This window comes from Arvicanthis niloticus, chromosome 3 (genome assembly GCF_011762505.2).
Source record: "Arvicanthis niloticus isolate mArvNil1 chromosome 3, mArvNil1.pat.X, whole genome shotgun sequence".
Lineage (NCBI taxonomy): Eukaryota > Metazoa > Chordata > Mammalia > Rodentia > Muridae > Arvicanthis > Arvicanthis niloticus.
In genome coordinates, this window is record NC_047660.1 from 67,424,468 (window position 1) to 67,496,188 (window position 71,721).

Consider the following 71,721-nt stretch of genomic DNA (forward strand, 5'->3'; position numbering starts at 1 on the left):
ATGTATCAGTATAATCAGTATAGAAAACAGTATGGAAATTCTTCAAAAAACTAAAACTAGAACTGCTATATGATTATATATATATATATATATATATATATATATATATATATATTCATATTCCAAAGGAATTAAAGCTGTGTACAAAAGTAATACTGATGGCACTATTTATGATAGCTAAGGTATGGAAACAGCTTATGTGCCTGTCAGTGTCAGTGAATAAACAAAAAAAATTATACAACATGGATTTTTCTATGAAGAATAATAAAATTTTATTATTGGCAACAAATGGACAAAACTGGGGGATATTAATATGAGCCAAACACAGAAAACCATGCTTATTCATATATGCAGAAACTAAACTAAGTTAAAATGCTAGTTTGAAAGAAGAGAAATTATTAAAGACTTGGAAATATATGGGGATAAGGCAAAGATAAAAGGAGTATGGACATGATGAATTCAGAGATGACTGAGGCAAGATCACAGTAGATCCTATTAATCTGTATCATAAAAATAATTTTCAAACATGTTGATATAAAAAGTAATCCATGATTTCTTCAAAATTGGCTCAGTTTTGGATAGTTGTTAGTTTTAGCACTTTCTTTAAGGCATTTTTCATGTCTTTGTTTCGGAGACTATAAATGAGAGGATTTAAGAGGGGGGTCAAGGCTGAGTAAATCAGAGTAACGATCTTCTGCATTCCTGTTGGGTTCCCTGCTGTTGGGCTCACATACATCACCATAAGAGTTCCATAGAAGAGAGACACCACCACTAAGTGGGATCCACATGTGGAGAAAGCTTTAGTTCGACCAGCACCAGAAGGAACTCGAAGCACAGCTCTGAGCACTAGAGTGTAGGATCCCAAGATGGAGAAGAAGGGCCCAAAGATAATCATTGAGTTGAAGGTATAACAGAGGAGCTCAGTGGAAGGAGCAGGTACACAGGAGAGTGCAAACAATGGTCCTGGGTCACACACAAAGTGGTCAATGATGTTAGGTCCACAGAAAGGAAGTTGGGAGATGAGGACAATTGGGACTGGATAGCAGAGGAATCCACTCACCCAGCAGATACAAATCAGGATGACACAGAACTTTCTAGTCATGATAGAGGGGTAGTGTAATGGTCGACAGATAGCCAGGTATCGATCATAAGCCATAGCTGACAAGAAGAAACACTCTGTTGTACCAAGTGAAAAGAAGAAATAGAATTGGAGGAAGCAGGCAGAGAAGGAGATGGTCTTACTCTCAGAGAGGATATTGACCAGCATGTTTGGGATGGTGGAAGAAACATACCATATCTCTAAAAAGGCAAAGTTTCCCAGGAAGATGTACATGGGTGTGTGAAGCCTCTGATCCCATCTCACAGCACAAACAATAGCTCCATTCCCCAGCAAGGTCAGGAGGTAAAGAATAAGAATTGAAGAGAAGAAGAAAGTTTTTCTCTCCCCCTGGTTACTGAAACCCAGGAGGATAAACTCAGTCACAAAATGTATTGTATTGTTCTTGGATCCCAAAGCTGTTAGAAAAACAGAAACAACTGAGAAATGAATGGTAATGGATATTTTTCATGCTTTTCAGACACATTACCAGAAAACGTACCAGGTTTTATTCATTGGTTCCTCCTGATGACCCTTTGTGCAGCAGGAGGAACACTTTATTTTCTTGTTTACAAAGGAGAAAAAATGACGTTCAGAGATTGCAAGAGTTCACTTAAAGGTATCCTCCAAACTGGTTATTTTTATATATACCAGCTTATTTGGACTTTGGTCGTCTGTAATAGTAAAGATCATTGTCCTTTGTAGGAACTTTGGACACATATTTTTCATTTTGAAGCACAATTAGGTATAAATATAAATGAAAACAGTGATAAATTGCCTTCATAGTCAGTTTTTACACAGACATCTGATAAAAACAGATAAGATTGAAACTGTGGGGTAGACTTGAGCCCTGTTGCATTTTTATTTTTAGGCAAGCGCTGCACAGTTAAGTATTCAGGCATATTTACAATATTTTGAAAACAACTTACATAGTTTCTTCGTGATCAAATTCTTCCTAGTAGCATCTGGATTAGCTAAACAATCTAGTTTCTCCCTTGAGTCCTTCCTTCCTTCCTTCCTTCCTTCCTTCCTTCCTTCCTTCCTTCCTTCCTTCCTCCCTCCCTCCCTCCCTCCCTCCCTCCCTCCCTCCCTTTCCCTCCCTCCTTTCTTCTCTCTCTCTCTCTCTCTCTCTCTCTCTCTCTCTCTCTCTCTCTCTCTCTCTCTGTTCCCCCCTTTCTATCATTACATTTGTTTACATCTCAAATGATAGCCCACTTCCTGGTTACCCCTCCACAAACTCCCCATCCCACATCTGCCCTCTCCCTTCTCCCCTTTGCCTTTATGAAGGTGCTCTCCCACCCACCCACTCTCTCCTGCCCCACTGCTCCAGCATCCCCCTACGCTGGGGCATTAAACTTGAATAGATCCAAGGGCCTTCCCCCACCCCATTGATGTCAGACAAGGCCATTCTGTGCTACATATGTATCTGGAGCCATGGGTTCCTCCCTGTACACTATTTGGTTGGTGGTCTAGTTCCTGGGAGCACTGGGTGGTTTGGTCAGAGTGCTAACTTTCTAAAAGCACTGCTTTATATTGAGCATACTTTATTACTTCTATGCATGATCTTGGCACTCCCCAAGTCAATTTTATCTTTGTTGAACATACACAAAATAAGTCAATTCTGTTTCCTGTGATGATCATGGTGAAATCTAAAACTAATTGCAGACAGGCATTTATTCCCCACACAAGATTTCTTCTGTGGGTCAGTTTCCCCAGCTTTCTTCTTGTTCTCCTATCACCTGAGTTGTGCTCCATAAGTATGGCTTGACTTTTAAGGTAACTTGTTGCTGGACAAGTCAGATTATCTAGTATATAAAACAATTTACTTTAATTTTGGCATGAAGTAAGCCCTACTCTGTGCAATTAGTTCCTTTACAATCTTGCTTTATTTTTATTATTTAAAAAAATTAAAATATACTTATTTGCAACAATAAACATAAGGATTATCTTAGGATGTGTAGAGACTGGAAAGTTCTTTCTGCTATTGGTTGAATCAGTAGTTGATATTGACCGAGAAGTTGAATATTTTGCTGACAATTTTCTGGAAAATATTGGTCTGGGCTTCCAGGGTCACCCACCATCAACATTTTATTTATTTTTCTCTTTCTCTTCATTTTAATGAGACTAGATTATTTTCACATATAATATAATCTGATTACAGTTTCCCTTTCCCTCTACTTCTCCCAATTTCTCCCCTTCCCTCCTCCTATCCAGAGCTGCTCTCTTTCTGTCTCTCACTAGAAAAAAACAGGCTTCTAAGCAATGACAACTAAACATAACAAAATAAAACATATAGATACAAAAAACCCCATCACCTTGCAGTTAGACAAGGCAAATTTGCAGAAGGAAAAAAAATTCAAGAGAAGGCACAAGAATCAGAGACCCACTTGCTCACATACTGGGGAGTCCCATAAATCCTAAACTGAAGGCTCATATCTATATTCAGAGGATTTGGTGTAGATATGTATATCTAATATTTTAAATTGATCAATATTTTGACTTCAACATAAAATAATTGACTGCATATAAATCACAAATAGTAAGTAAGATACTCACCTAATTCCATCCGTATGCCCATTTATGTACTTTAGAGAGGTCAGTGTCGTAGTGCTCATCAAACCTGGAGTAAACTCAGTGACAGATATTATATTGTCAAGTTAAATTTGGATATTAGTAGTGGCATTTTTATAATAAAAATTCTTTTATTTTCATAATTACTTTTGGAGATAGGAGATAGGGTCTTGAGTAGACCTCTAATCCACTATGTATATAAGGGTTACCCTGCTTCCACTTTCTTAATAGATTAGAAAGATTACAGGAATGTGCAATCGTGGTCAGCTGTACAGGGACAGGGCTTTGTGTCCCTAGGCTAACCACTGCACTAAGTGAGCTACATCTGTAGCCTTAACTTACATGATTTTTATGAAATGTACATTTATTCAAGTGATTTAGTTCAATATAGTATAATTATGATGAACATATTTTAAAATTTCTAAGAGAATTGTAATTTCAGACATACTTTCATACTTATACTTGTGAGGCCACAGACTGTGTCATTCTACCTAATACAGTTATTAGGTTTTCAGTAGAAATAAAAGCTTGCATACTGAATTTAAATTGCAGCACACCAGCAACTTTTCACTTATTCAGTCATTTAACAATGTTCATCCTGTCAGGGTGTTAAGTTCTTGGAATAAGCATTAATATGAAAAATGAGGTTTCTTTCTCTTCAGATGCTTTGCTTTATCAAATCAAGGAAGAGTATGATTGTATCTGTTTACTCATGTGTACACAGTTTCTTCAGCTCTGTAATTCTTCAGCTGTCTGTGTGCTTGGAGCAGAAATGACATTTATTCCAGTGAAGATTAGATCAAATAAATCTGCTTAGTACAAGCCACATGATGAATTTAATTTGGCATAAAATAGATCCTTTGGACTTTTCTATACAGTAGACAGTAGTATGAGACATTAATTGATTTACCATATTCTTGGCAACAAAAAGAGAAATAGAATTACAATTCAATGTGTGGCTTTGAAATAGACTTCATATTTCTTAATTCTTACCGTGTAATGCTTTAATTACTCTATAATGTACCAGGTTTTGTTGACATTATTTGTGCTGCAGGGGAGTTATAATTATCTATGGAATTAAAAGAAGATAAACCATAAATAAATTAAATATTACTGCATTATTTTTCTGTTGAAACCATCTCAAAAAACACACTGACCAGCAAGGTACACTTACCTCTTTGATCTTTCTGCTCATCCTTAGGTGTGCACAAATGGGCGGCTGGATTGAGAAGGAAGACAAAGAACCTAGGAAATCTGTTCTGTAAAATTAATAAGGGAGCCAGACTCTCCTCTATAACCTAGTAGCTTGTGAAAATTTAAGCAACTTGTCCAAGGAAGGGATTTAAATAATTTTAAGAGCAGGGGCTCTTCTTTTAAAAATTTATATTTTATGGACACTCTGTGATCAAGTCTAAAGGAAAGGAAAATCTACTGACTTACTTCTTTCTTAGCTTGCACACACTCATTTGTCATTCCCTAGCAATGCTGACAAAGAGCAGCCTGCCTCAGTTGCTTCTCCTGGAAAGTAATCTGTTAACCAAGGTATCACTATTTTACAAAACAGTACAAGTCTGAAGCTATGTTTTGACAGGGATTTAATGACCTCTTTCCCAGTATCAACACATCTGAACATCATTTTTTTTTCCTGTAAGTTTTATGTCAGGGACTCTATAATGCCTGGGGAAACACCAGTGTAAATATATTGCTGTGCCCACATTTTAAGAGTGTTGGGAGAAATGAAAAAAAATCCAGTATCTTTTGCTACACAAAGGAAAACAGAATCACGGGATCCCCAGAATGCCACGCTTTGAGCAGCTGACATCGCTGAAGCCACGGAGCAGCAGTGCTGTGCATGCAGCCTTCCCAACATACCTGCTGGCACTTCTGGCTCCACAAAGAAGATCTTAGAGAATCTGCTGCCATAAGAATATCTTTTATTTACACACACTAAAAGCTGAGTTATGGGCGGAAACTGTTACACGTGGCTTAGAGACTTATGTCCTTTGGAACTCTGAACCAAATAAAATATGTTTTTCAAGTCCGTGCTTATTAAGAGTTTGCAAATCTCTTCTGAATAAGGCCCATAGTTCTCCAGTGTGCTTGCTGGGAGGTACCTACTTCCTTCCCAGTGCCTCTCTTTTTGTGGGTGCATTTAATTCTACCTATATCGCTTCATATTTTCCCAAGTGGTATCATGAGGAAATGATGTACCTGGGCACAGTGGGGAGGCTAACGAGGGAAGAGAAGAAATCCCATATGTGTATTTAAGTGTGTGAACACAAGGCCATGTGTCTTTGTGATTACTCAATTTAGCTCTTCAGAATAGATCTCTTTTTAAAAACCATTGTTTGACAAACATTTATTTGTACCCACTATATGTCCTATTACCAGGTAAACACTGATTACTCAAGGGTGATGAGTACAAGCAAGGCACACATTTCATGGAGATTACATGCTGTTTTGGGCTTCAAACAAAGATACTAAGGACTGGTAAACTTAGACCGGTATGATTTGCAGTTTTAGTTTCTTTCAGTTTGTTGTACCAACATAAAAAATCCAAAGTCACTGATATATATATATTAATTATATTATTATTATATATATTAATAATAAATAATATATATTAATATATATTAAAGTAAATATATATAATTATATATATATATTTATATATATATTTATATATATAAAGTATTATATATATATATATATATATTAAAGTAAATAATACTATTGGAAAGCTAATTCAGGCAATGCTGGACTGGCCACTCATCGCAGAAAGTATCTTTGTTAGGGTTATTGCTGAGACAAACACCCTGACTAAAAAGCAAGTTGGGGAGGAAAGGGTTTATTTGGCTTACACTTCCATACTGCTGTTCATCACGAAGGAAGTCAGGACAGGGGCTCAAACAGGGCAGGAACCTGGAGACAGGAGATGACACAGAAGCCATGGCAGGGTGCTCCTTACTGGCAGGCTCCTTTCTTGCTCAGACTACTTTCTATAGAATCCAGGACTACCAGCCCAGGGATGGCATCACCCATAATGGGCTAGGCCTTCTAGTATTGATCAGTAATTAAGAAAATGCCTTAAAGCTGGGCCTTATGGAGGCATTTTCTCAATTGAGGCTTCTTATTTTCTTCTGATGACTCTAGCTTGTTATATAAAACCTTAAACTAGTCAGTACAGAAAGGGAAAATATCTTCACCAAAAATAGGATTTGTCGCTGGGAAAATGATTTTAGATAGAACTGAACTGGAGTTTGTGGTGAGAACATTCACTGCTTACTGGCCTCCCATGATTTGCTTGGCCCCTTTCTTATACAAGTCAGAACCACCAGCCCAAAGATGGCACCATCAACCATTAAGAAAACGTCCTACAACTAGATCCTATGGAGACATTTTCTCAACTGAGGCCCCCTCCTTTCAGGTAACTCTAGATTGTGTCATTGACATAAGACTAGCTAATGCATATTAATATTCTTATTTAATTTAGCTGTTTGAATTCTCTTGAAATTCAGCTAGAAGTTTATTTGCGTCTTCCCTGATTTCTTTGAACATACGTGTAACCCTGAACTCTCCCAGAGGGGCTCTTGGCAGTTGAGTTCTGCTGGAGGAGAAGTCATTGCCTTCAATAGTGGAACCACCACTAACATGTTACTCATGCTCCTATGGACATCTTTATATCTGAGCCACGTGGGGAGCCCGAGTTAAACTCAATGAGTCAGGAAACAAATACAAAAGCAGAAAGACATGAACATAAACGGGGGCTGAAGAGGATGAGGCTTAGTGGAAGTAGAAAGGAGATAAGAAAGTCAGTGGCGGAGTGTTACAGAATAGATTATATGTATATGTATATGTATATGTATATGTATATGTATATGTATATGTATATGTATATGTATATGTATATGTATATGTATATAAGAAGAATAAATTAAGTTTATAGGATTGGCTTGTTTCCCCAGTTATGGGACTGTTTCTCCCTTGGAGAAAACTAATGTTTAATTTGCAAATGGTTATCATTTGGAGATAGCTTTCAGGTTATGGATGGTTGTGTGTGTGCACTTCTTTTAGCTCTAGGACCCTATGCATGTTACCAAAGCTTCTGTGAGTTCATATGTGCATAAATCCTGTTGTGACTGAAAGGCCTTGTCTCCTTGATGTCTTGCATCCTTTGACTTTTAAACTCTTTTTGACTCTTCTTTTACATAGCTTCCCTGAGGGGAAGGGTTTGATGGAGACATCTTATTTAGTGTTGAGTGTTTCAAATTCTTCCACTCTCTGTATATTGTCTGGTAGTGGACCTCTGTATGTGTTCTCATCTGCTGCAGGAGGAAGCTTCTCTGATGATGGCTGAGCAAGGCATTGATCTACAAGTATAGCAGAATGTCCTTAGGAGTCACTTTATTACTACTTTGTAGGTTCATTATATTCTTCTCAGTGTTAATGAACAGAAAGCCTACTGATTTATGTAAGCGATTTATACCCTAACACCTCAACTGAATCATTCATTGTTCCTTGAAGTGTCTATGTAATTTTTGGTATCTTTTATGTATAATACACCATTTGCAAAGAGATTACTTGACTTTCTTTTCTTTCACATTTATTTATTTATTTATTTATTTATTTATTTATTTATTTATTTATTTGTTATTACCTTACTGTGCCAGTTTGTGCTTTTAGCACTATAAGAAAGGGGATAATAGACAGCCCTATTTTTTTCTTGATTCAGTGGGTTTACTTCAAGTTTTTCTCAAGTTGGGATAATGTTGGCTATGTTTTTATCATATAAAGTCTTTATTATGTTGAGGTATTATCCTTCTAGTCCTGCTTTCTCTGGGACCTTTATCAGAAAATAATGTTGGATTTATTAAAGGATTTTTTTCTGCATGCATTGAGTTGATGTGGTTTTTGCTTTAATTCCATTTATATGATTATTGTGTTTATTTACTTACATGTGTTGAACCATCCCCACATTTTCATGCCACTTTGTCTGGGTTTTTATTGATATTTTATTGAGGATTTTTGCATGTATGGTCATCAGAGATATTGGATAGCAATGTATGTTTGTTTTGTTTTTGGTTCTATTTGAGTAATACTGGCTTCATAGAGTAAGTTTGAAAGTGTTCCTCTTATTTATATTTTTATCACTAATTTAGGAAGTATTAGTTGTAGACTTTTCTTTGAAAGTCTGGTAAAATTGTGCTGTGAACACATCTGGACCTTGGCTTTTGTCTGAGAGGCTTTTTATTATGCTCTCTATCTCCAAATTTGTTATGGATCTGTTTAGGTTGTCGATTTCTTCTTAGTTTTATTTTGGTGGCTGGCTCAGATGAATCTAGAAATTTATCCAGTTTTTTTTTTTTTTAAGATTTTCCAACTTAATGGAGTACATATTTTTTAAAGCATTTCCTTATAACATTATTTTCCATGTCCATTGTACTGTTTCTTTGCTCATTTCTGATTCTGTTAATTTGAACTTCCTATTTCTTTCTTTTTGTTAGTTGGACTAATGGTTTGTTGATCTTTTGATAAAATTATTTTATTTTATTATTTCGTGTGTATGAGCGTTTTGCCTGTGTGTGTGTCTGTGTACCATGTGCATGCCTCCTGCCCTCGGAGGACAGATGATAAGGCTACCATGTGCGTGCTGGGATATGCGCAGGCGTGAACTAGCTGTGTTGTACAGTAATTGTATTTTTAAGTTTTTGAAGAAACTATCTACTTTTCCATAATTGCTGTGTTAATTAGAACTCCCACTAGCAAATGCATTCCTCTTTCCCCACATATTCTCTAAGATTTGTCAGATTTAAAAATAGCTATTATGATTGGAGTGGGATAGTATCTCAAAGTAGTTTTACTTTGCATTTTCCCGATGACTGGGAGTTTGAATACTTTAAAAAATATAATTGACCATTTGTGTGTTTTTGTTTCTGAAATATGCCTACTCCATTCTTTGTTTCAATGGTTGATTGTCAGTTTTATTTTCTTGGTATTGAATTTATGTAGTACTTTGTAAACTTTGGTATTTTTCTCTTGTCTGAAGTATAGTTGATAAACATTTTTACTAATTCTGTGTGCTTTGTTGATAGATTCCCTTGTTGCACACCAACTTTTAAATTTCATGTATTCCTATCTGTTGACATCTGGTGCTAGTTTCTATACTACTGATATTCTTCTGTTCAGAAAGTCCTTACCTATCCCAGTGTCTTGAAGGTTATTTTCTATGTTTTTATCTAGAAGTTTGAGTGTTTTCAGTCTTAAAGTCTTTGATACAGTTTGAATATATCCAAACCTACTCAGTACCCCACTCTCATTAAAAAGCAGATATCTAATAAATAGACAAACAAACAATAAAATAAAAGTCAAAGAAAAAGTACAAGAAGCGCGCGCGCGCGCAAGCACACACACACACACACACACACACACACACACACACACACGGTGAACTGTATGACTCTTATTTGTATCCTTTTGCAGATTGGGTATCCTATTTGCTAGCACCATTTGTTGAACAGGCTGTTTTTTCACTGCTTATTTTTTCCGTTTTCTAAAGAATTAGATTGCCGTAGTTTTGTTGGTTTATTTCCAGAACATCTATTTTATTACATCGGTCTACCTGACTGTTTTTATGCCAGTATGAGTCTGTTTTTTTTCCCCTACATTATCTCTATAGCATAATTTGAGTTCATGTACTATGATCATTCTGGCTGTGTTGTTATTATTGTTTTGAATATTTTTATGGTCTTTTGTGGCTCCATATGAATTACTGCATTTTTTTTTAGATCTGTGATATATAACATCAGAATTTTTAAAATTAAAAATATATTTTTAAACACAATATATCCTTACAGTTTCTTCTCCCCCAACTCTTCCTAGATCCACTCACCTCCAAACTCACCCACATCAATACCTCCTCCCTCAGAAAACAAATATCTAATAAACCAGAATAAAAACAAAGAGAATAGGGAAAAACAACAAACAAACAAGAAAATAAAAGTCAAAGAAAAAGTGCAAGAAATCTAGATGCAGACACATATATATTTTCATACAGATATCTCATAGAAACATAAAATTGAAACCATATTATACAAATTATGAGTTAAACAAAGAGAAAGTCCAGAGAAATCATCATGAGACAAAAATAAAGCCCCATGAAAAAGCCATAGAGCTGTGTGTGTTGACCATTTACTGCTGGGCATGGGGCCTGTCCTTAAGTGTGGTTTGTATACACAGCAAGAATTATCTGTGAAGCTAATAACTAGTCTGATTTGTCTACACTATCTAGTATGAAATGGGAACCATTACATTTTTATAAAAAAGGGCTCCCATTCTGTGTTTAGCTATATCTAGACATCACATTTTTGTGCTATACTTTTGTTTGTGCTACAAAATTTATATAATATCATGATAAAATATTAACTTGTTCTTTATGGTTGTGTTTTCACCTCTTTTTTCATCTCTTTCATTAAGCTAAGTAATCTTTCTCTTTTAACTGCAGAGAAATAGCTTATGAGATTTGAAGCTGGTTATACCAAAATAAAAATGAGATCTATATCCCAGTTTCACGATTAAAAATTATATTATGAATACTGTTACTCTGGTTTATAAGTATCAGCACACTAGTGTTACAATGTCATCTGAAATGGAGAGAAATTTGAATGGGATTTGTATATAAGAGAAAAAATATTCTGGTTATGTTCAAAGGTGAATAGCAAAAAGTAACTATAAAATCATAAAAAAAGAAGGTATTAGAGAGTGACATAGTCAAGACTTTAGGATTTACAGTTCCAAGATAAAAGCAAGAACCACATGTGATTACCCCATGAACTAAATTTTTAGTGGACACTCGGCAGTCACTTGGTAGAGGGAATATTATTAATGGAGATATGGGAAAGAAAGGGAGAAACAGGCAGTAATATAATCGGAGCAGAAACCAACAGGTTTTCTGACCAGGGATCTAGAGTATTTTGAGTTGGTAGAAGTTAAAGCAAATCAGTATTTGAGAAAAAAAATTGTAGATAGAGAAGGGCCATAGAGAAGTGAACATGAAGAAATGTAATGTTCCTCTGTGTTGTTTCATCTTGGTTGTCACCTTGACTTGATCTAACATTAATTAAAATGTAAGATGCTAGACACTCCATTGAGGGATTATTTGAAGTGAGAGGACATATTCTAAATCTGGGTGACATTGTCTGGTGGAAGAAGGAAAGTTTTCTTCTTCTTCTTCTTCTTCTTCTTCTTCTTCTTCTTCTTCTTCTTCTTCTTCTTCTTCTTCTTCTTCTTCTTCTTCCTCCCCCCTCTGTGTGTGTGTGTGTGTGTTGGCCTTTCTGGAAAGTTCATCTGTTTTATACCTGTGACATTCATTCACCAATATTAGAATCAAATTCTTTGGGATTCAATGTGGACTGAAGACCAGCAGATCTCTAGCCTCCTGGTCTGAGTAACTACTGGATTACTGACCTTTCTAGCGTGGGCCATCAATTGATTACCTAGACCCAGTTTAATCTCTACTCTATTCCTCTATCTATCTATCTATCTATCTATCTATCTATCTATCTATCTCCTAATACGTATATCTATGTCTATCCAGATATTCAGTTCTATTCCTTTAGATAGTCTCAAAGTACCCTCTGAGGCACACACAGACTTTTGTGATGTTTATACACAAAACAAAATTTCAAGAAGGTTGGAAGAAGCTGGGAGTCTAAAGAGATGAAAATTTAAGAGTAATGCTGCTCAGAAATATTAAATAAGATCAAAACCCCGCCTTTATCTGAAGCATGAGAAACAGCAGTTCAGATATTCAAGGACCAAGAAAAAAAGTAGTGCAGTAATTCTGGATGCTTTTGATTTTGGTCATTTATTTAAATAAAACCAGCTAAAATCTGAAAAATAAATTCAATATAAATTTAGTTGCATAAGGTCCTTTTTATTGACCAATTTTTAATCTTCTTAGAATTTCTTTCAGGGCTATCTTCATATGTTTGTTTCTAAGACTATATATCACAGGATTGAGGAGTGGGGTCAAGACAGAATAAAACAGAGTCACAATCTTCTGCATCCCAGCTTCATGCTCAGATGTTGGGCTCCCATACATGACCAGCACTGAGCCATAAAATAATGCAACCACTGCCAGATGAGACCCACAGGTTGAGAAAGCCTTTCTTTTTCCAGAGGCTGAAGGGACCTTCAATACAGCTGCTAGGACCAGAGTATAAGATCCAGTGATGAAGATAAAAGGAATAATGAGAGGCAGAGGACTTAAGATAGAGAAGACCAACTCTATTAGGGGAGACTTTTCACAAGTCAGTGCTAGCAGGGGGCCTGGGTCACACAGGAAGTGGTCTATAATTCTGGACCCACAGAAGGACATCTGGGAGATGATGATGATGGGAACAGGGAACCAGAGAAAACCAAGCACCCAGCAACTGATCACAAGGATGTTGCAGAGGCGCCCAGTCATGAGAGCAGGGTAATGTAGAGGCCTGCAGATGGCAAGGTAGCGATCAAATGCCATGACTGCCAGGAAAAAGCATTCTGTAGAACCCAAGGAGAAGAAGAAATAGAACTGCAGGAAGCATCCAGAGAAGGAAATGACCTTGGTGTCAGAGAGGAAGTTGGCCAGCATATTGGGGACTGTGGAAGTGACATACCAGATCTCCAGGAAGGAGAAGTTGGCCAGCAGGAGGTACATGGGAGTGTGGAGTTTCTGATCGCAGCACACAGCACAGATGATGGAAGCATTGCCCATGAGGGTAAGGAGGTAGACAATGAAGAAGAGCACAAAGAGGAGGATCTGCCCCTCCCTGGGGTAGGGGAAGCCCAAGAGGATGAAGCCAGTGATGGTGCTGGAGTTGCTGAGCCTGCTGAGGGCTTTCATCTGTCTGTGCCCTGTGAAAGCACCAGAAATTATCAAATAGATAAAGCCAGTTGAAGACTCAAATATTTAATTCACAAGAGAGATAACAAGTATGTATTATTTGCCACTTACTAAATATATTGACCTGAATTGATTGTTTACTCCCATTCTTTGCTTTCCTTCCTATACTTCCACTGATGGCACAAGAAAGTTCTTGGTCATAATGGATGAATGCTCCTTCTGTTCCTTTTCCTCTTCCTCATCTTCCTCATCTCCCTCCTTCTCCATATCCCTCTATTCTATGAAGTTAGATTCTAATATAATTTTCAAACATGTTTGCATTTTTCTTCAAGACCTTACACATGGGTGTATAATCAAGTACATGCACATATCTTCACACGTAACAGAATTTGCTCCCATTTAAAAAAAAAGAAATGAAATCTGTATATCTCTTGGTGTAGAGTATCTTGACACTCATAAGTATTACTGGCTTTAAAAATTGAAATCAGATTAAGTTAAGAAATGCTGTTGCATATATATTTCATTTAACTTCCCAACATATTTGGGATAAATTTCCAAGTTGTGGATTTTAATTTGATTCCTTTTAATATTCCCAATAATCCTTTCCTCCCTCTATTCCTCTCTCTACCCTTCCAGTTTTTGTATAGAAGGCAAACACACACACACACACACACACACACACACACACACACACACACACACTCACAAACACACAGCCCATATAAGCATATAAAACAAAGATTATTGGGCATAACACTGGCCAACAGAGAGTGCCACTGGATACTGTTTGCTGAGCTTTCACTTTAGGCACATTTGAGTTGAAAGAGATCCCATCTTCCTACCTCTATGTTTTCTAGGCAAATGCTTTGTTAAATAGTTTATGCATGTAGGTAATATAATTTCTGTCATAGCTACACAGCTCTGGTGCAGTAAGGCCAAACAAAATAGGCCACTGACCAGCTTTAGATGAATGGATGTAGATGCACTCCAATAAAACTAAGTCCGGTGAGAATTGAATTTTATGCAGTTTTCTTGTGTTACAAAGTATGTTTTTCATATATTATAAAACTTAATATACAAAACAGTGCTCAGCTTAGTTCCCATAGTAAAAGCAGCAGGAGGCTAGATTTGGTTCATTGACTCCTGTTCTTAACAGTTAAAGGAGAAAAGATAGCGAGAACAAGCATGTTAGCTTAGAATAAAAGACATTTCTCTTGCTAGAAAAGACTGGGCTTCCAAAATTCAACAGTTGAAATTATTCTGGTCTGCTCTGAGACTAGGATATTCTGGGCCAACCTTGAGGTAAATCATAAAAATGAGCTTTCAAAGCCAAGAGAATTTGTTTGTCTTTACACACACACACACACACACCAGTGCATGCTTGCTTACATACTGAGGCACCATGTACCTTCCCTATACAGTGCTTGCATTAGATAACACCGATTACTTCAGTTTTGAAAACAAGGATGGTATGGGAAAATTCTTGGCGGGCTAGCATCATTTTATGTCCGGGCAAAGACAATTGTCATGTTTTGGGAGATATTTCTAACAGGAATGTATTCTTACTCACCTTTTATTACTCAGCTTCTATGTTTGAAGAGCAGCAGTGGGGTTTTCCTGACACATGCTATTCTCGAATTGGCCAAATAGCAGGCATATTATTCAGAACTGGCTGCAGAAACTACTATGAATATTGATAGCTACAATGGCTTCAGTGATTATGTGTACAGGATGAATACCGTGGTTAATTAACATTGAAAACAAAACATTTAAACACCTTCATCCCAATTCTATGTTAAGAAAGTTGAGTCAGACCACTTAAATTAGCCAGATCCTATTCATATACAGTCAGATCTGATCCACATAAGGTGAAAGATGTTTCGGTTTTCTGATAATGAACTTTTGCTCCAAGGTTAGTCTAAGAAGTCACAATCCTGTAGAAACACTATTGGCTCCATCTCCTCAGCATATTCCTTTCCTTTGATAGGAGGGGAAATTGGCACATATGTCACATTTTTGCAAGACAATGTTCCCATGGAAAGTGAGTAGTTAAGGCATTGGAGGAGAGCAATAAATTTGGAGTAAGAAGCTTAGCGTCTGAATTATAATCCATATATTACTAATAGTAGATGCTCCATCTGTTTAAATACATACACTGCTTTCTAGTGTCTACAGCTTTAGAGTGGTCATATACCACTTTTAAAGAAGGGTTGAGTACTCTGAATAAAATGATTTATATAGAAGTACTCTGTCTAGGGCCTGATACAGTAATATGGAGCATATTGGCTACGGAACATGTAGGTGGAAGAAAGCAAAAGAAAGCCTTGTTGAGAGAATAGCTTTTCTAGCCCTTTTGTTCATTGTGTTCTCTAAGCATTAAATTTACCTTCTATCATGGACTAGAAGGATTCTGAACCCAGAGTTCCTTGGGCAGTGTCTAATTTTAAAGAGGAAAGATGTTCTCTTTTATAATAACCATCAAGAGTAAAGGAGTAGAATGAAGGCGTCCGGTTGATTACTGGAGCCTACAGGGTTTATAAATAGAGCCTCTGAGGAATAATCTCTGTTCCTTCAAATTTTTTATATCCAAAACAAGACTTGCTCTCTTGTCCTGTGGGGCCTATATTCTCTGGAGACCTTCTGCATTATCTCCCTTTATTTTCCAGTAGATAAAATATCCTTTTATTCCCATACTTCTGTGGAATGACATAAGATATAATCAATTTTTAATCCTGCTCAGAACACCTATTCTGTACCCAAGGGAAAGTTTGTCAAAAAGGCCTAATGTGTTGCTGCTATGATGTCAGTCTTTAAGGAGCAGTGCAAATGATTGGTATTTGGGACAGAGCTAGAGAGAAGAAAGGGCTCATAGGGAGGTATATAGTCACATAGAAATCAGTCTTTCCTTTGGCACACCATGGTGTTTGTTTTTAAATTTTTTTTTTGTTTAGGATTAAATCCTTTGAGATTCAAGGATGTAATCTTGGGAACAGCTGTCTTAGATCTAGGATACACATCAACTTCTCTGTGCCCATACATCAAGGCTTCTTTCCTTACCTTGTTGGAAGTACATACATTCTTGAAGCATAGTTTACTGGCTATTCCTCTTTTTCCAACAGCAGAAGGAGTCTTATTTCAAAGCTATGATTTTATAGCATTTCTTTGTTGATTTAATTTCTTCCAACAATGCAAAATTCAAAATTGGTAAACAAAGATTCTAATTTATGATTATCATGATTACTCTTGTCACCTTATCGCTTCTTCATTTGTGGCAGATGTCCTTATATCATGGCTACATCATACTTCTTAGGAAAACAATGGAAGATCAGCACATTTATTGGGTAAAAGATCTTGCCCTGAACCCCAGAGAAGCAGAAGAGAACATGTGAATAGAGAGTTGAGTACTTTGGTGTAAGGCACCTAGAAGATCCATTTGCTCATGGAGATATGAAGTGCCCTCTTTTTTTTTCCCTCTTTAAATTGAAAAAAATATAGTTTTCCTTTGTTGAAAATATATTATTTTCACACAATATATTCTGACCATGGTTTTCCCTCCTCCCATCTACTCTCAGATTTTCCTCACCTTCCAACTCAACCAACTCCATGTCTTCTTTCTCTCCCTTTAGAAAATAAACAGCCAAACAAAAGCAAACAAAAATTCAAAAACAATCAAACAAACAAGCACAAGACACACACACACACACACACACACACACACACACACACACGAAATACCATAGAAACACAAAAATTGAAACTATATTTGTCATAAAGTTTTATTTCTGTGAAGAGATACCATGACCATGGCAAGTCCTATATAGGAAAATATTTAATTGGGGCTGGCTTATAGTTTCATAGGTTTAGTCCATTATTGCCATGACAGAAAGCATGGAAGCATGCAAGTAGACATGGTGCTGGAGAAGTTGCTGAGAGCTCTTTTTTCTTTTAAAATTAAGTTTATTTTCATACTTATTTACTTTATATCCTGCTCACTGCCCCCATCCTGGTCACCCCCTCTCACAATCCTTCCCTCCTCCACCCTCCTCTTTTCCTCTGTGCAGGGGGGCCTGGGTATCCCTCCCACCTTGTCACTTCAAGTCTTTGTGAGACTAGGCACTTCCTCTCCCACTGAGGCCAGACAAGGCAGCCTAGGTAGAAGAACATATCTCACAGACAGGCAAAAGCTTTTGGGATAGTCCCTGCTCCAGTTGCTCATGACCCATATGAAGACCAAGCTTCACATCTGCATATGAGCAGGGAGGTCTAGGTACAGCCTGTGTATGTTCTTTGATTGGTGGTTCAGGCTCTGAGAGCCACAAGGGTTCAGGTTAGTTGATACTGTTGGTCTTCCTGTGCAGTTCTTATCCTATACTGTTGTTTGGTTTGTTAGAGTCTAACTTCTTGAGTTCTTTATATATATTTTGGATGTTAGCCCTCTATCAGATGTAGGGTTAGTGAAGATCCTTTCCCAATCTGTAGGTTGCTATTTTGTTCTATCGATAGTGCCCTTTGCCTTACTGAAGATTTTCAGTTTCGAGAGGTCCCATTTATCAATTTTTGATTTTGGAGCCTGGGACATTGGTGTTCTGTTCAGGAAAATTCCCCCTATGCCAATATGTTTGAATCTATTTCTTACTTTCTCTTCTATTAGATTTAGTGTGTCTGGTTTTATGTTGATGTCTTTGATCCACGTGGACTTGAGCTTTGAACAGGGTGATAAATATGGATCAATTTGGATTCTTCTACATGCAGACCACCAGTTGGATCAGCACCATTTGTTGAAGATGCTCTACTTTTTCTACTGTATGGTTTTGGCTTCTTTGTCAAACATCAAGTATGGGTATATAAATTTATTTTTGGGTCTTTGAATTTATTCAATTGATTGATCTGTATGTCTCTGTACTAATACCATGGAGTTTTTATCACTATTGCTCTATAGTACATCTTGAGGTCAGTGATGGTAAATCCTTCAGAAGTTCTTTTATTGTTCAGAATTGGTTTGTCTATTGCAGATTTTTTGTTTTTCCATATGAAGTTGAGAATTGCTCTTTCAAAGTCTGTAAAAAATTGTGTTGAAATTTGGATGGGAATTGCATTGAATTTGTAGATTGCTTTTGGTAAGATGGCCATTTTTACTATGCTAATTTTCCAGATTCATGAGCATGAGAGATCTTTTCATCTTCTGAAGTCTTTACTTTCTTTCTTTAGGGACTTGAAGTGCTTGCAATACTGATCTTCCATTTGCTTGACTAGAGTTACACCAAGATAGTTTATATTATTTGTGGTTCTCATAAATGGTGTTGCTTCTTTAATTTCTGTTCCAGCCTGTTTATCATTTGTATAAAAAAGGCTACTGATTTGTTTAAGTTAACTTTATATCCAGCCACTTTGCTGAAGTTGTTTATCAGGTGTAGGAGTTCTCTGGTAGAACTTTGGGGGTCATTTATGTATACTATCATATCATCTGAGAATTGTGATACCTTGACGTCTTCCTTTCCAATTCATATACCCTTCATCTCCTTTTGTTGTCTTATTGCTCTGGCTAGAATTTCAAGTCCTATATTGAGGAACTAGGGAGAGAATGGGCAGCCTTGTTTTGTCCCCGATTTTAGTGGGACTACCCCAAGTTTCTCTCCATTTAATTTGATGTTGGGTGTTGGTTTGGTGTATATTGCTTTTATTATGTTTATGTATGTGCCACGAATTCTTGACCTCTCCAAGGCTTTTAACATGAAGAGGTGGTGTATTTTGTCAAAGGCTTTTTAGCATCTAATGAGATGATTATGTGACTTTTTTCTTGAGTTTATTTATACAGTTGAATACATTAATTGATTTTTGTACATTGAACCATCTCTGCATCTCAGGAATGAATGTTACGTGTTCATGGCGAATGGTATTATTGATGTGTATTCAGTTTGCAAGAATTTTATTGAGTAGCTTTTTTCGTTGATTTTCATAAGAGAAATTCACAGGCCAAATTGGTCTGAAGTTCTCTTTGGTCTTTGTATAGTTTATGTATCAGGGTAACTGTGGCTTCATAGAATGAATTAGGTAGTGTTTCTTCTGTTTCTATTTTGTGGAATAATTTGAGGAATATTGGTATTAGCTCTTCTTTGAAGGTCTGGTAGAATTCTGAACCTAGCCTAGGGCCTTTTCTGTTGGGAGTTTTTTAATGACTGCTTCTTTTTCCTTAGGAGTTATGGGAGTTATAGGACTGTTTAGGTAGTCTACCTGATCTTGATTTAATTTTGGTATGTGGTATCTGCTTAGAAAATCATCTATGACATCTAGATTTTTCAGGTCTGTCTAGTATAAGCTTTTGTAATGAGATCTTATGATTTCGCTTTTTAAAAAATTCCCTCAGTTTCTGTTGTTATCTATCCATTTTAATTTCTTATTTTTTAGTTCAAGTTGTTTTATTTCCATCTTTAATACTAGTCCAAAACAGACTGATACCCATGAGCAGAGTTTAAATGTAACAAAGAAAAGAGTAAAACTATATACATTAAGGAAAAAGGAAAGAAAATCTCTTCTATACCAACCTTTTCCTATTAAAGCAGTTTCTGATTAGAAGAACTAAACATATCTTTTTCCCAATTTAATTTAGGATGAAGTAAAAGAACTTTTATGATCAACTTCATAAACAGTCTTTAAGGAGAAAACAAATTTTTAAGTGGGTGTCACCATATGTACCAGTGAACTGGCTGCATGGTTGCCTTGTCTCCTTGAAGTCTGTCTATCTTAGAGAACTAACAAGACCAAGTCCATGAGGCCCATGGGGAACTCAATGGCTGTGACAACCAATGGGAGGGCACATACCACACATCACAATGATGAGAGTTAATGCTCTTACCCTCTGAGTTCATGTAAAAAAAACCTATTACTCTCATTCAAACTAACTGAAGCCAAACAGCTAAAGAGTCAGAATGAAGAATAAAACTATTTTCTTTTCACATAGAGGAGGGACACTCCTTCAGCTCCATTTAAAGTGAGTTCTGTGCTGAGTCCCTGCTCCCTCAGAACAGTAAACTGAAAGTCAGTTATGGCTAGCAAAGCTCCAGTGGTCCCTTTCCCACCTCAAAGATGTTTCACACAAAAAGGCTATTGGTTTGGCTTGAAGCCCTCTGAGGAAGTAATCTGGAGGTGGAGGCAGGCTGGCATTCAAGGCCTACCCTCTACAAGCCATCCTGTGCCTGGTGTCCCCAGGGGCAATTTACTACCCCGCTATCTCTGAGAGCACCAGAGGCTCCCACACATATAGAGTGGAGCAGAGATTGTTATGTGGTCCCACTGGGAGAAAGAGGCACTGTGCTTTGCAGACCAAAACCCATTGAGCAGTCAAAAGTCCAGAGTATCAAAGCTCAACTGGTTAGAAGAACAGCTTTGGAAATATTTATCTATTCGAGGGGTGTGGGGAAGCCAGGACAGTAGTAGGTTAAGTAGGGCAACAGTGACTTGGGCAAAAGCATGTAAGTGAACAGCTGATAAGGCCATTGTTACTGCTACTACCTCCTGATATCTATCTAGACAACACAGGACACATCTTAGCAGAAAAGAGAGGACACTCAAACACTTGCTTGTCCTATTAGCCTTGAATGTTCTGTGCCAGGCAAAGAACTTTGGAGCATGGGTAGGGTTCCTGAGAACAGTTGGTGAACAGAAATGGGGTGGGATGGGCACTGCTCCCATAGGCAACACTGGGATGAGGATACTATCAGTGCTACATCTTCCAGATGCTGAAGAGCAGGTGAAGAATGGACTTTATTGTACTTTCTCATTCTTAGAAAACAGGATTGCCCTGCAGAATCTCTTGATTTGCAGAAAACACTGCACACCAATGATAAGTTTCAGGCAGAATTATAGGTCACCTCTGCTCTCATGGGAAGGAAAACTGAAAGTCCACCAGCTAGGCTTTTCACGGGCAGTTTATGTACTGGTATCCTTGGGCTATTTGGACTGTCTGGCCAGGTCACTGTTTGGCAGGCAGAATAGCTAACTGGCAGGTGCCTTGGGAAGGTTCTGCAGCCACAAAAGCTGGGACAAACTTTCCCAACAGGGAAACTACTTGGCCAATGTAAGCTCCATAGAGGCTGGGGCCATGATGCTCAACTCCAATATGCCTGACTCCTTTTTTCCTACTCTGGGCTCAGACCACCCAGAGGGGCAGAGATGCTGATCTGATCTGGGAGAATCCCTGGATCGTGCTCCAAAGCATCACTCTGGAGATAACAAAAGGATCTAAGGGGCTGGAAAACAAAAGACCAGTTTTACATTAGACATTGATTTTTGAAAGTCTTTTTGAGCTCAGGAAACTGGAGGCAGATGCCATGCAGAAAAGCCAGCCTGGCTGTCTGTCCATTGGTCTATCCTGAGCAGTTGTGAACATTTCATATGTAAATGGGGTGGTATCGTTTATGGTTGATCTTTTTCCTACAAGTTGGGCAAGTATTAGCATTCTTAAGGGAATCACAGAGGCACTGGCTACAGAAGACGTGGCCACATTCTGTAGAAACAATGAGGTGCCCATTCTGCACAATCTCAGAATATCCATCCATGCAGATCGGACAGCTGACAGTACCCGAGGTCCTAAGTCCAGTAGTACCATCATCCTTGGTGCTTCAAGGAATATGGGTAGTCACGTATACATCTTTGTCCCTAGATAGTTCCTCATCATCACTGCTCACCACACAGCTGTCAGCATGGTCTTGGCGCAACCTCCTTCCATTTCTCCTTGGCCTTCTCCTTTCTTCAACAATCACAACAGAGTCATTGTGAGGCAGGTCCACAACCACAGGCTCTAAAGATTCACAGGTGAGGTCCATGATTTTATCTCAAATAGTTTCCACAAGTTCTATGGGTTCTGCTTCCAAGGAAATCTCAGGGGTTGAAGTTGTTTCCCAAGTTCGCTTCTGGGTTTGTCTAGAATTCACGGTTCCACCACACCATTTTCATTGAGGATTTCTTGTACTCATTGTGCTCTCTGGCTTCAATCCACAGAAAAGGAAGTGATCTATCTACACCAAGGTTTACGGTGTGGTAGAATGTTCTCAGTCTGTCATGCCCACTGAATACTCATCCTGTGGTTTACAAATTGGAGCCAACTAGATGTCCAGTATGTCCAAATTCTACTCCAGCAGCCGCCAAGAAGACCTGCTCATGCTAGACTCCCTCCATTTTCATTTCTGATTTTGCTGATTTGGATACTGTCTCTGTGTCCTTTAGTTTGTCTAAGGGTTTGTCTATCTTGTTGATTTTCTCAAAGAACTAGCTCTTGGTTTTGTTGATTTTTTGTATTGTTCTCTCTTTTTTTTTTCTAATTGGTTTATCTCAGCCCTGAATTTGGCTGTTTCCTGTCATCTACTCATCTTGGGGCCATCTAATCCTTTTGGGTGTGTTACTTCTTTTTGTTCTAGAGCTGTTAAGTTGCTAGTATAAGATCTCTCCAATTTCCTTATGAAGGCATGTAGTCATATGAATTTTCCTCTTAAGATTGCTTTTATTGTGTCTCATAAGTTTGGGCATGCTGTGCATTCATTTTCATTAAATTCTAGAAAGGCTTTTATTTCTTTATTTCTTCTTTGACAAAGTTATATTTGAGTAGAGAGCTGTTCAGTTTCATCAGTATGTGGGCTTTCTGTTGCTTTTGTTGTCATTGAAGTCCATCCTTCATCTGTGGTGATCTGATAGAATGCATAGGATTATTTCAAATGTTCTTGTATCTTTTGAGACTTCTTTTTTGTCTGATATTATGGTCAATTTTGGGGAAGGTTCCATAAAGTGCTGAGAAGGCATCTTCTGTTGTTTTGGGCTAAAATGTCCTGTAGCTATCTTCTGCACCTGAGATTCTCTCTTTTATCTCTTGTATTCTGTGACTCCTGATCTTTTTCCTAGATTTTCTATCTCCAGGGTAGTCTCCCTTTGAGAGTTCTTTATTGTTTTTACTTCCATTTTTTATGTCCTGGATGGTTTTGTTCAATTCCTTCACCTGTTTGGTTGTGTTCTCTTGGAATTCTTTAAGGAATTTTTGTGTTTCCTCTTTAAAGGCTTCTACCTTTTTAAACGTGTTCTCCTCAAATTCTTTGAGAGTGTTATGTCCTTCTTAAAGTCCTCTATCATCATCATTAGAAGTGATTTTAAATCTGAATCTTGCTTTCCTGGTGATATGGGAAATTCAGGACTCTCTAGTGTGGGAGAACTAGGTTCTAATGATGCCAAGTACCCTGGGTTGCCAATGCTTTTGTTCTTGACTTGCCTTTTGCCATCTGGATCTCCTTAGTGTTACCTGCACTCACTGTCTCTGAATGGAGCCTGTCTTTCCTATTATCTTGGTTGTATCAGAACTGTGTGGGGTGGGTGTTACTACTGGGGTTAGAGCTGGGGCCCAAGATCTGCTCAGTGCTTGGGCTCAGACAGGAAGTAACCAGTGCTCTGGGTCAGGAGTGAATTCCTGGGACCTAGTGGGTCCCAGTTACTCCCTGTTTGGGTTGGGTGTTGCTATCTCCTTACCTAAGATAACTGCCTGGGTTAGAGCTCCTGGGAGGCCCGCTTCCTCTCGGTTCTGTGAGATTGGGTGTAGAGCTGCCGCCTGGGATCTGCTCAGTGCTCCTGCCTAGACCAGAAGAGAGAACTCACCAATTTCTTTATGAAGGTACTTAGTGTTCTGAACTTTCCTCTTTTGTTCCTTTTTTTTTTTTTCTGAGAGAGAAGGTTGCCATTTTTATTTTACATGCTTGAGTCTCACAAATAATAACAACAAACCAAAAAACAAAACTAATGAGACAGATGGTCTATATTCGAGTTTTGCTTGGCTTAGCCCACTTTGTGTTTCAACAAAGGTGTTTAATATCTCTGGGCCTATTATTCATCTTTGCCATATTTATTTATGCTTTCCTTTGTTCCAAAATGGATTTAAAGAAAAATATTTTAAAAAAATTATTGGATATTTTATTTACATTTCATATATTATCCCCTTTCCCATTTTCTCCTGCCCAGAAACCCCATATTTCCCATCCCCCCTCCTCCTGCTTTTATGAGGATGTGCCCCCATCTACCCACCCATTCCCACCTTCTGCCCTCGAATTCCCCCACACTGGGGCATCCAGCCTTACAGGACCAAGGACCTCCTCTCACTGAGCTTTCCTCTTAACACTGCCTTCTTTGTGTCCCATAACTTTGTGTATGTTGTGCCTTTATTTTCATTGAATTCTAGAAAGTCTTTGATTTCTTTCTTTATGTCTTCTTTGATCCAGTGGTCATTGAGGAGAGTTGTTCATTTTCCATGAGTTTAGAGGTTTTCTGTTGTTTCTGTTGTTGTTGAAGTCCAGTTTTAATGTGTGGTGATCTGTTAAAGATACCAGGGCTTAGAGTCAAATGTAAATACACCAGTTTTCCAGACCCAAACTTGGGTTACTGTGTGGGAACTCTGACCCGTGCCGAATTCTAGCAGGTTGCAAGAGTCAGGAATACAGTTATTCCAGAGAGCTGCTTTGTTCTGCAGCATTCACGTACCCCATGTTGGAAGATGCCAGCTACTGCATATGAAAGAGTAGTTTACAAAAGCCCCTCGGAGTACCACTACATGAAAGTCTGCATAGAGTATCAAGATCACAGAGTTGGACTAAATGTAGCCCAGTTCAAACATTGCTTGTTTCAGCCTGAAAGACCTGTTTGGGGAGGTTGGTGTTGCTTTCCCTGTGGATGTTCTCATCTATCATGAGAAGACATTGCCAGTCATCTTGAGAATATGTAGCAGTGGTCTGGCCAAATTATGGAGTTCTTTGACCTTATTTGGAGCCTATAAAAGCAAGAAATGGGCCTTCAGAGTGATTCAGGTGTCTCCCCTTTTCCTTGCATTATCTGGCAATAGCAGGGAACAAGTATTGGATTGAATATTCTTATAGTTCCAGATAGTCCACTCTCCACAGTGTCTTTGGGTTTCTACATAGTTGGAAAACAGAAGCAGGATAAAGCCCCTGTTGATGACATTTGGAGATGTTGAAGATGTGGCGTGGGCTACAGAGGAGACTGTGACAACATCACATGGTACCAACAGGGCAGTGCTTTCAGTATGTGCACATGAAAGTTGGAGTTCGAGCTGAGATCTCAGCAGAGCCTTCACACAGCAGGATGTGGCTACCTTCTCAAAGTTAACAGGAGATGCCAATCCTTTGCATTTAAGTGAAGATTTTGCAAACACACCAAATTTGGAAGTTCATGGAGTTTTGATAAATGGACTTATCTCAGCACCCCTGGGCACTAAAATGCCAGGGCCAGGCTGTGTATTTCTTTCCTAGGAAATTAAAATTCCTGCTCCTTTGTATATTGGAGAAGTGATTTTTAGCATCTGCAGAAGTAAGAAGTTGAAGCAGTCTGTTGTGGTTGTTGCAGTGTCCTGTTGTTCAGTAGAAAGTAAAGACTGCTATGGAGGGCTGGGTTAAAGTTATGGTCCCAGAAGCTCCTAGATCCTGAAATACAAGTTTAAAGTTATATGTTCAAAAATCTGTGCTTTTGTTATCACGTGACATCTGGGGAGGTGGGCTGTTGTTCTTCATGAAGTAATGCTGGCACACCCAGAAGCCGTGTGTAGAAGGGGAGATTTCCAGATTGGCACATGGTTTGTCCAGATTTAAATATGTGCAAGGTCTCATCATCTATCGAGGTTTGGATTTTTTTCCAATTAAAAATAATTGAGAGGGGCTGGAGAGACGGCTTATCAGTTAAGATCACCGGCTGCTCTTCCAGAGATCTGGGGTCAATTCCTAGTACCCACATGGTGGCTCACAACTGTATGTGACTCCAGTCTCAGGTGATCCAACACTATCTTCTGGCCTGTTCTAAAGCTACATGCACATGGTATACAGACATACATGTAGACAAAACACAAATACAATAATAATAAAATAAAAATCTCTTTAAGTTGAGAAAACTATTTGCATATTTTACTTTCAGAATTTCATACAGTTATATTTGATTTGATAACACCTACATCTGTCTGTGCTGAGGAATTTTCTTGTTGAATTTATACCACCATGTATTTAGTTACTAACTGCAAGTAGAGCCATCTTTGAACACCTAATTCTTAGACCCTTTCTCAGTGGTTTCTGGGTTAGGTTTATAATTCCTTATTATTTACACCATGATGTAATCTTCTGCTGGATGTGGTGGCGCTTGCCGTTAGTCTTCACTTAGGAGGCAGAGGCAGGCAGAGGTTAAAGTTAGCCTGGGTGCATAGCAAGTTCCAGGATAGCCAGAGCTACATAGGGAGACCCTGTTTCAAAACAATAAAGACAAAAACAGCCATTTTTAAAAACAAGATGCCAGGGCTTATTTCAGCCATTTGTATCTGTTGAGGTTTCCTTTGTGACCGAATATATGGCCAATTTTAGAGAAGGTTCCATGAGATTCTGAGAAGCTATATATATATATTTTTTGTTTGGGTGAAATATTCTATAGGTATTTTTAGGTATATTTGATTCGTTACATCTGTCAGTTTCATTATTTCTCTGTTTCATTTATGTTTCAGTGACTTGTTCATTGGTGAGAGGTACGTGTTAAAGTCTCCTACTATTAATGTGTGGGGAATAATGTGTGAGTTAAGCCATAGTAATGTTTCATTTACAAATGTGGGTGAACTTTAATTTGGGTCATGGATATTCAGAATTTATATATCTCCTTGGTGGATTTTCCTTTGATGAGTATGAAGTATTCTTCTCCCATCTCTTTAGATTACTTTTGATTGAAAGTCTATGTTATTAGATATTAGAATGGCTACCAAAGCTTGTTTCCATTTGCTTGGAAAACCACTTTCCAGCACCTTACTCTGAGGTAATGTCTATCTTATCTGAGTTCTGTTTCTTGTATGCAGCAGAATGATGGATCTTATTTATACATCCAGTCTGTTAGCTTGTGTCTTTTTTTTGGTGAATTGATTCCATTGATGTTGAGAAACATTAATGTCTTATGATTGTTAGTTCCTGTTATTTTGATGTTGCTGGCATTTGTGTGTGTGTGTGTATGTATGCATGTGTGTTGTGTGTTTTTCTCTTTTTTGGTTTTGTTGTGAAATTATTAATTTCTTATGTTTTCTTGGGTGTATTTACATTCCTTTTGTTGGAGTTTTCCTTCTAGAATCCTCTGTAGGGCTTGATTAGTTGAAATGATTTAAATTTGATTTTGTCATGGAACATCTTGATTTCTTCATCTATGGTGATTGAATGTTTTGCTAGGTATTGTAGTCTATGCTAACTAACATCTTTGGTATTTTATGGTTGGCAGTACATCTGGCTTTCAGAGTTTCTGTTGAGAAGGAAGACTTAATTCTGAAATATCTGGCTTTATATGTTTCTTGGCCTTTTCCCCTTGCAACTTTTTAATATTCTTTCTTTGTTCTGTACATTTAATTTTGATTATTATATGGCAGGAGGATTTTCTTTTCTGGTCGAATCTATTGGTGTTCTGTAAGCTTCCTATTTGTTTATAGTTAGCCCCCTCTTTAGGTTGAGAAAATAATTTTCTTCTATGATTTTGTTGATACTTTCTGGGCCTTTAATATGTTAATTTTCTTCTTCTATTCCTATTATTCTTTGGTTTGGTCTTTTCATAGTGTCCCAAATTTCCTGGATGTTTTGTTTGAGAAATTTTTTAGATTTGCCATTTTTTTTGATTGATGTATTTTTTTCCCATTGTATCTTCTTGGTTTTTTTTGGGGGGCGGGGAGTAAAAGGTTTACTTGACTTACAGTTACATGCTATAGTCTATCATTGAAAGAAGTCAGGATAGGAACTCAAATGGGGCAGGAACCTAGAGGCAGAAGCTAATGAAAGAGACAGGGGTGCTGCTTACAGGCTTGTAACCATGGCTTTCTCATAGAACTCAGACCACCAGCCTAGGCATGTCCCCCACTCAAAATGAACTGGGCCCTCGAACAAACAATTATTAACTATGAAAATGCCCCACAGGCTTGCCTATAGCCTGCTCTTATGGAGAAATTTCCTTTTTTAATTTTTATATTTTTATTGGCTCTTTTTCTTTTTTTGAAATTAATTTTTTATTGGATATTTTATTTACATTTCAGATGTTATCCTCTTTTCCCATTTGCCTTCACCCAGAAACCCCATATCCCATCCCCCCTCCTCTTGCTTCTATGAGAATGTGCCCTCACCCACCCACCCATTCCCACATCCCTGGCCTCGAATTCCCCCACACTGGGGCATCTAGCCTTCACTAGACCAAGGACCTCCTCTCCCACTTACACCCAACAAAGCCATCCTCCCCTACATATACAGCTGGAGCCATGAGTCTCTTCCTATGTGCTCCAGGGACGGTGGTTTTTAGACCCTAGGAGCTCTAGTTGGTTGGTATTGTTGCTCTCCCCATGGGGCCTCAAACCCTTTCAGCTCCTTTAGTCTTCTTTCTAACTCCTCCAATGGGAACTCTGTGATCAGTTCAATGGTTAGCTGTGAGCATCCACCTCTGTATATGTCAGGCTCTGACAGACCTCCAAGGAGACAGCTATATCGGGCTCCTGTCAGCATGCACTTCCTGGCATCCACATCAGTGTCTCCCTTTGGTAATTGCACTTGGGATGGATACCCAGGTGGAGCCGTCTCCGGACGGCCCCTCCTTCAGTTTCTGTCCCACACTTTGTCTTCATTTTTGCTCCCATGAGTATTTTGTTACTCCTTCTAAGAAATGGGAGAACTGGGTTTTGATGCCAAGTAACCTTGGCTTCTGTTGCTTGTGTTCTTGTGCTTTCCTTTCTCCATCTGGTTATCTCTAGTGCTACCTGTACTCACTGACTCTGAGTGGAGCCTCTCTGTCCTGTTATCTTGGTTGTGTCAGAACTCCTCAGTGTCCAGCTGTCTCTGTGATCCTGTGATCCTGAGATCCTGGGTGCAAGATCTCCTGGGACTCAGGCTGCCTCTAGGATCCTGAAATCCTATGATTCTGGGTGTGTTAGAGCTCCTGGGAGCCCAGTTTCTTCTGGGTGTTGTGGGTTTGGGGGCATAGCTATGATCCCGGGCATGTTAAAGCTCCTGGGAGTCCAGCTTTCTCAACTGCTTTGAGTGTAGTGGATTCTCCTCTGCTCTGAATACAGTGACTCCTCTAGGATGGGTCAGGATATGGTGTCTTCACAGGAGTAGACCAGCTAGGAGTCAGCCTCAGCAACAAGGACCAAGCAGACTGGGCGGAAGGGGTGTGGTATTCGGGAAGGAGGGATTTTGGTGGGTGATGGGTCCTGACTGAGCCAGGCTCCCAGCTCCAGCTCTGGGGCTTCTGATTTGGAGGAGGGTTCTTACTTGCTGCTCTGAGTGGAGTGGTTCCTCTAGGATGGGTCAGTATATGGTGTCTTCATGGGAACAGACCAGCTAGGAGTCATCTCCAGCATAAAAGACTAAGCGAGGGGTGGAAGGGGAGTGGTATTTGAGAGGGAAGGGTTTTGGTGGGTGATGGGTCCTGAGTGCTCCAGGCTCCCAGCTACATCTCTGGGTGTAGGGTTTTGGGGGAGAGTTCTTTCTTTTTCTTTCTTTCTTTCTTTCTTTCTTTCTTTCTTTCTTTCTTTCTTTCTTCCTATTGGATGTTTTATTTATTTACATTTCAGATGTCATCCCCTCTTCCCATTTCTCCTCCCTAGAACCCCCTATCCCATCCCCCTCCTTCTTTTTGCTTTTATACCATTTTAATTACATGCAAGTATTATGGTCAGTTCTAGGTTGAGGGACTAGCAATACAATAAACACAAATATTCAAAGAACAAGCAAGCCAATAAACAAAATTCCATGAACACTCTTGTGATCACTATTTTTAAAGGTTTATCAGGATGACCAAAATATCTGAGCCAACTTCCCTGTCCCAGCCCAAAGTCATTTTCATGTCTGAAGCCTACTTCCTTGTTCAAGCATAAAATTTAGATTCCTGTCTGAAATCACTTCTTTGTTCTAGCTTGATTCCTGCCTGAAGCCCACTTCCTAGTTCTTGGCCATTGTCGTATTCCTGCCAAGCAGCCCCAAAGGGTCTCTTCCTCTCCCCCTTTCTTATTTCATTAACAAGACTGAGCCTGTCTTAGGTTGTTCTGACAAGAATGCCTTTTTTTTTTTTTTTTTTTTAACCCATCATGGACTATGCATTATCAAAAGCAATGCACTTCTGTCTTAGATTGGTAAGGCTCTGTGCAGAATCTTGGGGGAGTGTTCTTACCCGCTGCTCTGAGTACAGTGGTTCCTCTAGGATGGGTCATGATATGGTGTCTTTATGGGAGGTGACCAGTTAGGAGTCTGCCCCAGCAAAAAGGACCAAGTGAGGGGTAGAAGGGGAGTGGTATTCAGGAGGGAGGGATTTTGGTGGGTGATGGGTCCTGAGTGAGCCAGGCTCCCAGCTACAGCTCTGGGGCATAGGGTTTTGGGGGAGAATTTTTAACTGTTGCTCTGAGTACAGTGATTCCTCTAGAATAGGTCAGGATATGGTGTCTTCACAGGAGCAGACCAGCTAGTAGTCTGCCCCAGCAAAAAGGCAGCTATTTTCTTTATTTACATTTCAAATGTTATCTCCTTTCCAGATTTCCCCTCCAGAAACCCTCTATTCTATTCCCCTCCCCCTGCCTCTATGAGGATGATCCCCCACCCACCCATTCATTCGAGCCTTCCCGCCCTGGCATTTACCTACACTGGGGCATAGGACCCCCACAGGACAAAGGGCTACTCCTCCCACTGATGTCCAACAAAGACATCCTCTGTCACATACAAGTCCAGAGTCATGGGTCCCTCCATGTGTACTCTTTGGTTGGTGTTCCACTCCCCGGGACCTCCAGGGAGTCTGGCCAGTTGACATTGTTACTACCCCCATGGGGATGCAAACCCCTTCAGCTCCTTCAATCCCTTCTCCAACTCCTTCATCAGGGACCTCATGCTCAGTCCAATGATTGGCTGTGAGCGTCTTCCTCTGTATTTGTCAGGCTCTGGCAGAGCCTCTCAGGAGACAGCCGTATCAGTCTCCTGTCAGCAAGCACTTCCCAGCATCTGCAAAAGCATCTGAGTTTGGCAACTGTATATGGGATGAATCCCCAGGTGGGGCAGTCTCTGGATGACCTTTCCTTCAGTCTCTGCTCCACGCTTTATCTTCATATTTCCTCTGTGAGTATTTTGTTGCCCATTCTAAGAAGCACTGAAGCATCCACACTTTTGTCTTTCTTCTTGAGCTTCATATGGTCTGTGGATTGTATCTTGGATATTTCGAGCTTTTGAGCTAATATTTGCCGGGAGCCACCCTCGGCTTGGGGGAAAAGGGAGAGAGAACTGCAGCTGCTTCTTTCTTCTCCTCCTCCGTGTTCAGTTCTTCTTGAGGCAGCCCCTATGCTACTGTAGCTGACCTGCAGTCAGCATCCTGGCCCTAAGACCAGCAAGGAGTTAAGTAAATAGCCTTGTACTATCCTAAAAACTTCTGAGGGTAAGAGACTGCAGGCTAGGGTGATTGACACCTGTAGGCAGAGGATTAGGCCTTTGTTCTATCTCAGCAGGAACTGCTAGGCTCTAACTTGCAGCTGGGTAGGCTGGGTTGCAGGAAGAAAAGACACTTAGAAAAGTTGCTATAGAGTTTATTAAGTGTAAAAAGTATCCTATGAAAGCTATATGAGGGGAAACGTGGAAAGGTCCTGACTGGGGAAGAAGAAAAGATTCTAACAAAGTAAAACTTCTAAGGGAGAAAAATTCTAAGCAGGGGGAAAAGGAAAAGGAAAAGGAAAAGGAAAAGGAAAAGGAAAAGGAAAAGGAAAAGGAAAAGACAAAGGGCTCCTAACTAACTGACTTCATTCTAACTGACTATCCTAACTAACTCTATTCTAACTCTATTCTATCTCACTAACTGACTAACTGACTAACTCTATTCTAACTCCTTTGTCTTTGTCTTCAGTATTTATACACCATTCAGAGTACATGATCACATGTTACAAAGTTCATCACAAGTTCACACCAGTACATCTTTGTGGATCTGCAGAGATCTGCTACAAAGGGGTGTGCTATTGCTTAGTGATAGTTGCATATGTGTAATAATAATAATAATAATAATAATAATAATAATAATAATAATAATATAATAATAATGGGAAAAGCATATTAATAGTAGGAATATTTCCTAAAATTACATCCACCACAGCCTTGCTAATGGGGCACACTCGTCACAGATTATATAATAATCCGAGGCAAGCATTTCAGGATGATCATCTGCCAATTATTAGCTTGTCCCATTATGGCTCCTGACAAATATCTACTTATCAGTGAGTATTTACCATGTGTGTTCTTTTGTGACTGGGTTACTTCACTCAGGATGATATTTTCAAGTTCCATCCATTTGCCTGTGAATTTCATGAAGTCATTGCTTTTAATAGCTGAGTAGTATTCCATTGTGTAAATGTACCACATTTTCTGTATCCATTCCTCTGGTGAAGAACATGTGGGTTGTTTCTAGCTTCTGGTTATTATAAATATGGCTGCAATGAACATAGAGGAGCATGTGTCCTTATTACATGGTGGAGCATCTTCTGGGTATATGCCCAGGAGTTGTATAGCTGGGTCTTCAAGTAGTGCTATGTCCAATTTTCTGAGGAACCGCTAGACTGATTTCCAGAGTGGTTGTACCAGCTGCAATTCCACCAACAATGGAGGAGTGTTCCTCTTCCTTCACATCCTCGCCAGCATCTGCTATCACCTGAGGTTTTGAACTTAGCCATTCTGACTGGTATGAGGTGGAATCTCAGGGTTGTTTTGATTTGCATTTCCCTGATGACTAAAGATGTTTAACATTTCTTTAGGTGCTTCTCGCTATTCGAGTTTCCTCAGTTGAGATTTTTTTTTTTGTTGAGTTCTGTACTCCATTTTTAATAGAGTTATTTAAATTGTTTAGAATCTAATTTCTTGAATTTTTTGTATATATTAGATATTAGACCTCTATCAGATGTAGGATTGGTAAAGATCTGTTGGTTGCTGTTTTGTCCTATTGACAAATCAGTGTCTTTTGCCTTACAGAAGCTTTGAAATTTTATGAGGTCTCATTTGTCAATTCTTGATCTTAGAGCATAAGCCATTGGTGTTCTGTTCAGGAAGTTTTTTTTTTTTTTTTTTTTTTTTTTTTTTTTTGTTGTTTTTGTTTTTTTGCCCATGTTCAAGGCTCTTCTCCATTTTCTCTTCTATTAGTTTCAGTGTATCTGGTTTTATGTGGAGGTCCTTTATCCACTTGGACTTGAGCTTTGTACAAGGAGATAAGAATGGATCAATTTCACTAAGGTCTGTCAGATGATTCTGGGCCAGAAGGCTGAAGATTTGATGCTCCAACGTTCGGTAGTATAGGGGCTTTTCAGGTGTTCAACGGTCTCTATAAATTGGCTAAGTTTTAGAAGCTATGTTTAGTGCTTCCCATAATTTCAGTTAACTCAGTCATTCTGGATTTCTGACGGGGTTGAAGACCTATAGTCTCATAGCCAATCCTGGCTATTTACTTTGAGAGAAAAGATCTGAGTAGATGGTTTTCAGCTGACATTCATTCCAAAGCAAAAAAAAAAAAAAAAAAAAAAAAAAAAAAAAAAAAAAAAAAAAAAAAAAAAAATGCCAGGATCAAAAGTAAGTGTTTTAGTTAGAAGAGATGACAGAGGTTCTGGTTAGTCAACAAAACGATGGACTGGGTATTAGGACTATCTTTCTATCTTTTACCTCACTGGTACAATTAGGAATAAGTATGCTCTAATTGTATTTTGAGAGAAAAGTTTTACTTTAACAGGAAGAGTGATATGTAGGAGGAGCTAAGTGGGAAGGAGTACTGAGAGGAAGAGATGGAGTAAGGAGAGAAGATGAAGGAGAGAAGAAGCTAGGTGATGAGAGAGAGAAAGAGAGAGGGGGGCACGGAGGCAGGCGTTCACATGTTTCCACCAGTCAAAGATAGTTTTTATATCTAGGTTGGGTATTGGGTTATGCTTCTGATTGAGCACTACCAAACTTGTAAATCCTTTGATTAACATTTAAAAAAATTGTATAAAAGCAAAAAGGAAAGGGGGGCATGGGACAGGGGTTTTTTTAGGGATGGGAAATTGGGAAAGGGGATGGCATCTGAAATGTAAATAAAATATAAAATAAAAAAAAGAATGGATCAATTTGCATTCTTTTACATGCTGACCTCCAGTTGAACCAGCAGCATTTGTTGAAAATGCTGTCTTTTTCCCACTAGATGGTTTTAGCTTCTTTGTCAAAATCAATTGACCATAGGTATGTGGCTTCATTTCTAGGTCTTCAATTATATTTTATTGTTTAACATCCTTAGCCAGCCTTTGTCCTGTGGGAGTTTGATACCCCAGTGTAGGTGAATGGCAGGGCAGGAAGCCTCGAGTGGTTGGGTGGGTGAGGGATCACCCTCATAGAGGCAGGGGGAGGGGGATAGGATAAAGGGTTTCTGGAGGGGACACCTGGAGAGGGGATATCATTTGAAATGTAAAGAAAGAAAGTAGCCAATAAAGGAAAAAAAAAAAAAAAAGAGAAAATCTAAAGGAAATTAATCTCTTGATTCACCTAAACCACCAAAGTTAAATCAAGAGGAGATCAACAACTTTTCAGACCTATAACAAATGAAGAATTCAAAACATTAATAAAAAGCCATCTGACTAAGAAAATCTAAGGCCTAAGTATATTCACAGTAAAATTTAAGAAAATCTACAAACAAAATTAAGTTAGAAAAACTAGAACACTTTCTTTTTTCCATTTTTAAAAAATTAAGTTAATTTATTTATTCACTTTACATCTCAGTATCAGTCCCCATCTGCTCCCAGTACCCCCTCATGCAAATCCTCCACCCATTCCACCCTGTCCTTCCCTCCTTTGCGATGGAGGGGGGCATGCTCTGTTCCTTTCACACACTCACCTTCACCCTCAGCACATTCAGTTGCTTCAGGACTAGGAACATCCTCTCCCACTATTCCAATTCTTGAGGGACTTGCATGAAGACCAAGCTGCTCATATGCTACATATGTGCAGGGGCTCAGGTTCAGCCTTCACACACTCGTTGGTTGATGATCCAGTCTCTGGGAACCCGCAAGGTCCAGGTTCATTTACTCTGTTGGTCTTCATATGGAGTCCCTCTAGAAGAGCACTTTCAAACACCTTTTATAAAGCTGTTATTTTTCTAATGTCAAGTTCAGATAAAGACACACAAAAAAAAAAAACCTCCAAACTGTGGGATAGTAAGCATAAATGCAAAAATTTTAAAAATAAAATACTTACAAACAAAATTCAGGTATATATAATAAAGATCAACCAATAATTAAGCTAGATTTATCCTAGAAATGGAGGGATAATTCAACATATGTAAGTCAATAAATGGGCTTAAAATCAAAATAACAACCCCAAACAACATAGTGGAAAGAAAAGATGCTAGGTCCTGTGACTTGGGAAACATTGAAATGGGCAACAGAGCCATTGCTGTGGATTTCAAGTTGTTCCATGTAAAACAATACTGGGCAGATACTGGGTAGATGCACCTAGCCAGAATGAAGTGGAGTGTCACTGTTGCACCAAAGAGTGGCTCATAAGTCAGTGAAAGCATGGCAAAGGAGTCATTCCAGAAGAAGCTGGTCAAGTTAAGATTCTCCACACCAAAGGTGAGGGAGATCAAGTCTTCCCACTTGTCTTTGTATGCCACAGAGAAGTTTTCTGCCCAAAATAGGATCCTTGGGGGCAGTGCCATTGTAACTCACAGGAGGATGGACTGCAGGTGATGCCACCTAACACTCCTTCACCATGGCTACACCATGGGCAGACTGCAGAAAGAGCTGTGGTGAAAGGGACATCTTTAGACTTGAGTGTGCTTAGTATCTGTTCCATGACCTCATCTTTACCTGTGAGGACATCCGTGGGCGCCATCAGACTGGAGCTTGCTGAGTAGGGCAGATGGATGAGCAGCAGGGCAGGGAGGCTGACATGGAGCTTCAGCTCCTTTAGGCTAGTTAGATCCACATGTTCCAAGCTTCTGTAGATAGTTGCTGACTGCATACCAGTCCACAGCAGGAGCACCAGTGAGGAGAGTTCCAAGAGTAGGGCATTCTCCAGGTTAGAAAAGGCATGGTCCTACTTATTTCCAAACATACTACCATATGCTGTGAAATTCTCAATGCTTAGCTGCAGCGGGAGGTATTAGAATGGAGGCATCTTGCTGGCTCCCAACTTAGTTGCCACTAAGTTCCCACACTAATGCCGGCTACTGGCAGCTGCCTGGTCCCAGCTGGGTGTCCTCTGGGCTTCTCTCTCTAGCTTGCCCCCCCCACCCCCCGCTAGTGACCAGTCACTGTCACTAGCTTTTAGCTCCATTTCCATCGTCCCTAAAGCCACTAGTTTCTTCACAGCCATAACCACCCAGTTGTTGGTGGACCCACCTTCCATTAACCCAGTAAGTCAAAACTCTTGATGCTTAAAGTTAACCAATGAATTTATATATATCAATAAAATCTCAATACACAAGATGCCCACACAGATTAGAAAGTTATCCCAATATTCCTAACCTTTAGATTTCATGTCTTTCGATTTACTTGAATGACTCGGGTCTACATCCGCTGCCATTTTGCCTTTTTCCTCTTTCTTGCATTTTTTCCTGCAGTCTCTGCCACACTTAGTTCTACTTCCCTTATTCCTGTCCAGTCACAGGCCTCCCACTGCAAATAGATTGGTCAGAGAAATTTCTGCCACACTTAGCTTGTCCTGCAGGAACAGCATTGAGAGGGCCCAGCTCCAGGGCAGCGTCTAAGTCGGTAGAAAGTGTATATTGCTGGTGATATGGCCTTCATGTGTGTTGGCCACAGGAGCCCTCAGGTTGCACTGTTGCCGCCATCATAGCCTCAGCTTTGTATCTGGGCCTCTGAGGTGACTGCAGATTAGATGACCCTGTACTCCATTTCAATACAGTGCTCTAAGCACTAGTGAGGGCACTAAGACAAGAGAAGAAATTAAATTAATAGTAGCAGGAAAAGAAGGCAAACTCTCCTTATTTAGAGAGAAGGTGATATTGCACATAAAAAGTCCACAAATTCCACCAGAAAACATCTAAAAATAACATTTTCAGAATCATGGCAGGTTATGAGATCAACGTACAAAATCAGTAGCATTTGCATATACCAACAATAAACATACTGAAAATGAGATCATGGAATCACTCCCACTCACTAGATCTTCAAAAAATAATCTAGGACTAAACTTAACAATGAAAGTGAAAAACCAGTACAATGAAAAGTTTAAATCTCTGAAGTAAAAGGTCAAGACACTAGAAGACTGAAAGGCCTCTCACATTCATGGATTGTAGAATTAGTATTGTGAGAATGGCCATCTTATCAAAAGCAATTTACAGATTCAGCACAATCCCAATCAAAAGTCTCATGATCTCCTACATGGGAAGAGGAAAAAAAAAAACCCTCTAAAATTCATATGGAACTACAAAAGATTCAGGACCACTAACGCAATCATGAATGAAACAAACACTGTTGGAGGTATTGTCGTATCATGTTTCAAGGTATATTACAGAGATATATCAATAAATAATGGTACCAGAACAAAAACAGACATGTAAGAGCAATGGAATAAACTATATGTCCTCAATGAATGCAATGATACCAATTTTGTATTTGACATACATGTGAAGAACCTACACCTGAAAAAAAAAATAGCATCATCATCAAATGGTGCTAAGATTACTGGGTGTTCATAGAAGAGTAAATTAAACCTACATTTATCTCCCTGAACAAAAATAAATTCCAAATGGATCAAATACCTCATTGGTTACCCTCCACAACCTGAAAATCTCCGTCACTGAAGACAGTACTTATTTATATCACTGAACTTGGAGAAATTGAACTGGTGCCAAACTAGGAGTTTCACTCCTACTGACTAGCTGGCACCAGTAGTGCTGGAAGATACTTTGCATGCTATTGGATGAGAAAAGTCATTATCAATTTCAGTCAGATGTAAACTCTGTGACCTGCAAAACGAACATACAAATGATATATGCTGGTGTAATATTGACAGAAATGTTAAGGGAGTAGCTTTTTAAAAAATTGTATTTAAGGTCTATTCCATGAAATGGAGCCCATACCTGACAGTGGGAAATTATTCAAGAATCTGAGTTTGTGGACCTAGGGGAAAACCCTACTGCTATTACTCTGCTAACAGCATAGCAATAGAATGACTCTTAATGACCTACTGCTATACCCATAGATCAGACCAGAGCATTGCTCAAGCCTTATCGGAGAAGCATATTAATGTAGTAGATGATAATTAATGCAGAGACCCACAACTGGATGAAGAGCAAAGAGTGAGAGACTTTGAAGCATTCATCCCTCAATGGGAGGTTTTTTTTTTTATCAAACCTCTCCCCTCAAGGCTCAGGAGTTTGGGCAAGCAAGGAAGTAGAAAGATTGCAAGAGTTAGAGACAGTGAATGTTTCCAAGGAAACAGTGTCTTTCAAGCACAACAGGTCATATATATATATATGTATTCTCAGAGATTGAGAGAGCAGGCAAAAAACCTGTACAAGTTTAAATAATACAAAACCCTGGAATTGACAAGGGGAAGTAGATAGAAAGTCCCATCACTAACTAAACAGCTGTTTACAATTGATACCTGCTGGGAAAGATAATATCAATTTTCTCAGAGTGTCACTGGATGTATTAACCATACCCCAGAGCAGGCCCATGCCCAGGAGTAGTTGACCAACACAAAATTAACTCTGTGTGTATGTAGTGCATACATGCATGCATGTGTGTGTGTGTGTGTGTGAGTGTGCGCGCGCACGTGCGTGTGCTGTGTGCTATGAATTCATTTATTATTTGCTTTTTGGATTTTCTTGGATTTTCATTTGGTTTGCTTGTTTATTTGTTTTTGCCTTTTTGAAAGAAGGAACAAGCCCATAAATTTCAGTGTGTATAGAGATGGAAGGAAAGGATTTGGGATTGGATGGAAGCAACATGGTCTAAATATACAGTACGTTTTTTTTTTTGAAAATTAAAAACCCCATTGTGAAACTTAAAATACTGAACTTCTAGAAGAAAACATAAGGAGTACCCTATAGGAGCAGAAAAGGACTTTTTGGTCAAACTCCATCTGATCAGTAGTTAAAGTTAAGAATTGACCAAAGGGACCTCAAAAAACAGTAAAAAAAAACAAAACAAAACATAAACAATCAATGGAATGAATACTCAGCTGTACTTCTGACAGAGAATTGATATCCAGAATATACAAAAATACTAAAAGGTCTGGAAAATGAATGCTTCATTGGTCTGAACAGAGAATTTCGAAAAGACAAAAATGGCTAAGAAATATCTCAAAAAGCATTCAACATTTTAAGAAATTGGGAAACCCAATTTATAACTACTATGAGAGCTAATAATATCATATCAGAAAACTAAGATCAGGAAACAACTGACAGTAAATGCAATTGAGGAGGTGACAGAGAAAGAGGAACTCTCATTTGCTATTTATGTGGCTACAAATTGATGCAGCTCCTCTGGAAATCAGTGCGAAGATTCTCAAAGTACTGATCCTTGGCATGCACCCTAAGAACCTGACATTCTGTTCTGTAGATAACTGGACAGCCATGACCGTTCTACCTTATATAAATAAGCTACTATATTAGTAATTTTTCCATAGCTATAATGATACTTTATGTACAAAGTAACATATGGAAGGGAGAGGGTTTTTTTTTTTTTGTCTTATGGTTCCAGAGGGTCTATCCTGGTGGGGAGGCATGAGAACAAGCATCAGACATGTTTCAAGCATCAGGAACAAGTTTCTGAGTGTTCACATCTTTGAATTTCATGGAGAGTAAACTGGATGTAAATGAGGCTATTAAATATGAAAGCACACCTCCAGTGATCCACCTTTTTTAGCAAGGCTGTGCTATATAAACCTACCCAAACAGTGCCAACAACTGCGAACAATGTGTTCAAATACCCAAGTCTATTGGAGACATTTCTTATTCAAACCACTCTATCTATAAAATGGAAACAACCTAAACATCTTTCAACAGATGAATAGACAAATAAAATGCAATACATATATTTAGTGGAAATTTATTTAGCTTCAAAGAAAAAGGAAATCATGGAATTTGTAGCTTAATGAATAGAACTAAACTGAATTTAACTGAGTGAAGCAACTTAGACCCAGAAAGACAAATGCTATTGAAGACCCCCATACTCAGGAGACCCTTCCTCAAGTCTCAGGAAATCACGACCACCCAAAGATCACAAGAAACCATACCTGGATGCAATCAACAGAGGCTTTATTAGGGAAGTTGGCCGGTAGTCAAACCACAAGCTCTCTCTCAAGAGCAAGGTTTGGCCCCCAGTGATGGGTCAAGGGGTCTTTTAAAGAGGAAAACCACAAACCAGGGGAGTGGGGAGGGGGTGAGGGGTTGCTAAGGATACATAACATAAGAATAGTGAAACATTCCAGAGAAACCCACCCTGAATGGTTTACCATGTCACTGTGTCCCACCCTGTCATTTACCAACTATTTCAGATTAACTATCTTCACTTCTTCCGGCTATAGCCCCACCTAGGTGGCAGCATCTTTATCTGTGGTCAGGAATGTGTCTTCCTGCCTTGGGCCTCTCCCACCCATAGGTGAGCCTACTGCCTGAGGCTTGAGGAATGTAATTCATCCAGCAAGTGTCCTGGGGGGCCTGAAATCTTATTTTCAGTTCCGAGTTCTGGGACCTGCATTTTTCTGCCCAGGTCTAAAGGCAAAGAAATCTACACATATTTCATAAAATGGCCTTTATAATTTTTCACTCTACACTATATGATCTCTCATTTGTGGATCCTAACTGTGCACTTTTGGATGTGATTATATAACTTAGATTTAAAAAGAGGAGGTAAGGAGCTCCAGAGAGTAATATAATAGAATATAGGTTCTATAATGGAAGAAATGGAGAAAATGGGATAGGATGGGAGAGAGAGGGCAATGATGAGGGAGTTGGGTATAGAAGGTATAAAGAACACTCAAAATGATTGAAAAAAAAAAAAAAAACATAAGAAAACACTGAAAACATAGGAGCCGGATGAACTAAGTTAGAACTGAGTTTCAATCTGTATCCTTGAGGACTAGCATTCACAGTATTGGAATAATCTGTGCAATCCCCCAAGGGAGAAAAGCAATCAGTAGTTTTGTCAAGCTATAAAGTCTACGAAACACAACAATGACCATGGCAAGATAAACCAAGCATTTAATAGTAGCACTATGTCTTTGGGGTAACCAGTAGTCACCTAATTGAATTTTAGACCTTTCAAGTAGAAGGAAACTCATGCCTGGTACTATAAGTCTACCCAACTACCTGTGGCTGATGAGGTCTTGTATCTGGAAAAATATTTAACATTATCACTTTAGTAAAGCAGTATAATATTTAGCTTCTTTCTAACTACCTATTCGTATATACACATATACACATATAAACATAGCTCTCAACATACATATAAGTATATATACAAACATATATATCCATCTTTGTCACCTTGCACAAAGCTAAAGCCCAAATGGATCAAGGACCTGAACATAAAACCAGATACATTGAATCTATTAGAAAAGAAAGTTGAAAAGAGCCTGAAACTCATTGGCATAGTGGAAAATTCCCTGATTAGAACACCAATGGCTTAGGCTCTAAAATCAACAATTGAGTAAATAAATAAAATATCCAATAAAAAATAAAATCTTTTGCCTTACAGAAGCTTTCCAGTTTCATGAGGTCTCATTTATCAATTCTTGATCTTAGAGCATGCACCATTGGAGTTCTGTTTAGAAAATTTCCCCCTGTGCCAATGAGTTCAAGGCTCTTTCCCACTTTCTCTTCTATTAGATTCAGTGTATCTGGTTTTATGTTGAAGTCCTTGATCCATTTGGATTTGAGCTTTGTGCAAAGTGACAATTTTTCTACATATCAACAGCCAGTTAGATCAGCACCATTTGTTGAAGATGCTTTCTTTTTTCCATTGTATATGTTTGGCTTCTTTGTCAAAGAACAAGTGCTTGTTAAGTGTGTGGTTTTATTTCTGGGTCACTAATTCTATTCCAATGATCAATGTGTTTGTCTCTGTACCAATACCATGCAGTTTTTATCACTATAAAACTAGTAAAGCTTGAGGTCAGGGATGGTAATTCCGCCAGCCATTCTTTTATTGTTAAGTAAAGTTATAGAGACTACCTCCAACAGGAAGACAGGATATCAAGTGAGGGAGGGAGTTGCCATCCCACACAGTTAAAATTCTGACCTATAATTGTTCCTGTCTGAAAGAACTGCAGAGGTAGAAATGGAGAGGAGCCCAAGAAAAAGAAAGCTCAGTGATGGGCCCAAAGTGTGATTCAGCTCAAGGGGAGGTTCCAAGGCCTGACACTATTTTTCAGGTTATGGAGTGTTCACAAAAAGGGGCCTATCATGATTGCCCTCCAAGAGACCCAACAAGCAGCTGAAAGAGTCAGATGTGGATATTTGCACCCAACCAATGAACAGAAGCTGCTGACCCCTGTGGTTGAATTAGGGAAAAGTTGGAAGAAGCTGAGGAGGAGGGTGACCCTGTAGCAGGATCAGCAGTCTCAATCTGAATCTCTGAGATCTCCCAAACACTGGACCACCAACCAGGCAGCATATACCAGCTGATATGAGGTCCCAATCACATATATAGCAGAGGACTGCTGGGTCTAGTTTAATCAGAGAATATGCACCCAAACCTCAGGAGACTGGAGGCCCCAGGGAGTTTAGAGTTCTGGTGGGGTGGGGACATCCTTGTGGAGACAGGGGGTGGAGAGGAGGTATGTGGAACAATTGGAGGGTGGACCAGGAGGGGAATAAAATTTGGGGTTTAAAATAAATAAATAAATAAATAAATAAATAAAATCAATAATTGATAAATAGGACCTCATGAAGCTGAAAAGTTTCTATAAGGCAAAAGACATCATCAATAGGACAAATCAGCAACCTACAGATTGGGAAAAAAAAATCTTCACTAACCTTACATCTGACAGAGGACTAATATCCAAAGAATATAAAGAACTCAAGAAGTTGACCTCCAAAAAACCAAACAACCCAACAAAAATATGGGGTACAGAGCTAAATAGGGAATTCACAACAGAAGAATCTTGAATGGCCAAGAAGCACTTAAAGAAATCTTCAAAGTTTTTAGTCATCAGGGACCCTGAGATTTCATCTCACACCAATCAGAATGGCTAAGATAAAAAACTCAGGCAACAGCAGGCAAGGGTGTGGAGAAAGAGAAACACTACTTCATTGATGGTGGAACTGCATACTGGTTCAACCACTTTGGAAATCAATCTGGCAGTTCCTCAGAAAATTGGAAATAGCTCTACCTGAAGACTCAGCTATACCACTTCTGGGCATATACCCCAAAGATGCTACACTTTATCACAAGGACACGTGCTCTACTATGTTCACAGCAGACTTCTTTATAATAGCCAGAAGGTGGAAACAACCCAGATGTCCCTCAATGGAAAAATGGATACAGAAAATGTGGTTCATTTACACAATGAAATACTATTCAGCTTCTAAAAATGAAGATACCATGAATTTTGCAGGCAAATGGATGAAACTTAAAAATATCCTGAGTGATGTAACTCAGACTCAAAAGAACATACATGGTATGTACTCACTGATTAGCAGATATTAGCCCCAAAATACAGAATACCTAGGACACAACCCACAGTCTTTAAGAAGTGTAACAAGTAGAAAGGCCCAAGTGAGAATGTTTCAATTCAACTTAGAAGGGGGAAGGAAATAATCATGGGAAGAAGAAGGGAGGGACCTGGGCAGGAGAGGGAAGTGGGAGGAGAAAAGAGGAACAGAATCAGGTATGGAGGGGAGGGGAGCAGGAGAGAAACCCAGAGGGCCAAGAGAATGAATGAACATAAGCAGAATGGGGGTGGTGGTGGGAGTGTGGGAACCCCTAGAAAGTACCGGAGACCCGGGAGGTAAGAGACTCTAAGGATTCAATGGGGTTGACCTTAGCCAATATGCCCAACATTGGTGAGAGAGAACTCAGTGAGGCCACCTCCTGTAGATGGACAGGACCTCAAGTGGAGAAACAGGGTTACTAACTTACAGTCAAAATTTCTGACTGAGAACTGTTCCTGTCTAAAAGAACTGTAGGGACAAAATGGAGAAGAGACTAAAGGAAAGGTGGTTCAGTGACCGGCCCAACTTGGGATCCATCTATGGGAAGGCACCAAGGCCTGACACTATTACTGATGCTATGATGGGCTTACAGATAGGAGCCTGGCATGGCTGTCCCCTGAGAGGCCCTACCAACAGCTGACTGAGACAGACATAGATACTTACACTCAACTGTTGGACTAAAGTTGGTGACCCCTATGGTTTAATTAAGGGAAGGATTGAGGAAGCTGAAGGGGAGAGTGATCCCATAGGAAAACCAGCAATCTCAACTAACCCAGACTCCAGGGAGCTCCCAGGGACTGAGCCACCAACCAGCAGCATACACAGGCCAGTTTGAGGTCCCTGGTACAAATATAGCAGAGGTCAGCCTGGTCAGGCCTTAGTGGTAGATGTGCCTAATCCTCGAGAAACTTGAGGCCCCAGGGTAGGGGGAGTCCTGGTGCGTGGGAAGCACCTTCTCAGAGGCAATGGGAGGGGGAATGGGATGATGAACTGTGGGAAGGGGACCTAAAGGGGGGCAACAAAGGGAGTGTAAATAAATAAAATAATAAAAATTGAAAAAAATAAACAAAGGAAATGTTATTTAATGGCAATGTGTTTGTGTGTCAAGTTGGCAAGTGATCATATGTATTGATTATTTTTTGTCTACTTGACATAAATTAGAGTCACCTAGAATTAGCCTCAGTTGGAATGGCCTATGGGGATATCTATGTGACATTTTCTTGACTAGTGAGTGATGTGGGAGGGTCCAATAGGTGATTGTATTCCTGGGCAGGTGATCCTGGTTTGCAGATAAAAGCAAGTTAAGCAAGTCATGGAAAGCAAGCAAGTACAATATATTCCTTCATGGTCTCCAGTTCATTTCTTGCCTCCAGTTTCATGCTTTAAAATCTTGTCTTGGCTCCACAGAATGATGGATTATAATCTGTATACAAGGTAATCCTTCTGTTTCCTAAATTGCTTTTTGTCATGGATTTTACTATAGCAACAGGAAATATATCCTAGGCATGGACCGTCATGCTCTTCTATTTTGTTTTGTGAAACGTGATCTTACTGTGTATCCAAGCTCCCTTGGAATTCTGATCTGTCAGTCTCATGTTTCAGGTTCTGGTATTATAGACATATTCTAATATGCATAGTTCTAAATTTTTATTTTAAATTTAATTTTATTTAATAATTGTATACATGTGTGAGGTACAAGATGACACTCAATATGAAAGTACAATGCATATAACCTCAACATAATTGTCATTAATGTTATTTAAAATGCTTGTCATATTTTTATGCCAAGAACACACAAAATCTCAGTCCTTTTGTTTGAAACAGAATTAATGTTACACAGACATATTTACCTTACTACATTATCAAACACAGATGTTGAGTAACTATTCAACTGCACCAGCTATAAACCCAAACCATATTGTTTCTTCTTATACTTCTTAGTCTCTGGTAAATATTATCCTATTCATTTTGTAAAACATTCTACATATACATGACAACATGCAGAATAAGACTTCCTATAACTGACATATTTTACTTCACATGTTATTCATGTTGCTGTAAATAGCACAATTTAATCATTCTTGTGGTTGAATAATATGCATATATATGTATATATATACTTGAATATATATTGAATTCAATTTATTCATATATACAAATATATTTAAGTATATGTATGTATATAGATACTTAAATATGATTTGTTTGCTTAAATTTAAAATTTTTATGTTCTTAAAATCTTCTGCAGGGCATGTTTCATATCTTTGTTTCGCAGACTGTATATCACGGGATTAAGGAGTGGAGTACCCACAGAATAAAACAGAGTCACAACCTTCTGCATTCCAGCTTCATGTTCAGATGTTGGGCTCAGATACATTATCATCACTGAGCCATAGAAAAGAGAAACCACAGTCACATGTGACCCACAAGTAGAGAAGGCCTTTTTTTGTCCATCTCTTGAAGGAAGTCTGAACACAGTTCTCAGGACCAATATATAAGATCCCATGATGAAGAGGAAAGGAATAACCAGGAGCAGAGACATTATAATTGTCCAGAAAAACTCCATCAATGGGTCTCTGGAACAGGCAAGGGCCAAAAGAGGACCTGGGTCACACAGGAAGTGGTCTATAATTCTGGACCCACAGAAGGACATCTGGGAGATGATGATGATGGGTACAGGGAACCAGAGGAAACCAAGCACCCAGCAACTGATCACAAGGGTGTTGCAGAGGCTCCCAGTCATGAGAGCAGGGTAATGTAGAGGCCTGCAGATGGCAAGGTATCGATCAAATGCCATGACTGCCAGGAAAAAGCATTCTGTAGAACCAAAGGAGAAGAAAAAATAGAACTGCAGGAAGCATCCAGAGAAGGAGATGACCTTGGTGTCAGAGAGGAAGTTAGCTAACATGTTGGGGACTGTGGAAGTGACATACCAGATCTCCAGGAAGGAGAAGTTGGCCAGTAGGAAGTACATGGGGGTGTGTAGTCTCTGATCACAGTACACAGCACAGATGATGGAAGCGTTGCCCATGAGGATGAGGAGGTAGACAATGAAGAAGAGCACAAAAAGGAGGATCTGCCCTTCCCTGGGGTAGGGGAAGCCCAAGAGGATGAAGCCAGTGATGGTGCTGGAGTTGCTGGGGCTGCCAAAGGTTTTCATTTGTCTGTGCCCTGTGAAAGCACTAGAAATTGTTGAATATTCTAGAAATAGCTGAGGGAATTTAATGTTTGCCCAAACAGAAAACAGAATAGTTTGCTCATCATCTATTCAATATTTATTGGAGTTTTACAGTTTGCTAGGTATTTTTTTTCCAAGCACTGGATATTCAGCAATGAATGGAAAAATTTAAGTTTCTATTCTATGCTGCATATCAAGGCATTCCTCTGATTCTCTTTCATTGATATAAATAGGCTAGGTTGACTATTTCTTCATCAAACACCATTGTAAGCATATATTGATGTAATTGGTATATCAAGGAATATTATTTTGGGTGAGATGGAAGATACACATGACCCTTGCATTTAGAAATACCTCCTAGTTAAGAAAAATGAATGGAATCTGCTAATGGTTGTACATACCTGTAAGCCCAGCACTTGAAAAGTTGAAGCAGGAGTGTTAGAAGTTCAAGGCCATCATCAACTATATACTAAATTTGAGTTTAGTTTGGGTTACAGGAGATCCTGTTTCAAACAAACAAACAAACAAACCCAGAAATAAACAAATGAAAAGGAAAAAATGAATAAGTATATTTCATTAGTATTCATTAGTCCTGTGGTACATTTGTTCTTAGATACGTTACTTGATGACTCTTGAGAGTAAAAATGTGAAAGTTTTGGTGTAGAGTTGTAGCTCAATTTGGAGAACACCCACCTAGCACTCATTAAGCCCTGACTTGATCCTTAAGACTGCCCAAACCAGAAACGGAATGTTAGTGTAACCTAAATTTAATCTGAAATACAGAATAACCATATTTCAGCGTAATCTATTGGGTCTTTGTTTTAAGTAGCAAATTCATGTATAAATCCATCAAAATTTCTAGTGGAAATTTATGAATAGCTAGAACTTAAAGACATAGGCAAAGCTAAATTTAATATCAATAATTTGATGGAGATGATATGTGTTCATTAGGAGATACAGTCCTCTCTCAGCAGAACATTAATTTGGAGCTGGGATGCATCTCAGTGGTAGTTGTGATGAGCTCAATGGTAGAGTACTTGTCTGTCATGTAAGATGTTCAAAGGAGATTGATCTTGACTGTGAAAAACCCAGAAATAAAGTGCCCTTCCTCACCCCCAAAACTAGGAGACAAAAACAGCACATAATCCTCCGTCAAGGACACTCACATTATTCAAATTGAACAACCAATATTCTAAGTTCTCACCCAGTTTGTATTACTGTATGGGTTTCCTGTATGGGATTGGTTGGGGCAGAAGGGAAAAAATGTCTGCAGGTAGAGAACTGTCTTCTATGTGTGTGTATAGTGGGATATCCCTGCCCCCAGTTCATTTCCAATAAAGCTCAGCCATTGAGCAGTATGAAAAGTAGGTGGAATGAGAAAGGGGAGGAGAGAGAAGGACAGAGGAGGAGAGAAGATGGCTGTGGATGTATGCATCTCTAGCAGTCTAAGGTAGTTATAGTATCTAGGTTAGATAATTGGGCAACAATTCTAATTGTGAGGGCATTGTTAATTGAGCATTTCCAAATATATCAATCTATTGGATAATCTTCAAGCATTAAGAGTCTTTGTTCTGCTAGGTACCGTGGGCATAGTAGGAATGGTCTGGGCTCAGCTAAGCATTATGGACAGCATGGTGGATTGGCAGAGCCAGACACCACACTGGCATCTCATGGGTTCTTGGGCCTGTGCATCTAGCTAGCCAGAGCCCTGGTCAGAATTGAGGAGCAGTGGGAACATGGTGGCTGCCCTGGAACAAGCTCGACCAGGTGACATTTTCTAAATATTACCCACTACATGTGTGCTGAGATTTTACACTCATCTGTTCACGGCCTCAGATTCAGGTTTTAAATGGCAAAGTATTTACTTCTCATGAGGAAGAACTAAATTCAAATTCTACAAGTATCTCATATTTAAAAAAATTAAAACTATCACTCATGATATTCATTATTTTAAAAGAAAAAATTTGCCCCAATTTTCCCTGCCTTTTGTATGTTTCAAGAATAAATCCTAGACTTTTTTTTGGTACAGTCTTCACTGATAAGTGGCAAAAAGAACATTAACAATATTTTAAATAACTAAGTAATTCAAACTATTTAATCCCCAAAGGTAAGATGACACGATGACTCTCTCCCCACATAAATTATTAAGTGTCTGTATTTGTGGTTAAACATAGAGAAATGATAACTTAAAAAAACAACTCAAATAGTTTATTGCCTAATAGTGGCTGTGTGGTTTGGTATAAATAGTTTTACCAATTTTTCTAAATTCTCAATATATGGACCAACATCTATTTGGACTATTTATTTTTGAAAGTATAGATAACTGAGTAAATATTTGAAGGATGTCTTTCTCTCCTTTGCAATGTCTTATCTATTTCATTTTCCTCAACCTCATACATAGATGTCATTCTCACAGGCTGTTTCCAATCTATTCCTTGGCTGGTCTCTCTCCTATGCCACTCTGTGTACCTCAGGTTCAAGCATACATAATCATATGTCTGGATTGCTACAAATCTTCCTGAACGATCCCTCTGATTTTTCACAATCATCCAGTAACCATATTGACCTTTTATAATTTGATCAGAGAACATAATTTCTTTGGACTTAGTAACTTTCCTATCCTAGTGTAAAATCTAAGCACCAATTTATTGTGCATGGACCCTAAATAATCTGGCCTTTGCCTATGTTCACTATTTTCTCACTTCTATTTCCTAGTATGCCATCACATTTCCCAGTTCTTTCAGTTCCATGGACTTCTTTCTCTAGAAGATGCCTCTTTTGTTCCTGCTTAGAATTTTTCCTGTAGGTTTTTTCTTTGCCTAGAAATCTCACCTAATCTACATCATTTTGTAGTCTCTGGGTCAGTATCTCATGAAGGCTTTCTGACTTTATTTCATTTTTTTTGCCCTGAAAAATATCCTGGAAAAGCAATCTCATTGTTGGAGGTTAGAGTTGATCCCAGTAGAGAGGTCAAGATACCAGCAACATGAGGCTGCTGTTTCTATTACATCCACAGTCAGAAGAATGTCATAAATGCACTGATGTTAGTATTCAGTTCACTTTCTCCACTTGTACACAGTTTAGAATACCCTGCCTATGGAGTGGAACCACCCACAGTGTCGACATAGTCAACACCTCACTGAAACTCTTTTCCCAGGTGATTCTCATCAAGTTGACAATTAAGGCTAGCTAAATCTAAACAGAATTCTCAATAGCACAATCACAAACGGATGGGAAACACTAAGAAATGGACAATGTCCTTAGCCATCAGCCAAATGCAAATCAAAACTTGAGATTCTATCTAACAGTTGTCAGAATGACTAAGATGAATGGCATCGGTGACAGGTCATGTGGCAGGGGTGTGAAGCAAAGGGAATACTCCTCCATTGTTGGTGGGAGTGTAAACATGTACAGCCATTATGTAAATCGATGTTTGTGTCTCAAAAATTGGAAATCAATCTACTCAATACTTAGGTATACCACTCTTGGGCATATACCCAAAGGACACTGTATCCTACCACAAGGACACTTGCTTAAATATGTTCATTGCAGCTTTATTTATATTAGCTAGGATGTGGAAACAACCTAGATGTCCCTCCACTGAATAATAGATAGACAAAATGTAGTACATTTGCACAATGAAGTATTATTCAGATGTTGAAAAAAATGACACCATAAAATCTGAAGTCAAATGGCTGAAACTTGAAAAAATGATCCTGAGTGTGGTAACCCAGACCCAAAAAGACAAGTATAGCATGCTTTCATTTATGAGTTGATATGAATTATTAAGTAAATGATAATCAATCTACAATCCACAGACTGAGACAGATTAGGTAAAGGGGAAGGCTCTAGGGAAGATGCATGTATCTCCCTGGGAAGGAGAAGTAGAAAAGGTTGTGTGGGTAGACTGAGGGCAGTTGGAGTTATGAGCAGGAAGAATCAGGTCTGGGGGGAAAAGGGATGGATAGAGAGTGAGGGCAGAGACAGCTGGAATTGGGGAGTTCTTCCCCCCCCCCCCCCCCGTGTGTGTGTGTGTGTGTGTGTGTGTAAAACTAGAGCAATGGAAACTTTCTGAAATCCATGAGAGAGATCCTAGTGAGCAGTCCTAGTTACTAAGGATATGGAGCCTGAACTGAGCATGTTTTGTGGCTTGACAAGGTTTTCAGTGGTGTGACTGGGTTGAGTCGTTGACTGAGGGTGCTCCAGTGGAAATCCCTAAACAACTCAGGCTGATGATAGGACATAAAGTTGCTCCCTGAAAACTGACACCAAGGTGCCATTGCAGAGGACAAAATCTACACAACTCACTGAAGGTAAAGAGATCAGACTGGTGCCTGTATGTAGCATTCACTCATATGTTCTAGTCTCTTTCAAGTGAGATGATACTCTGTAGGCTATGAAAAGAGAGGCCTGCATACCAATGCAGCCACAAAACACTTGACCTACAATCTGTCCAGCCTGTGAGGTGTGCTGTGGAATTGCTGGCACAGAACTTATGGTAGTGGCCAATCAATGTTTGGTTTAACTTGAGCCCCATGCCATGAAAGGGAACCAATGCCCTATACTTCATGGATAGCCAGGAACTGGAGGCTGAATAGCCCAGAGACCTAGGTTGGAACAAAACACAAGTGACAGACAATCAATCAGTCAATCAATCAATCAATGAAATGATTTCTAATGATATTTTGCTATACTCATAGATTGGTGCCATGGACAGTTGTAACCAGAGACACCTACTCCAGCAACAAAAAGGACTGGGTTCAGAGATGGCCAGACATTGTGCAGAGAGTCTAGACTGGAGATCTCCAATGGGTTTCTTCCCTTGGAACTCAGGGAACACAGCAGGATAGGAGGATAGATTGTTGGAGTCAGGGTGGATAGAGGACACCAGGAGAACATAACACAGTGAACAAACTTTGCAGGGCTCACTTGGGATAATGGAGACAGAAACTGCAACCATAGGACCTGCACCATGTCCTCTGCACATATGTTATGGCTGTTAGCTTGGTGTTTTTGTGGGACTCCTAACAGTGAAAGCAGGTGTGTCTCTCTCTCTTTTGCCTGACCTTGAGACTCTTTTCCTTCTGTTGAGTTGCCTTGTCCAGCTTTGATATGGGGCCTTCTGCCTTGTCTCATGGTATATTGTTTTGTCCTGTTTGGCTGCTGTCTCTTGAAAGCTTATTGTTTTCCTAAAGAGGAAATTAGAACTAGTAGATTTCATAGAGAAAGTGAAGTGTGTGTGTGTGTGTGTGTGTGTGTGTGTGTGTGTGTGTGTGTGTGTGTGTTGGGGGGGTTGGGATGAGTAGAGGGAGGGGAAATTGTGGTCAGGATGTATTGTATGAGAGAAAAATCTGTTTTCAATTAAAAGAAATAAAAAGCTAGCCAGAACATTTGAAGACTGTATAGAAAGATCTCTAACATTTCTATGTTCATAACTTACTAAATATTTTATTTCTGGGACTTTAAGTTTTTAAAATTTTCTTTGTTCCTCATTTATCTTCCCTTACCATCTGTTATTTTGTAAATTTATTATGTTTGTAATATCCAGAAGTGTTTAATAAATAACAGCTCTGTTATTACTTGAATATTTTTCTGTGCTGGGAACCACTAAGATCAACCATTCACCACCAGAACAATGTTGGGTTCACTCCTATGGCATTACACCTGACATAGGAGTTGAAGGTATCATAGAGAAGGTGGGTTTTTCAATGCAGTGGCTGTTTGACAAGTGCTCTAGATCTCAGAGAATTCTAATGATTTCATTGAGAAGCCTATTTGAGTTATTAATTTAAGTTTGTTACCAAGTTAATGACTGATTGATAGTTAACAAAAAATAATTTAAAAACAGCTTCATTTAAACTTCAACAGCAACGAATGAATTTTCTACTTTGTAGTACAGACAGAGATATGAACAACTGTTTTTTTTTTTTTTTTTTGTATTGGTGATATGTATCCTCCCTGGCATCCAGGTCCTCACCAATTCTTGCTAAAATACAGAGGGTTAATTGTGCTATTTAGTATCAAACTGGAGAGAATACTGGCTATGGAAGGGCTTTATCTTATCTTAGTCAAGCCTAAGAAAATATATACACTAAAATAATAACACACATATTATATTTTCCAAAGCTCCAAACCTTACAAAAGAGGGGGTAAAATGGAATGTAAGAGCCACCCAGTGATGAGGAGCACAGTAAAATGTTATCCTCTGGGAATGACGTGACTGCCTCATATTCATGAACTCTCAGCTCTGGGATTGCCTACTAGAGCTTGCACATGACTGGGTTGGACAAAATGCAGTCATGGATAAGTAGGAATGCTTGAGTTCTAGCCCCTCTAAGGCCAGTCATTATCAGTTGATGAATGCTGAGGGAGAGAAGTCATTGTGTTCCGTGGTGGAGCTCATGTTCCAACCAAGAGCTCCAAACACATCCCCACATTGGTGGCCCTGGTTAAACCCAGTTGGCCACACAGTGAAAAGATAGAGGAGTGGCAAGAGGAGTTGTTGATATAAGGAGGTTGTTGAGAAAGAAAGAGGGTAACAGAAGGTGAGGAGTTGAGTATGAATGGAGTGCATTAAATACATGTATGGAATTGAAAATAATAAAATAATAAAAACTCTAAATATTTAATATATTCATAAAAATTTGCATATTGTCACAAATTTTAGCATGTCTTTCTGTACTACATTTCTGAACTTCTAAATTAATAGTTAAATACACAAATGACGCTACATTTTAAAAATGACTAAAGTTATGTTTCCTTAGCAAAAATCATTCTCATAATTTTTCTGATTCAAAGATCTGCCCCTTTTAGAAAATATTGGATATTTCCTCAGAAAGTAATTACTTGATATTTCATAAAAATAAAGTACTGGAGTAAAGGTCTTAGCATTGCTATGACAGGGAGACATGCACTGTTATAAGAGGCCTTAAATCATAATTAAATGCTCAGAATTGGTTGAAGAATTTCCACCATGAGTTCCTGGGAGACAAATAACTACATGAATAAGAATTAACACAAGGTAATTTCATGGATTGAAAAATATTCTACAACAAAGACTTCCTTTAATATAGAGAAAAACAATCCTGTAAGGTACATATAACCACCTCTAATCACACAAAATTTTAGGAGAAAAACTCTTAGATTTGTATGTCTTCCCTTAAACTTCTTCTCAGTGCCTTCATGTCACAGTCACGTAAACTTCAGAAAATCTGTGTGATATTTATCTTCAACAACACCAACAGTTGAATAAATACCCAAGTAACTAAAGTCATAGCCTGTCTTGCATCACTTCTACTGATTCTGAGTTTTATAGATCTTAAATCCATTAATATTCAGATTTTCAAAAGAATTTTCTAAACAAATTTCAATTTCCCTTGGCATGCTCTTAACTGATAAAATGATGCTAATTTTGTTTTTAAAGTTACATTTATAGCTTTATGCATTTACACTGTGTGTGCTGTATGAATGTACACATATGTACATGCATGCATTCATGTGTGAGTTCATGCATAATATGATCCATAGGTGGAGATCAGAGGCCAACCTACATGAGTTGTTTCTTTCATTCTACAGTTCACATTGCCAGGTATCAAACTCATGCCACCAGGTTTGACAGCAACACCTTGACCCATAGAATTATCCAATGGGTAATCAGCCCTATAGCCTTATATTCAATAAAGAAACATATGGGGATATAACATTCTTTCACTAAGTATATTTTGCAATAACTATGTGCTTTTTTCTCACTTAATCTATATTAATTTTATAAAAGATTAAAGGTTTTTAGTACATTTCATAACAACTCTCTTATTATTCAAAATAACTTGAATAAAAGTGTAATTTTATAGTTGACCAAGACATTTTAAATCTTCCAAAGGAACCTCTTTCTTATATCCAAATTCATAGAGACAAACCCAAATGTTCTTCCTCTTAAGAAAAAAGTAAGAACATTTAATAGGTCCATAAAAATAGGTTACTTTAATAAAGGTTAATTTGTGGGGGTAGGGTAGACAACTCAGTATCACCTGTATCTCCAGTTTCAGCAGGATCCACGAATTCTAGCCTCTGGAGATACCTGCACTCCTATGCATGTCTCACAACATACACAAAGTTATAAAAACAATAATGGATTAAAATTGTCTATGATAAATGTGGCAGATATATTAAACAATTAGAAATATGATGCTAATTATGTTTTCAAGTGTACATTTATCTTTATGTATTTAATGTGCATGCATGTACATATGTGTGCTTGTGTATATACTTATGCGCATGCATATATCCATGTGGTAGTGGGTACATGCCACATTGCACATGTGGAGATGACCAGACATCTTACAGGTGTTGGTTCTCTTCTACTCTTTAGGTTCTGAAGAATCAGACTCAGATCACCAGTGTATACAGCCATGGTTCCGAGAAACACTAGGACACAGTCAGACTTCTGCCACCTCAGAGGTACTTTAGAGTTTTAAAAAGATAATCAAAGATTTAATTGACTCTTTTGTATTGAAACTGTACAAAACAGTCTCATTGTATTTCATAACTTGAGAACTCATGCCTATATTTATTGATTTTTTGTATTTATTGATTAAGTGATATATAATACATTTAATTGTTCTGAAAACTTTAATGGTAATGTTGGCTAGTGATGGCAAATAAGCAGTAGTGGAAAATTACTCCTATTGTAGGACAATTTCCATTTCCAATTATAAAATAAGAAATAAGATTTGATTAAGCCAAAAAGCTGTGCTATCTTGACTTATAAGTCTGGCTTTTTGTTTCTATCCTTGTTTTTGGGAAAAGTTGAATATGTTAAAAAGTATTACTGTATTGTTAGCTGAATTCTTTTGAAATATTCACAAATTAAAGCCTTATGTGCTATCAACATAAGAGAATACTTAAGGTTATCAATCATAAGTAAGAATTATAGTATCTTAGATATTATGGCAAATCTCTCTAGGAATTAGAATGAATTACTTCTCATGGGTTTATAAATATGGAATCAAATTTTCCAGAAGGCAACTAGAACTAAAGGATAAAAATTATTTCAAATACTCTAAACATTAAATAAAATATTGTATGTAGTGCAGATAACTGTAGATAAGTGAGAAACATACAATCTAATCAAAGGCTATGATTGGGTAACCAAAGGGTCTGTTTTCCTCAAGTGATATCTTTACTTCTTTAGGCTATCCTGTGTTCTTGAGTATCTCAACTTTAGACATGATATTTCCACTATGTCATAAGTAAATGTTATGTTAGTTTCAGAGGGTGGAATAAAAAAGAAGTCATACCCAGATCATAAAGTCTGATAAATTTGATATCATTCAAGGATTAATTCCTTAGTGGATTTACTTCTTTCCAGAAAGAAGACTATTTTCCTGGCTTGTCAGACCCACCTACCAGATATGAGCTTTTCTAATGTTGCAGGACAAAAGATATTTAACTTCCACATTCACAGATTATGATAAATGACTAAATTTATAAATTTCTTTATTGTGCAATCAATAAAATATAATGTTAACATTTTCAAAATGTAACATGTCTTTTTTGGGCAACCTGCATTTGTGTTTCTAGGTTATTAGCATTCATGTAGATTAAACTATTTCATATCTGTATTGAGGTGGGAGCAGTGGGTTTTGTATTAACATCATTGTTAATTAACATCATTGTGTATTGTTTTATGAAGCCCCCTCTCAGTGTAGTTTCTCAAGGATAAACTTTAATATAGTCTCCTGGATAATAGGAAAATTTTGGAAGCATTTAATGTTACTAAAATTAATGTGAGTTGAGGAAAGAATGTTTTCACTAGACTGCTGTTCCACAATTTTTGTCAGTTAGTGTTTAAATATGAAAGAATCTACTCTGCTAACACATTGTTGTGAATTGTCATGTTCCTTCTGGTGTTGGCCACTTTATGTTATGTCCCACAAAGTGAGTCTTAGAAATAGGACTTCAGGGCTCTGTGGAATTCTGGACAATACTTTAATGTCCTGGGTGTTTTTAATGGTTACTTTCTTTCCCCTTAAAGCTAAGTCCCAGAAACCAAGTAGTGCTCATGTTTTGCATTTTTACTAGTTAACTTCCCATCAATTCAGACAATAAATATGTCAGCATATTTCACGACCTCACTGGCCCAAAAAGTATGTGTAGAAAGGCCCAGATTCCAGAGCTAGACAATCGGGGTCAAGGCCAGCTTCTGTGCTGTATATGTTAGACAAATTATAACTTCTTCATATATAGGAAAATGGAAAGCAACAGTCCTGCCCATGTCATTTGTTTTGAGAATTAGATAAATAGTATTTGTTAAGTAACTGGAGTCCAGTTAGTGCTCTCTATTGTACTTATAAAATTAAGCTCTCAAGAACATCTATCTGTGTGCTCTAAAAGCAGTGTTGTCATGGAAAATGAGAACCCAGCATGGATTATGGCAGTTAAATACACATTTGAGAAAAATTTTATGAGCAAAATATGAGCAAATATTTATTTCTTCCTTTTTTCCAATATCAAGTGGCTATGATCATGCCTTCCAGAAAGATTTATTATGAGGTGTGCTGAGTGAGATATCGAATAGACAAGGTGCACTGTGCATATATCTGACACATCAGACACTCTCATAATGTGAACAGTGAACTTTATTTAGGTGCATAGTTTCATCAACTATATTTTACTATTTTCCTTATTTAAGCACTAAATTACCTTTTTTTTTTCTCGTGAATTGGAAGAGAGGATATGAAGAGAAACATCTTCAATAGCTTCTTCCAGGATTTTCTGATGGCAGAGATAGCTGACTTTGTAATAGTCAGCTTGAAGATCAGGTGCAAAAGTAAATCATGAAGATCAGTGGAGTGTTTTCTTTAGGATCCTGGGATTTTAAACAGAGCTTCTTCTCTGCTTCCTGAACACTCTTAATTCTAGCAACAGCACTAGTACACAGCCCTCTAATACTTATTCCCTTGCACACTCTCATCCTCTGGGCTTTGTGCCTTAATTTCTGATTGCTATTTTCACCCAAGAGTAAAAATGTCATTCATTTTGTTGGGTCTTAATCCCTTAGAGGTCTTTAGAGAGACAATTTTTAAGTGTATCAGTCACTCAGCAAACTTATTCTAGATACTTGTCACATGCTCATTAAGCCCGGAATATAATGGTATCTATACTACAGAGGTTTGCTAATGTTGTGACAAGTTAATTTCAATTGTGGCTTCTGATGACATATCTTCCTCACTTCTAGACAGAGAATCGCAGGGGAGTAGTGGAGGGGTCTGTGATGTTTCATCATAAGTCACACACTTTTTGGACCTTATAGTGACTTCTCCTTCCTTGCAGTGTAAGCTCCTGAATCTTGTGGAGGAACCTGAGGATACTCAGGGGGTCAGACTAGGGTCATTCTGTAGAAATGTGCACAGAAACTACAATATGGGGTGGCTGAGTTTCAAGACTTCATCCTTAAAAAAGTTAGTTTTCTTTTTCACTATTTTATCATGTTTTTATTAGTTCTTTGAGAATTTGTGTAATGTATTTTGATCATACTCACAACTCTAAGTTCTACTTGATCTATTTCCACACTCACTCAAATTTGTATCCTATATTTTTAATGCATCCAGTTTAGTTTGGGCTTCCCTCATAATCTTGGATGTGTGGCCTTCCAGTCTAGCATGACTCAACTACCAGGTGCCACATCCTTAAAGAATACTGATTATTCCTCTCCCAGCAGCTGTCAATTGCCAGTAACTCCTCAGCTAGGTACAAACTTCATCCCCAACTTCTTTTTCCTTGCCAGGGTGTTTGTTCATCTTGACAAGCATGTTATGTCTTGTATCTGATATCACAGCCACTGTGAGTTCATACATGCAACGGCCCTGCTGTATTTGGCAAGCACTATTCCTTATAGTTATCTACTGTCTTTGGTTCTTGCAACTTTTCTGCTCTCTCTTTCCTGATAATCCTGGAACTTTTGGAGGTGGAGGTGTGATATAGATTTACCATTTAGGAAAAAGAATTACACTCTCTTATTTTCTATATCTTGCCCTGTTGTAGATCCTTGTGTTAATAACTATCTACAAAAAAGTTTGCTTTTCTGATGTGGATTGAGAATGTACTAGTCTATGGGTCCAATAATAAGTGATTAGGAACCAGTTTAATAGTATATTTATTTACCAAAATATTACTAGGTTCTCCTATACTGCTTATACTCTGTCTAGATATAGGTTCTTGGCCCACATAACCATGTTAGGTATAGGTTTTATCTTGCGGATGAGGCCTTAAGTATAACCAGAAAGTTGTTGGTACTCATGACTTTGTGCCAGTGCTGTACCAGTGGCCATGTCTTGCCAGGCTGATCATTATTTTAGCAGGAAGCCATCACAGCTGTGTAAGATGAATGAGCAGTTTCTCTGTTAGCTTACACAACATTTTTCTGCACAATGAAGTGTAGTTAGTAGGGATGAGTTTGTAGGTCAATACCAACTTGATTTCTCCATGTGTTCTAACAGAGTATGAGGTGTCTCCAGTAATAGGGTCATCCTGTTCTGGAAGATAAACATAAGCAATGGCTTCATCCTTTAAGGTTTAGGAGTCTACGGGAACATTCTGACTAGCAACTCCAAAAGAAGTAACTTATTACTGTCACTAGCCTTTTTTATTTGTTTATCTGTGGTATCTAGAAGAAATGTTTTTATCCCAAATGGAGTGACTTCACTTTAGCACTTTTTATAAATGTGTATGTGCTTATTTTAGGAAGATTCTACAGTTGTAAGTTTCCAAATGACTTTGTTTCTTTCTTTGTTTCCTCCCTCCTTCCCTCCCTCCCTCCCTCCCTCCCTCCCTCCCTCCCTCCCTTCCTTCTTTTCCTTCTTTGTTCCTTATATATCCATTGCTTTTAAAATAAAATTTCTTGTGACAATGTTTCATGTAGCCCATGGAGGTCTTAAATCCAGTAGGTGGCTTTGCAATTCTGATCTTCTTACCTCCACTGTAAGAAGAATAACATACATATACCACTGAACCTAATTTTATGCAATACTGGGGACAGAACTCTGAGATCTCTGCTTGCTAGGCTCCTGCCTACCAACTCTATCAACTCACCAATAGCCCACATCTCTTTTTGGATTTCATTAACTACTTCAGTATGCACTGATGTAATTCCTTAAATGCATGCAAACATACACTGCCTGTATTGCTTCTTCAATTGCATTCTATTTCCTGCCCTTTTCCCATTTATCTGTCTATCTATCTATCTATCTATCTATCCACTTTAATCCTAATCACAGCCCCTCCTTCAACATTTCTCCTTCTCTTGTCCTCCGAGAAGGCAGAGGACCCACTGGGTTTCAATTTACCCTGGCACATCAATTCTTTGCAGGACTAGGCATATACTTATACTTACCCACTGAGGTCAGACAAGGCAGTTTAGTTATGGGAACAAGATCCCTATGCAGGCAGCAGGTTCTAGGACAGACTCTTCTCTTATTTTTGGAAGAGCTGCATGAAGACTGAGGTGCACATCTGGTACATATGTGCTGGGGGTGTCTAGGTCCTGCCCATGGTTGCTCTTTGGTTGGTGGTTCAGGCTCTGGCATCCCCCAAAGGTCCATATTCTTTGACTCTTTTTTTGTGGCAACTGAATCCCCTTTGGGGCCATCAATTCTTCCCCCAACTCTTCCACAAGACTCTTTGTACTTGGTCCTATGTTTGGCTATTTCCAAACATCTGCATCTGTTTCCATTGTTGGGTGAGTGGAGACCAACAGAGTATCATTAATGGTTTAAAGGACCGGTTCTTGTCTGTGAGATGGATCTCAAATTAAGCCAGTCCTTAGTTGTCCATTTCCTCTGTCTCTCCTCTATCTTTGTCCCTGTACATATTGTAGGCAGGAAACATTTTGAGTCAAAGGTTTTGTGGAAGAATTGATGTCCTTATCCCTTGCGAATCCTGCCTGGATACAGGAAGCGACCACCTTGGGCTCTATGTCTCACTGTTAGGAATCTCAGGTAGAGCCACATCTATAGACTCCCCTGGTCCCAGGTAGCTGGCACATCTGCCCTACCTGTGGCAGATTTTTTTCTCTCCCTCACTACTAAGCACCTGCCTCATTCACCACTTTTTTCTTGTATCAAATTTAGTATCTGATTTTATGTTGAGGTATTTGATCCACTTGATTATTAAAGGTTATTTAATAGCAATGTGTTTGTGTCAAGTTGGCAAGTGATATTGGTTATTTTTTGTCTACTTGACATAAATTTTAGTCACCTAGACTTAGCCTCAGTTGGATTGGCCTATGTGCATATCTGTGTGACATTTTCTTGATTAATGATTGGTGTGGGAGTGTGCATCCAACTGGGTGGTGGTATTCCTAGGCAGGTGGTCCTGGTTTCCAGGAAAAAAGCAAGTAAAGCAAGTCATGGGAAGTAAGTCAATAATATATATTCCTTCATGATCTCCGGTTCAGTTCTTGCCTCCAGTTTCATGCTTTAAAATCTTGTCTTGGCTCCACAGAATGATGGATTATAATCTGTATACAAGGTAATCCTTCTCTTTCCTAAATTGCTTTTGGTCATGGGTTTTACTATAGCAACAGGAAATATATCCCAGGCATGGACTGTCATACTCTTCTATTTTGTTTTGTGAAACATGATCTTACTGTGTATCTAAGTTCCCTTGAAATTCTGATCCATCAGTCTGAATTTCCAAGTTCTGGGATTACAGACAGATTCTAGTGTGCAAAGTTCCATATTTTTATTTTTAAATGATATAGTATTGAACATATTTGTGAAGTACAAAGTGAAATTCAGTATATAAGTACACTGCGTATAATATCAATGTAACAGTCATAAACATTATTTAAATGTTTAACATGTTTTATGTTGAGAACATACAAATTTTCAGTCCTTTTGTATGAAACAGAATTAGTATTTGACAGCATATTTACTGTATTATATTATCAAACACAGATGTTGAGGAACTATCCAACTCTACCAGTTGCAACCACTAACTGTATTGCTTTTTCTTATACTTCCTAGTCTCTGGTAAACATTATCCTATTCCTGTTTTAAAACTTTCTACACATAAATGAGAGAATGTATTATATGACTTTCCATAACTGACATATTTTACTTAACACAAAGTTTTTTGTTTTATTCATGATGCTGTAAATGGCACAGTTTAATTATTTTCATGGTTGAATTACACACACACATATACACATGTACATATATATATGTGTGTGTGTGTGTGAATCAGGATATCTATCTATCTATCTATCTATCTATCTATCTATCTATCTGAATTCAATATATATACACTTAACTGTGATTTATTTGCTTAAAATCCCAATTTTTATGTTCTTAAAATCTTCTGCAGGGCATGTTTCATATCTTTGTTTCTTAGACTGTATATCACGGGATTAAGGAGTGGAGTACCCACAGAATAAAACAGAGTCACAAGTTTCTGCACTCCAGCTTTATGTTCAGATGTTGGGCTCAGATACATTTTCATCACTGAGCAATAAAAGAGTGAAACTACTGTGAGATGTGACCCACAAGTGGAGAAAGCCTTTTTTTGTCCATCTCTTGAAGGAACTCTGAATACAGCTCTCAGGACCAATATATAAGATCCCATGATGAAGAGGAAAGGAATAACCAGGAGCAGAGACATTATAATTGTCCAGAAAAACTCCATCAGTGGGTCTCTGGAACAGGCAAGGGCCAACAGAGGACCTGGGTCACACAGGAAGTGGTCTATAATTCTGGACCCACAGAAGGACATCTGGGAGATGATGATGATGGGAACAGGGAACCAGAGGAAACCAAGCACCCAGCAACTGATCACAAGGGTGTTGCAGAGGCGCCCAGTCATGAGAGTAGGATAATGTAGAGGCCTGCAGATGGCAAGGTAGCGATCAAATGCCATGACTGCCAGGAAAAAGCATTCTGTAGAACCAAAGGAGAAGAAAAAATAGAACTGCAGGAAGCATCCAGAGAAGGAGATGACCTTGGTGTCAGAGAGGAAGTTGGCTAACATGTTGGGGACTGTGGAGGTAACATACCAGATCTCCAGGAAGGAGAAGTTGGCCAGTAGGAAGTACATGGGGGTGTGTAGTCTCTGATCACAGTACACAGCACAGATGATGGAAGCGTTGCCCATGAGGATGAGGAGGTAGACAATGAAGAAGAGCAGAAAGAGGAGGATCTGCCCCTCCCTGGGGTAGGGGAAGCCCAAGAGGATGAAGCCAGTGATGGTGCTGGAGTTGCTGGGGCTGCCAAAGGTTTTCATTTGTCTGTGCCCTGTGAAAGCACTAGAAATTGTTGAATATTCTAGAAATAGCCGAGGAAATTTAATTTTTGCCCAAATAGGAAACAGAATAGTTTGCTCATCATTTGTTCAATATTTACTGGAGTCTTATTGTTTTCTTGGCATTTTTTGAGCACTGGATATTAAGAAATGAGTGGAAGAAGTTTAAGCCACCATTCTATGATCCATAAACAGCCACTACTCTGATTCTTTTTTATTGATGTAAATAGACCAGGTTGACTATTTCATCATCAAATACCATCATAAGCACAGTTCTGTATATTAAGGAAAAATATTTTGGGTGTGATGGGAAATATGCATGATTCTTATATTTAGAAATATCTCCTAGTTAAAAAGAATGAGTGGGATCTGCTAATGGTTGTACATACCTGTAAGCTCAGCACTTGGAAGTTTGAAGCAGGAGTGTTAGGAGTTCAAGGCCATCCTCAATTGTATATTAAATTTGAGTTTAGTTTGGGCTACAGGGTATTGTGTTTCAAAGAAACAAGCAAACAAACAATGAGACAAAGAAATGAAAAGAAAAAAATGAGTGAATGAATTTTATTAGTATTCTTTAAATAGTTACCAGGTGCATTATTATTTAGATGAGTACTTGATGACTCTTTGCAGGAAAAATGTAAGAGTTTTGGATTATGGTTGTAGCTCAATGAGAGAACACCCACCTAACATTCATTAAGTCCTGGCCTAGTCCTCAAGAGTGCCAAAATAAGAAATGGAATTTTGTATAACCCAATATTATTGTCAAATATCTGTATTTCAGCCTAATCTATTGAGCTATTTCTTTAAGTAACAAATTCATGTATAAATACATAAAAATTTATAGTAGCTATTTATGAGTAACTAGAACTTAAAGACATAGGTGAAGAAAGCTAAATTCAATATCAATAATCTGATGCGTTGACATGGCTTCATTAGGAACTATGTGCCTCTCTCAGAAGAATAGTATTTGGGATTGAGATACAGCTCAGTGGTAGCTGGGATACAGCTTAATGATAGGGCACTTGTCTATCATGTGAGAAGCTCTGAGATGGATCTCTACCACTAAAAATCCAGAAATAAACTGTACCTCCTCAACCCCAAAAGTAGAAGACAAAAACTGCTCTAATTCTCTGTCAAGGACATTTACATTATCCAAATAGAATATCCAAGATTCCAAGATTCTAATTTCTCACCCTGTTTGTATTACTTTAGGGATTTCCTGGGATTAGATGGGACAGAAGGGCAAAGATGTCTGCAGATAGAGAACTGTCTTCTATGAGTGTGGTAAGATCTACACTCATCTGTCCATGACCTCAGTTTCAGGTTTCAAATGACCAAGTATTTATTTCTCATGAGAGAGAACTAAAATCAAATTCCACAAGTATCTCATATTTAAAAAAATTAAAAATGTCATTCAGGATATTCATCATTTTAAAAGAAAAAATTTACCCTATTTTCTGTTGCCTTTTGTATATTTTTCAAGAAAGAATCCTAGAATCTTTTGGTACAGTCTTTACTGATAAGTGGCAGGAAGGACACAAAGAAGATCTTAAATAACAGGTGAATTCAAGGTATTTAATAACAAATGCTAAGATGACAGTCACACATGCATACACATCAAGTATTAAGTAACTGAATTTGTGGTTTAGAGAAATGATAACTTAAAAAAATGAACTCCTCTCCCAGCTAGTCCACTCCCTCCTTCTGGATCCAGTAATTATTTTGTTCCCCATTCTAAATAGATTGAGGTATCCATACTTTCGCCTGTCTTCTTGTTAAGCTTCACACGGTCTGTGAGTTGTATTTTGAGTATTCTGAGCTTTTTGGCTAATAGCCACTTATCAGTGAGTGTATACCATGTATGTCCTTTTGGGTCTGGGTTACCACACTCAGGATGATATTTTCTAGTTCTGTCCATTTGCCTGTAAAATTTGTGATGTCCTTATTTTTTAATAGCTAAATAGTATTCCATTGTGTATATGTATCACATTTTCTATATCCACTCTTTAGTTGAGGGACATCTGGGTCGTTTCTAGCTTCTGGCTATTATAGATACGTCTACTATGACCATAGAGGAACACCTGTGCTTGTGATATGGTGGAGCATCTTTTGGGTATGTGTCCAAAAGTGGTATAGCTGGGTCTTCAGGTAGAACTATTTTCAATTATTTGAGGAATTACCAGATTGATTCCCAAAGTTTGCAATCCCACTGGCAATGGAGGAGTGTTCCTCTTTCTCAACATCCTTGCTAGTATTTGCTGTCACCTGAGTTTTTGATCTTAGCCACTTTGATTGGTGTAAGGTGGAATCTCAGGGTCTTATTGATTTGCATTTCCCTGATGACTAAAGATGTTGATCATTTCTTTAGGTGGTTCTTGGCCATTAGAGAATCATCAGTTGAGAATTATTTATTTACCTTTGTACCCCATTTTTGAATTGGGGTTATTTGGTTTTCTGGATTCTAACTTCCTCAGTTCTTTGTATATTTCAGATATTAACCCTCTATCAAATGTAGGATTAGTAAAGTTCTCTTCTCAATTTGTAGGCTATGGTTTTGTTGTATTCACAGTGTCCTTTGCCTTACAGAAACTTTTCAGTTTTATGAGGTCCCGTTTTTCAATTGTTGATCTAAGAGCCTGAGCCATTGGTGTTCTGTACAGAAAAATTTCCCCTGTGCTAATGGGTTTGAGGGATGAGGCAACTCATCCATCTCAAAAATTTTAAATCAGAGTAGTTCCTGTCTAAAGGAATCACAGGGAGCAAAAGTGGAGCAGAGATTGAAGAAAAGGCCATCCAGAGACTCATCCCGGAACCTTGGGATCCATCCTATGTGTAGACAACAAAGTCCAACATGCTGATGCCAAGATGCACTTGCAGACAGGAGCCTGGCATAGCTGTCCTCTGAGAGGCTTGGCCAGCAGAGATGTAGATACTCACAGCTAACCGTTGGTCTGAGCTCAGGGACTCCAAATGGAAGAGTTAGGGGAAGGACTGAAGGAGCTGAAGGGGTGACAACCCTATAAGAAGAGCAACAGTATCAACTAACAGGACCTCTCAGATCTCCCAGGGACTAAGACACCAACAAAAGAGCATACATGGGCTGGTCTCTGGCTCCTGCTACATATGTAGCAGAGGACTGTTTTATCTGGACTCAGTTGGAGGGGATACCCTTGGCCCTGTGGAGGCTTGATGCTCCAGAGATGGAGGGTGCTAAAGGGGTGAGGTGGGAATGGATGGATACGTGGGGAGGCACCCTCTTAGAGGCAAAAGGGAGAAAATAAGGAGTGGGGTGTTCATGAAATGGGAAGGGGGACAACATTTGAAATGTAAATAAATAAAATAATTAACAAAAAATCAATTAAAATAATCTGTTCCCTAATATTGACTGTGTGGTTTGGTATTCTCAATGTATGAACCAACATCTATTTTGTGTGTATGTGTGTGTGTGTGTGTGTGTGTGTGTGTGTGTGGTGTGTAATCCTAGAGCACTGGAAACTTCCTAGATTTAAGAAGGAGAATTCTAGTGAGCAATTCTAGTTATGGAGGATATGGAGTCTGAACTGAGCATCTTTTGTAGATTGACAAGGCTTCCAGTGGTTGGACTGGGTTGCATTATGTTGAGTTGTTGGCTGAGGGAGTCTAGTGGAAATCCCTAAATAACTTAAGCTGATGCTAGGACATAAAGTTGCTCTCAGAAAACTGATAGCACGGTGCCATTGCAGAGGACAATATCTACATAGCTCGCTGAAAGTAAAGAGGTCGAGCTGGTGCCTACATGAAGCATTCATTCCTATGTTCTAGTCTCTGGAATGAGAAGATACTCTGTGGCTATGGAGGGAGAGGCCTGCATACCAATGCAGCCACAAAACACTTGACCTACAGTCTGTTCTGCCTGCAAGATGTTCTAGGGTAATGCTGGCACAGAACTTATGGAGTGGCCAGTCAATGTTTGGTTTAAGTTGAGCCCCATGCCATGAGAGGAAGCCAATGCCTTACACTGCCTGGATGGCCAGGAACCAGAGACTGAGTAGTCCAGACATCTAGGTTGGAACCAAACATGACTGCCATGACTGCACACAATCAATCAATCAATCAATCAATCAATCAATCATGACTGCACTCAATCAATCAATCAATCAATCAACCGACCAATGAATGAATCAATGAAATTATTCCTAATGGTATTCTGCTATACTCATAGATTGGTGCCATGGCTAGTTGTAATCAGATATGCTTCCTATAGCAGCAGATAGGAGTCAGTTTAGAGATGGCCAGGAATTGTGCAGAAAGAGTCTGGTTTAGAGATCTACATTGGTTCTCACTCCTTGGAGCTCAGAGGGAAGGAGGATAGATTGTCAGAGTCAGGGTGGATGGAGGACACCAGGAGAACATGACCTAGTTAATCAGCTTTTCAGGGCTTACTTGGAATAATGGAGACAGGAACTGCAATTATAGGACCTGCATCATGTCCTCTGCACATATATTACGGCTGTTAGCTTGGTGTTTTTGTGGGACTCCTAACAGTGGGAGCAGGTGTGTCTCTGTCTCTTTTGCCTACCCTTGAGATTCTTTCCTTCTGTTGAGTTGCTTTGTCCAGCTTTGATATGAGGCCTTTGTCTTATTGTGTATTGTTTTATCCTGTTTGGCTGTTGTTTCCTGAAAACCTGCTGTTTTCTGAAGAGTAAATGAGAAATAGATTTATCAAAGAGGGGAAAGTGTATGGGCATACTGGGAAGAGTGAAGGGAGGGGAGGAGAAATTGTGGTCAGAATGTATTGTGTAAGTGAAGAATCTATTTTCATTAAAAAAGCTAGCCAGAACATTTAAACATTGTTTATAAAGAACTTTAACATTTCTGCGTTCATAACTTAACTATGTTTTATTTCTGAGACTTTAAATTTTTTGATTGTTTTATTCTTCCTTATTTGTGTCCCCTTGCCTTCTGCATGAAAGTGTGAACATTCTCTGAAACATATTTGTACTTTATACATTGTGTAATTAAAATGTATCATACTAATTGCTGTTTTGTTAGTTTATTATTTATTAATTTTGTAACATCTAGTGACTATTTATTAAATAAACTTTATTTATTTATTAAATAAATATAAATAAAAATAAAGTATCTTCTCATTCCAGAGATTAGAACATAGGAATGAATGCTTCATGTAGGCACCAGCTCGACCTCTTTACTTTCAGTGATCAATAAATATTTTTTATAAATAAAATTTAATAAATAAAATTTATTTATTAAACTTTTATTTATTTATTAAATAAATAAAAATTATTTATTATTTAATAAATAACCAGTCACTTAAATTTTTTTCCTGTGCTGGGAGCCAGTGAAAACAGCCACTGACCACAGCAACTGCGATTGGCTCACTCCTACAGCATCACACTTGCTACAGGAGTTGAAGGTACCATAGAGAAGGTGGGTTTTTCAAGCAGTGGCTGTTTGACAAGTGCTCTAGATCTCAGAGAATTCTAACAATGGTCACACAAGGAAGCCTATTTGACTTACTGATTTAAATTTGTTACCAAGTTGATGCTTGATTGACATTTAACAAAAAATAATTTGAAAACAGCTACATTTTAAACATCAGTAGTAATGAATGGATTTTCTACTTTGTAGCACAGCCAGAGAGGAGATAACAACTGGGTCTTTTGTATTTGTGGTATCTGTCTTCCTGGCATCCAGGTCCTCAGCCATTCCTTGCTAAAATATTGATAGTTAGTTGTAATATTTGGGACTAAATTAGAGAAAATACTGGTTTTGGAAGGGCTTTATCTTATCTTAGTCAGGCCTAAGAAAATGTATACACTAAAATATTAACACACATATTATATTTTCCAAAGCTCCAAACCTTACAAAAGAGGGGGTAAAATGGAATGTAAGAGCCACCCAGTGATGAGGAGCACAGTAAAATGTTATCCTCTGGGAATGACGTGACTGCCTCATATTCATGAACTCTCAGCTCTGGTATTGCCTACTAGAGCTTGCACATGACTGGGTTGGACAAAATGCAGTCATGGATAAGTAGGAATGCTTGAGTTCTAGCCCCTCTAAGGCCAGTCATTATCAGTTGATGAATGCTGAGGGAGAGAAGTCATTGTGTTCCGTGGTGGAGCTCATGTTCCAACCAAGAGCTCCAAACACATCCCCACATTGGTGGCCCTGGTTAAACCCAGTTGGCCACACAGTGAAAAGATAGAGGAGTGGCAAGAGGAGTTGTTGATATAAGGAGGTTGTTGAGAAAGAAAGAGGGTAACAGAAGGTGAGGAGTTGAGTGTGAATGGAGTGCATTAAATACATGTATGGAATTGGAAATAATAAAATAATAAACCTCTAAATGTTTAATATATTCATAAATATTTGCATATTGTCACAAATCTTAGCATGTCTTTCTGTACTACATTTCTGAACTTCTAAATTAATAGTAAACACATAAATGATGCTAATTTAAAAACTGACTAAAGTTATGTTTCCTTAGCAAAAATCATTCTCATAATTTTTCTGATTCAAAGATCTGCCCCTTTTAGAAAATATTGGATATTTCCTCAGAAAGTAATTACTTGATGTTTCATAAAAATAAAGTACTGGAGTAAAGGACTTAGCATTGCTGCGACAGGGAGACATGCACTGTTATAAGAGGCCTTAAATCATAATTAAATGCTCAGAATTGGTTGAAGAATTTCCACCACGAGTTCCTGGGAGGCAAATAACTACACGAACAAGAATTAACACAGGGGTATTTTACTAATCAGAGAATACTCCACAGCAAAGACTTCCTTTAATATAGAGGAAAACAATCCTGTAAGGTACATATAACCACTTCTAATTATACAAAATTTTAGGAGAAAAACTCTTAGATTTGTATGTCTTTCCTTAAACTTGTTCTCAGTGCCTTCATGTCATAGTCACATAAACTTCAGAAAATCTGGGTGATATTCATCTTCAACAACACCAACAGTTGAATAAATACCCCAAGTAACTAAAGTCATAGCCCCTCTTGCAACACTTCTACTGATTCTGAGTTTTATAGTTCTTAAATCCATTAATATTCAAATTTTCAAAAAATGTTTCTAAAATATTTAAGTTTCCTTTGGCATGCTCCTAACTAGTAAAAATTATCCTAATTTTATTTTCAAAGTTACATTTATATCTTTGTATGTTTAGTTTATTTAGTGTATGTATCTATGTGTGTGTGCTTGTGTGTACATACATGTGCATGCATGTATCCATGTGTGAATACATACATGCCACAGTGTACATGTACAGATGAGATGACATCTTACACATGTAGGTTCTCTCTTTCCACTGTTTAGGTTTTCAAGTTTCAGACTCAGGTCACAGAGTATAGAGTTGAGGTTCTGAGAAACACTAGGACACATTCAGACTTCTGCAACCTCAGAGTAACTTTAGACTCTCTAGAAAAACTCTCAGAATTAGTTGATTGTTTGCTATCCAAACTGTACAAATCAGTGTCCAGTGAAAAATCTTCATTGTATTTGATAACTTGAGAGCCCATGGCTGCATTTATTGATTAAAAGATATTAGTTGTTTTGAAATTTTGAGAGTGATTTTAATTGTGATTCAATTGTTTCAAATTGAATTGATTTTTATTGTTATGAAAACTTTAATAGTAATATTTGCTAGTAAAGGTATTGAACAATAGTACAAAGTGACTCCTATTGTAGCACAATTTTCTTCTTCTCTAATTATAAAATAAGAAATAAGATCTGATTAAGTTACAAAAGACTGTGCCATCTTGACTTATAAGTCTGGCTTTTTGTTTCTACCCTTGTTTTATGGGGTAAGACAAGTTTGTTAACAAGTATTTCAAAGCAGTACTGTATTGTTATCTGGATTCTTTTGAAACAGCCACAAATTAAAACCAACATAACATGATACTTAAAATTATCAATCAGTAGTAATAATTAATAATAATAGTAATAATTAGTATAATTATAATGTCTTAGATGTTATGGCAAATCTCCCTTAAAATTAGAACTA

General features: G+C 38.4%; 4 protein-coding genes and 4 pseudogenes across 15 annotated transcripts in view; 2 read left to right on the forward strand and 6 right to left on the reverse strand.

Moving 5' to 3' along the window:
* Window positions 1-247: 247 nt before the first annotated feature.
* Window positions 248-5,790, reverse strand: LOC117705875 (olfactory receptor 11H6). Of its 5 annotated transcripts, none has more exons than XM_076931087.1 (5): window positions 5,540-5,790; window positions 4,842-4,886; window positions 4,661-4,736; window positions 3,653-3,716; window positions 248-1,515 (listed from the first exon to the last, which is right to left on the reverse strand). In XM_076931087.1, exons 4-5 carry the CDS (start codon window positions 3,672-3,674, stop codon window positions 569-571), a joined length of 969 nt encoding a protein of 322 aa, XP_076787202.1. In that variant the 5' UTR covers window positions 3,675-3,716; window positions 4,661-4,736; window positions 4,842-4,886; window positions 5,540-5,790; the 3' UTR covers window positions 248-568. The 5 variants fall into 5 exon arrangements, with proteins under 5 accessions (XP_076787202.1, XP_076787203.1, XP_076787204.1 ...); XM_076931088.1 differs by having other exon boundaries at window positions 3,653-3,726; XM_076931089.1 differs by lacking the exon at window positions 4,661-4,736.
* A 6,714-nt stretch (window positions 5,791-12,504) lies between these two features.
* Window positions 12,505-16,075, reverse strand: LOC117705868 (olfactory receptor 11G2-like). Its single transcript, XM_034498620.2, has 2 exons — window positions 15,121-16,075; window positions 12,505-13,561 (listed from the first exon to the last, which is right to left on the reverse strand). The coding sequence occupies exon 2, from the start codon at window positions 13,548-13,550 to the stop codon at window positions 12,600-12,602; it is 951 nt and encodes a 316-aa protein (XP_034354511.1). The 5' UTR covers window positions 13,551-13,561; window positions 15,121-16,075; the 3' UTR covers window positions 12,505-12,599.
* Window positions 16,076-21,528: 5,453 nt separating this feature from the next.
* On the reverse strand, window positions 21,529-22,712 carry LOC117705780 (E3 ubiquitin-protein ligase RNF4 pseudogene; annotated as a pseudogene).
* Window positions 22,713-25,071: 2,359 nt separating this feature from the next.
* LOC117705782 (ribonuclease P protein subunit p14 pseudogene) lies at window positions 25,072-25,438 on the forward strand (annotated as a pseudogene).
* Window positions 25,439-25,550: 112 nt separating this feature from the next.
* Window positions 25,551-26,018, forward strand: LOC117705781 (hydroxyacyl-thioester dehydratase type 2, mitochondrial-like; annotated as a pseudogene).
* A 9,874-nt stretch (window positions 26,019-35,892) lies between these two features.
* On the reverse strand, window positions 35,893-40,159 carry LOC117705638 (V-type proton ATPase subunit S1-like; annotated as a pseudogene).
* A 5,718-nt stretch (window positions 40,160-45,877) lies between these two features.
* On the reverse strand, window positions 45,878-58,500 carry LOC117705910 (olfactory receptor 11G2-like). Of its 2 annotated transcripts, none has more exons than XM_034498691.2 (3): window positions 58,120-58,500; window positions 47,820-47,921; window positions 45,878-47,422 (listed from the first exon to the last, which is right to left on the reverse strand). In XM_034498691.2, exon 3 carries the CDS (start codon window positions 47,398-47,400, stop codon window positions 46,465-46,467), a length of 936 nt encoding a protein of 311 aa, XP_034354582.1. In that variant the 5' UTR covers window positions 47,401-47,422; window positions 47,820-47,921; window positions 58,120-58,500; the 3' UTR covers window positions 45,878-46,464. The 2 variants fall into 2 exon arrangements, with proteins under 2 accessions (XP_034354582.1, XP_076787206.1); XM_076931091.1 differs by having other exon boundaries at window positions 45,878-47,411; window positions 58,120-58,499.
* A 3,632-nt stretch (window positions 58,501-62,132) lies between these two features.
* LOC117705950 (olfactory receptor 11G2-like) overlaps window positions 62,133-71,721 on the reverse strand; it is an 11,540-nt gene continuing 1,951 nt past the window's right edge. The window contains exons 2-3 of one of the 7 annotated variants that reach the window (XM_076931095.1): window positions 64,101-64,190; window positions 62,133-63,704 (exon numbers count right to left, since the gene is read on the reverse strand). In XM_076931095.1, coding sequence (XP_076787210.1) covers window positions 62,758-63,693 — 936 coding nt within the window. In that variant the 5' untranslated portion in view covers window positions 63,694-63,704; window positions 64,101-64,190 and the 3' untranslated portion in view covers window positions 62,133-62,757. Of the gene's footprint in view, window positions 66,729-71,721 lie in introns of all 7 variants that reach the window. The other 6 variants (XM_076931096.1, XM_076931093.1, XM_076931094.1 and 3 more) reach the window with 6 other exon arrangements.

Bases quoted from the DNA above. Each gene is read 5' to 3' on its own strand.
- LOC117705868 (XM_034498620.2), bottom strand. From the start codon at position 13,550: ATGAAAGCCCTCAGCAGGCTCAGCAACTCCAGCACCATCACTGGCTTC.
- LOC117705910 (XM_034498691.2), bottom strand. From the start codon at position 47,400: ATGAAAACCTTTGGCAGCCCCAGCAACTCCAGCACCATCACTGGCTTC.
- LOC117705875 (XM_076931089.1), bottom strand. From the start codon at position 3,674: ATGGGCATACGGATGGAATTAG. The intron at 1,516-3,652 runs GTGAGTATCTTA...TTTTTCTAACAG, and splicing joins GGGCATACGGATGGAATTAG to CTTTGGGATCCAAGAACAAT.